At 35.5% G+C, this 72089-nt stretch overlaps 4 protein-coding genes and 1 long non-coding RNA gene across 9 annotated transcripts; 1 reads left to right on the top strand and 4 right to left on the bottom strand.

The window, feature by feature from the left end:
• Positions 1 to 16004: 16004 nt before the first annotated feature.
• On the top strand, positions 16005 to 26791 carry LOC105053210 (protein FLX-like 3). Of its 3 annotated transcripts, none has more exons than XM_010934296.4 (5): positions 16005 to 16161; positions 25507 to 26041; positions 26210 to 26346; positions 26419 to 26562; positions 26706 to 26791. In XM_010934296.4, the coding sequence occupies exons 2-4, from the start codon at positions 25515 to 25517 to the stop codon at positions 26559 to 26561; spliced, it is 807 nt and encodes a 268-aa protein (XP_010932598.1). In that variant the 5' UTR covers positions 16005 to 16161; positions 25507 to 25514; the 3' UTR covers position 26562; positions 26706 to 26791. The 3 variants fall into 3 exon arrangements, with proteins under 3 accessions (XP_010932598.1, XP_073100860.1, XP_029122883.1); XM_029267050.2 differs by adding an exon at positions 24521 to 24598 and having other exon boundaries at positions 16026 to 16161; positions 26419 to 26791; XM_073244759.1 differs by having other exon boundaries at positions 26419 to 26791.
• A 3999-nt stretch (positions 26792 to 30790) lies between these two features.
• LOC114914569 (uncharacterized) lies at positions 30791 to 36173 on the bottom strand. The gene is made up of 2 exons (XR_012134650.1): positions 31616 to 36173; positions 30791 to 31430 (listed from the first exon to the last, which is right to left on the bottom strand). It is a non-coding gene; the product is annotated as an uncharacterized lncRNA (long non-coding RNA).
• A 2964-nt stretch (positions 36174 to 39137) lies between these two features.
• Positions 39138 to 45396, bottom strand: LOC105053212 (14-3-3-like protein GF14-C). 3 transcript variants are annotated; one of them, XM_073244305.1, is made up of 6 exons: positions 45209 to 45396; positions 44089 to 44542; positions 43921 to 43999; positions 43477 to 43599; positions 39494 to 39610; positions 39138 to 39398 (listed from the first exon to the last, which is right to left on the bottom strand). In XM_073244305.1, exons 2-6 carry the CDS (start codon positions 44493 to 44495, stop codon positions 39339 to 39341), a joined length of 786 nt encoding a protein of 261 aa, XP_073100406.1. In that variant the 5' UTR covers positions 44496 to 44542; positions 45209 to 45396; the 3' UTR covers positions 39138 to 39338. The 3 variants fall into 3 exon arrangements, with proteins under 3 accessions (XP_073100406.1, XP_073100408.1, XP_073100407.1); XM_073244307.1 differs by lacking the exon at positions 45209 to 45396 and adding an exon at positions 45178 to 45198; XM_073244306.1 differs by lacking the exon at positions 45209 to 45396 and adding an exon at positions 45102 to 45126.
• A 2140-nt stretch (positions 45397 to 47536) lies between these two features.
• LOC105053214 (protein CURVATURE THYLAKOID 1A, chloroplastic) lies at positions 47537 to 50166 on the bottom strand. Its single transcript, XM_010934302.4, has 5 exons — positions 49906 to 50166; positions 48871 to 48968; positions 48681 to 48788; positions 48435 to 48506; positions 47537 to 47785 (listed from the first exon to the last, which is right to left on the bottom strand). Exons 1-5 carry the CDS (start codon positions 50072 to 50074, stop codon positions 47717 to 47719), a joined length of 516 nt encoding a protein of 171 aa, XP_010932604.1. The 5' UTR covers positions 50075 to 50166; the 3' UTR covers positions 47537 to 47716.
• A 3767-nt stretch (positions 50167 to 53933) lies between these two features.
• LOC105053215 (ultraviolet-B receptor UVR8) lies at positions 53934 to 70045 on the bottom strand. The gene is made up of 11 exons (XM_010934305.3): positions 69874 to 70045; positions 69640 to 69784; positions 69411 to 69527; positions 69266 to 69326; positions 69041 to 69159; positions 62432 to 62517; positions 62135 to 62336; positions 60649 to 60702; positions 56540 to 56650; positions 56299 to 56355; positions 53934 to 54413 (listed from the first exon to the last, which is right to left on the bottom strand). Exons 1-11 carry the CDS (start codon positions 69912 to 69914, stop codon positions 54207 to 54209), a joined length of 1200 nt encoding a protein of 399 aa, XP_010932607.1. The 5' UTR covers positions 69915 to 70045; the 3' UTR covers positions 53934 to 54206.
• Positions 70046 to 72089: the final 2044 nt, after the last annotated feature.

The following is a 72089-nucleotide window of genomic DNA, read 5'->3' as shown; positions in this document are numbered from 1 at the left end:
GGTCAGAAAAAGCTAACGTGTTCAGGATATGGAATCGCTATACATGGGTCACATGGGATCATCTTGAGTAAAATCCAAACGCAATATGTTTCTCCCGTACTCATCTAACCGTCAAATTTAAAAAACTAACATGAAATTCCTGATTGATTTTATTTAGTTAATTATATATTTATATCATTAAGGGGATATGTGTACTTATTTTTAATATTATATAGAATTGGTTGTTTAGTGTTGCCGCCAATCTCGGGACGTCGATATGGGCCACCTCCGTGATCCTACGAAGCAATAGGTAAAGGTCAAAAAGGCTCAACGGATTTGGTCCGGCTAGATCCTTCTTACATATTTTTTTGTCAATTATATTTGGTCATGGCTGACCCAATTTGACAAGAGAAACTCAATCGGTCATAAAATAAATGCCACGCCCCGGCCCACTCCAATCCCACTGAAAGTGATTATTTTTTTCGGGTATTGCAATAATAAATCGGGAATGGATCGAGCCGAGAGGGAAACTCAACTAATGCTCCAAAGCTAAATAGTTGGAAGGCATCGAACGCATGATTGATGACCCTCTCATTTCACTCAAATATTTTGAGTTAGAAGTTAGGTTCGACTTCCACTAAATCTTAACGCCATCGTCTCCTTTTTAGTTAAGCATAGGATTGTTTAGCGTAAGTTTAGGATCAAACCATCATCCAATTTAAAGTTTTTAGTTTAGGTCAGTTTAGGACAAACCAAGCATAGTTGGGCAAGATACGAGGAAATTGATCCAACATTCATCATTAGTAAGTTTGCTTACGTTTTCATCAGGAGACACCAAGTAATGAACAGTGTTGATTTGCTTTGAGATTTTACTTCCCTGCTAGGTCTACTAAAGCACTATTGTAGCCGTTCTTGGAGCCAAATTTCACCTCATTAGAAAAAGAAAAAACTCATTCGATGTAGAGAATCACTACTATTTTTGATCTTTGTTTCATTCCAAAAACGTGATTCATCGTTTTTCCATTTTACAAATATTTGAATTTGGAGAATTTTGATTGTTCAGGCTTGAATCCCACTGACACATGCCACAAAAAGAGTTAAATGATTAATACCTGATAGAAATCTAATGTTTCCTGAATTGCGGCGAACCAATATGAAAATGTGCTAGTTTTCACTACAATGTATCCACGTAACATATACAACCAATGCATCTCCTATTTCTTAGTCCTTGATTTGATATCAAATGATTTATCTGTTTGAGTTGGCCGTTCAACATTTTTTATCAGGCTTACAATCAGAGATCAGCATAGCCCAAATGGACAAGCAGACATTATTGACCCACATGTCATCCAACTTGTGAGCAAGTTTAAACTACTGCAACGTACCAAGTAACCAAGAAATAAGACCTCATCTCCAAAAATAAGCAACATTTCTTGAGAAAAACATCCCTCTGATTCTTAGGTGCGGATTGTAACTTTCACACGCATGAAAGAATGATTGATCCTTTTTCACGCGTGAATGATTCGATCGTATTTTGTACAACTTTCAAAGCATGATATCTATCATGTGATTTATGTTTGATTGATGAAAACTGTTGACCCCCGCCTCCCGGCCCGAAAACCTAGCTCTTAGGCATTGATAAAAGGTGGGTTCTACACTGCTGGAAACCTTAGTTCTTAAGCATCGATAAAATATGGGTCCTATACTGCCCGGTTTATCAACACTTCAATCCTAGAGACAAGAGACCCTTTTTTTTCTCTCCCTTGAGAACACAATCCTAGAGACCCCAGCCCTGAAACCCTAATTCGTAGGCATTGATAATAGGTGGGTCCTATACTGGCTGGTTTATCAAGATTTCAATCCTAGAGACAAGAGACCCTTTTCCTTGAGACAGAGACAACAGAAGAAAGAAAAATAAAATGTCTGAAAAACAGTTACCTAACGGGCTGAACTTTGGAGAACACAATCCAAAATATATTGGCAACAGAACAAGAACAGCCAAAGTTTTAGAAAACAGAAACCTAACCGGCTGAAATTTTGAGGACTAGTGGTTTCAACAACTGCTAAATTTCAGAAGAGGGGGAGACAAACAAGTCCTCGAGTCACGAGGAAATGGCCGCGTTTCACAGTGTCAGCCCTTAAAAGAACAAAACGCCAAACCAAGGCATGGAATTGTTGGACATTAGCATGAGGTCTTAGTATAAAATTAACTGATGGGACCCTTACTTTCTTCCCTCTTCATATGGAGAGGGGCCGGCTGGTTCTATTTGTCAAAGCAGGACGGTGCCCAAGTTTGGTCGCATGCAAGGTGAGAATAGAATCAATCGTTTTGCTTTCTCCTATGATGTTGTGGGGCCTACTACTTTGTTCTCTCCTCGTAGAATTGTATGAGAGAGTGTATGTTGATTCTTTGCAGCTAATCAAACGCCTATATATATATATATATATATATATATATATATATATATATGATATTGGCGTTGTCTACATTGGAAGGTGAGAATAGAATCAATCCTTTTGCTTTCTCCTACGATGTTGTGGGGCCTACTACTTTGTTCTCTCCTCGTAGAATTCTATGAGAGAGCGTGAGTATGTGGATTCTTTGAAGCTAATCAAATGCCTGTATGCTTGGATATCATATATACATATATTGGCATTGTCTACCTTGGAAGGGAGATAAATATAAAAAGATATTGACAATTGCGATCACGGGAAGGAACAAATTCTTGGTTAATCTTTTCCAGGCTACAGCCTACAAGGCTTGTCCCTTATAATTTGCCGCTTCCTAACGCCTTTGACTGGCCTCAATCGACTGAGAGGTTTATTGAAATACTGCAGCATTGCTCCGCGAATCACGGGAATTGTGGGGCAGGATATTTTGTGATGTTTCCAAACGGTCACAAGTTCAACTTGTCACGAGCCAGGGATGTTCTAGAGGCTATATGCTTAGTTGTCTGGATTCATTATCCATGCTGCAGTCTTAGGCTTTTCAGGTGTCTCTCCTTCTTCAGCTTGTCAGAAGACGACGATCCTCATCAAGATAAAGTTTAAATTTATTCACAAGCATCTTGATTGGTTCGTAATCAGTGCCAATGAGTTGGTGCTGCAGTGTTTCCTAATTCACATGGTCTTTGGATTAGATTTACTCTAATGCTATTTGTAATATTTTAAGATCTCATTCTAAAAAATTAATCAAAAGATATTATTTTAATTTTTCAATCCTATATAAATATCAATATCTGTTTAATGTATAGTCAATATAAGACTAAACATGCGTCCGCACATGTTCTCACATATAGTCCAATATAATGGAATGCGGGAGTGTTAATTTATAGCCATTGGCACATTAATTCGTATCTCCCACAGATCCCTAGGTTGAATTTGCAGCCAATATTATTTCAAACAATTGAATAATCGGGTGACTGTAAGACTTTTTTGCAATTTTCAAATATTAGATTCAGGTAACCAAACAAACCTGCTACTTAGACCTTAGGGCATTAATTTCCGGTCTCAATACTTTGGATGGAGAAACTGAAGTGCCGGTGGCAGGCTTACATGTTTCTGTGACATGGTTGTCATGGCATGGTATTAAAACATATGATTTGAGGGAAATATAAGATAAGCCAATCGGTCCTGAAGGAAAATATGGCAGGGGTCTGAAAATTTTTCAGTTGTTCGTTACAATGCAGAATTTCATTGAAAAAGACTAACCATTTTTTCAGCATATAATAGTCTATACTGCAATATTTCCTAATCCACGTGAGCTATAAATTGAACCTACTCTAATATCATTTACAACAATCTCAAATCTCATTAAGAAAAAAATTAATGATAAGATATTTTTCAAATTTTTTGATTCTGTATAAATATTCAAAATCTTTTCAACACATAATCAACATAGGATTTAATCTATATCCATCCATCTTAAGTCCCATCTACTTAGATTCAAAAATAAAATGGAGTTACAATGGTAGGCAACTTGTGTTAATGCCCAACTTGCTTCCTTTATTTTCCAAACTCTGAAGTTTGAATGAATCAAACGAAGGCTGTGGCGGCAGAGAGAGAGAGAGAGAGAGAGGTGGGAGGGGGGGTTGGTACGGAACAAGTTAGCAGTAGTCCGCACGCAGCACTTCAAGGTTTAGGTTTTCTATTGAACAACTCTCGTGGCTCACGGCCAGGACGACTACTACTACAAACCGAAACTAGCTTTATTAGATGCAAACATAACCATGGGGCCACATCGGAAAAGGATCTAGTAGGGATGGTTATGTTCCCACTAAACTCTTGCTCGCACCTTTAAAATATGATTCAAGTAGCGTTCCACCCGAAGAATAACATATTCACGTATAAATAACAGTTTATGTCATTTTCCTAATAACATGAATTTTCAATGGAAATGAAGCCATTTTTATGGTCTTTTGTTTGCATGTTCCACCAACCTCGTGTAGTATTCTCATTGTGTGGGAACACTTTGGGCTTGTGAGGGGTCAAATGATAGAAGAAAGTAACCAAGTGTTGACTAGAAACAATTAGGGGAGAAATTTTCATCACTTATTCAAATCTCCTATCTTAGGCCTCCTCATTTGTTTATTTATATATAGGTGATGCTCAAATGGCTGATGGTTATGCATAATACTAATAGTGATACCTAACCACTACAAAGGACAGGCAGCAAAACAAGTTAGTTAGCAACTGGATTCATCTCTGTTCTCTATTCTTTAAAGAATTAAGTTCTAATTTTTCTTTATCCTTTTTTTTTTTTGGTGTCCCATGCCATACCTATAAGAATATTTAGAATCTTGTACAGTTGAAAATGATGTTATTAGGTACGTGTGCATAATATTAGAATATTTAAAATCTTGTACAGTTGAAAATGGTACCATTGGGTGCTAGTGCATAATAACTCATGTACGATGTCTAGTACAGTTGAAAATGATATTATTAGATGCTTCTGCATATAACTCATATGCGGAGTAACTTCTTTAAATTAGAATGTTTGGAAGAACATATAATTTTCTAGCCAAAAATATTGAATTTTTCAGTCAAATGAAGGTTGGCGATCCACATGAGAGCACCTAAATCCGTGCTTTATTTGTCTTTCGGATTATTGAAAATGGCCATTATTCAAAATCTATTTACTGGGTATGTAGGTATGATTGATTTCCCTTTTCCAACATTTAGGTATTGATTTGAAGAATACTACTTATGGATAAATGTGATGGCCCGACTCGAGTAACGAATCCCAGCCCACAAAGCCCAAATGAAAAAAAAAAAAAAAAAAAAAGAGAAGAAAACAGGGGAGAAGACTCCCGAAGAGAGTTTCTTCCTCCTCTCGCGGCTCCCAATTGGAGTCGGAAAGACCCCCCTCTAGCTCTATTTAAGGAGAGAATCCTCCTCTCTCCCTCTCACCAAAGACCCGAGATCCAGTCGGCGGCAATCGCCGGAAAACCACCGCGGAGACCCGTCCCTGTGCCCATCCAATTGCTCGCCGGAAAAGCCTCGCCGGGTCGGAGGTAAGCCTCCTCCCCTTCCTCTCTTCTCCCCTTTCCTTCCATGTCTGTGTGCACGCTCGCCGGCGACCAGAGTCGCCGGATTTTGTTGCGAAAGAAACTTTATTTTTGCCGTTTTTCTTCGATTTTCCGACACCAGTGGTCACCACCGACAACCGGTTTGGTTCCTCCGGGCTATGGGATCGTCGCCCTTGTCGCCGGCCACCGCCATGCCGGCTGCGGCCTTGGTCGGCCGAGCAAAGGAGGGACTATCTCGTCCCCTGTTTCGGCCCAAGTTAAAACCGAAAGAAGAAAAGAAGAAGAAGGAGGAAAAGAAAAGAAAAAGAAAAAGAAAAAAAAAAAAAAAAAGAAAAGAAGAAGAAGAAAGAAAAGAAAAAAAAAAAAAAAAAAAAAAAGAAAAAAGAAAAAAAAAAAAAAAAAATAAAATAATAATAATATAATAATAATAAATAGGATTTTCTCTCCTCTCTCTTCCGTGAAGAAAAAGAAAAAAAAAAGAAGAAAGAAAGAAAAGAAGAAAGAAAAAATAAAATAAATTAATTTATAAATAAATAATAAAATATGAGAAAGAGAGTTTCTCTCTCTTCCTCTCTTCTTCAATTTGAACTAGTATTTTCTCTCTCTAGAATTGATCTTTCTCTCTCTACTTTCTCTCTCTAGGTTATTTTCTCTTCTAAGATTTTCTAGAATCTTGAGAAGAATGATGATGAATTTAAATGATTCTAGTGATGGTTTTTTAATCTGTAATCACCGAACGGTACACCGACATCCACTTTGATCAAATTAGATATTTTTAGATTTTAATTTTATAATTTTATTAAATTATCCACATGATAATTTCAGCATGATTTGATCTGATCGATCAGATTTGTTGAATCATATTGTCTGAAGAATTCAAGATGAGTTTTCTCTCTCTAAAATTTTCTCTCTCTAAAATATTCTCTCTCTTGATTGATTCTCTCTCTAAAAAGGTTAGTGAATGAAGAAATTTTTTTAATAGTCCTAATCTGATTCTAATGAAGAATCCTGATCAATGGTTGTCAGACAGCGTACTGGCACCCACCTTAATTAGACCATGAATCTTTAGATTTGATCATCCATGATTTCGATCTAGCCATGACTTGATTTAATCATGTTGATTTCATCAATCGAAATATTGGACCAATCGTAATGTTGAATTATGTCACCTGATCAATTCGAATTGTACCTCATGAATTCTCTCTCTAATTGTCTCTCTCTATTGATTTTATGAAATCGATGAAGAAACCTCGATCCTATCACTTCGCATCCGATTTGATCTGATAGTCAAATTTAGATCATTTAGGTCCTAATTAGATTTTGATTAGATAAAATTAGATGATCGAACCCAATCTAAACCGTTGAAATATGGTATTCGTATTCTTTCTAATTATTGAAATTGATTCTGTATAGATTGTGGATGTTTGATCATGAGATATCGCGAATATGATCTACGAACAAATTTTTGAAAGAAAATTTATAGAATTATGTGGATTTATTGGAATGCTTCGAGGTAAGTAATGTTTCACTTTTTCTAATTTATCGATAAATTATAATATATTTTTCTGACATGATTTGTAAAACGATGTATGAATTGGATGAATGGTATTTTGTTATGAAAATATCTTATTTGAAATGTTATGATGAAGTATGATTGAACATATTGATTCCATGATGCATTATATTGATTAATTTTGATACTACATGATTATATTTTTATTATCAAATTAGAATATGAAACATGATTTATGAAGAATTCTGATATAAGAACAATATGAATTGACAACCTGACTATGTAAAAGACCCCACCAATCGGGGCATATACGTTGGTAATTGATTTGTCCTGAGAGTTATATCGTCAGAGAGACTAGCGACAAACCACCAGAGAGACCAGCGGTTCGAAGGACTTTGCTGCCAGATGATTCGCAGCTCACCGCAAGAAGATACGTGGTGTTATGATCCTGCCACAGAAAAAATATGTCATAGCTCATAGTTGACGAAAAGAATTGAAGAACGAAAGAAATTGAAATCTCGAAAGAAACTTGAATTTTCGAAAAAAAATAATTTGGTATGAATTATAATTGCATAATTGGAAATTGATTTCGAATTAATGAACTCTATATGCTTATTTTTATAAATAATTATTTACTTAAATATCTGATAAAATCTGGGATATGAATCATTGTTGAATTTATTGAGACATTAAAGAAAAAAAAAATTAGGTCGTTATATTTTGGATTTAAATTATTGACTAATTATTCCGCTGTTGTTTTAAGATAGTATGATAAGATGCCTTGCATGCTTATGGAAAGAGTTTTCTATGAGTATGCGGCGGTTGTCATGACCCTCGATTCACAATCTCAGATCGGAGGCGTGACAATTAATATGGTATCAGAGCATAAATGGATGAATTATGAAACATAAAATCAGATATAGAATGGGTGTAAGTAGATAGACACCAGGGACATTATAGTGTAGATCTTTGATGATTGTAGTGAGAGAAATATTTATAAATTTTGATTAAATATTGAGATTATGTATAAAAGGATCACAAGAGATTATGACATATGGAGTTTGAAATATGATGGATAATCTATAGATCATGATATGATTAGTTAGATCTTGATCGAAAGTAATCACAAAAGGATTGACATAAAATTTTATTGTGCATTATGGTTATTAATTTGATCATTGGTTATTCAAGTGAATCGTAAGTTCAAATTCGATGTGAGAATAATACTATGATATTACTTCTAGTTGAGAAGTTGACTATTATTGGCAAGATAAAGATTTGACGATAAAATATTGTTCCAGGATGGACTAAAAAAATCTTTTATGATGCTTGATTAAATATTTATCGAAATTGAATTTGGTATGTGGATTATATATAAAGTGGCATATTAGGATGAATGCATATTTGAGGATATTGCAAAGAAACCTATTTCTTATTGATGAAATCGATTATGAGGTTGTAGAATATTCATCGTACTGGAATCTTTAATCATCATCTTAGATCTAGATAATAGATCTTATTATGTCTCTTGGAGACTACATGATGTGTATGAAATTTTAATTTAAAGATTTCGTATCTAAGTTGATCAAGAGATTTTTGATATTATTTTGAGGTTGTTAATGAAAAATTGATATCTTTAGATTAAGATAAAAGATCTGATTTATATTTATTTCAGATTAAGGGATCCATGTGAATTTACAATTTAAAAATTTTGGATTTAGGAATTATATGGAGTTCTTTGCTTTTGTTAACGAGGTCCCTAATTGAATTACTATTAAATGAAGATTTGATTTTTGAAGCTTGTATGATTGTTATGAAAGGATATTTGATAGATATTGAAGATCCTGATGATAGAAATTTTAGAAAAAAAAATAATGATTTGAAATTCTTATATATTCTGATTATGTCTAAATTTGGTGGAGCATCGAAGGATTTTTTTTCATTGATTTGACTTATAAGATTTTTGATTTGAAAATTATCGAATTGAATTGATATGAGAATTAAGATTTGATTTATATTGATTATAGTAAATCTATATGATGGTTTAAATATGATATTGGACTCAAGGTTAATCAAGATTATTGTACACCAGTAAAAGTATGAATGAGAATCGAAAGTTAATCTTTGACTTCAATTAAATTTAAAATTTTAATTTTTTTATTGATAAGATAAAAAATAATTTGATCAAATTTTTTTGATGAACCTAAAAAATTTTGATTGTTAGATCAGAGTGCGCAGTGGAAGCATGGTAATCTGGATTACTTTGAGTAAGTCAGGAATGTTGACCCTTTGAGTTAAAAAATTATGATAGATGATATGGTTTGATACAAAAAATTTATTGATATTAGAAAGAATAATATTTTAAAATTTTGAATTATTTTAGATATCCTAATGTGATTTTTAAAAGAAGTGCTTCCACCTACTATGCTATAAAAATATTTAGCATCCTGATTTGAGGATGAGTGGACCCTTGATTTTTTATTTGAGATTTAGAATATTTTGAGATAATTTTTTTTTTATCCTAGAATTAAATTTTATAATTCTCTATTTATTAGAAAGAATTTGAGATGGTTTTTGAATAATAATTTTGATCTTAGATTATTATACTCAAATATTTAGCTTCAGGATATAATAAAATTTGAAGTTTGAACTCTTTTGATTATTATTATTTCTTTACTAAATGAAAAAGATTGAGGTTATCTATTGATATTGATGATTGTTCTACAAAAGATGGATTGGAGTTATTTATAATTTAATTTGATAATAAATGATTAATTAAGAATAGTTAATATTTAGATAAAGCAAATTGATATACTTACTTAGAATAGAGACATTGATTTTGATTATAAGAAAAATATAGTTTTGATTTAGATCAATTTTTGAGTTATTATTTTTATTATGGAATGACTTAATGATAAAATTTGCTTCAAGAATTAGAATATTTAAGAGTTTGAGGGTTTGAATAAAAAATTTCGATGACTAGAAATAGTATATTGATTCAATCAACAATGATGATATTGATCTTTATGAAATGACTTAATGATGAAGTTGTATCGAGAATTAAAATATCAAAAGTTTGAGAATGAGATTGAAATGATAAATCTTCAACTTTTGAAAGTATGAATAAGAGAAAATATTTTTGAATTTTGATTGATTGGGACGTCATCAAATGATTCACATAAGTATATTTTTTCTATCTTATGATGGGTTGAAATTAAGAATGGATAATATTTAAAAAATAAATAAATAAATAAATGATGATGAATGAAGTTTTATGCAAGAATAGAGACATTGACCTTCTTCTATTCACAAGAGATAGATTTGATTTTAATTTGAGTCATGAGATATTGAACATTAATTTTTACAGGAAATGAGATCATAATTTGAAATCTTGAAACATTGAAAATCTTTGAGATGTTGATCTTGATAAATAAGAAAATGAATGGTTTTGTTTCAGATCAATATTTGATGTATTGACTTTTTCTTTATAAAATAATTTAAGAATGAATTTTATATCAAGAATTAGAATATTGAAATACTTGTGGATGAGATTCAAGTAAGAAACTACGAAGACTCAAGCAAAAAAAATTTCGAGGATGAAATTTCTTTTAGAGGGGAAGAATGTGATGGCCCGGCCCGAGTAACGAATCCCACCCACAAAGCCCAAACGAAAAAAAAAAAAGAGAAGAAAACTGGGGAGAAGACTCCCGAAGGGAGTCTTCTTCCTCTCTCGTCGGCTCCCAATCGGAGTCGGAAAGAGCCCCCCTCTAGCTCTATTTAAGGAGGAGAACCCTCCTCTCTCTCTCTCACCAAAGACCCGAGATCCAGTCGGCGGCAATGCCGGAAAACCATCGTGGAGACCCGTCCCTGTGCCCGTCAATTACTTACCGGAAAAGCCTCCCCGGCATCGAAGGTAAGCCTCCTCTCCTTCCTCTCTTCTCTCCTTTCCTTTCCATGCCTGTGTGTACGCTCGCGGCGACCGGAGTCGTCGGATTTTGTTGCGGAAAAAACTTTATTTTTGCCATTTTTCTTCGATTTTCGACGCCGGTGGTCACCACCGACAACCGGTTTGGTCCCTCCGGGCCATGGGATCGTCGGCCCTTGTCGCCGGCCACCGCCATGCCGGCTGCGGCCTTGGTCGGCCGAGCAAAGGAGGGACCACCTCGTCCCCTGTTTCGGCCCAAGTTAAAATCGAGAAGAAGAAAAGAAGAAGAAGAAGAAGGAAAAGAAAAGAAAAAGAAAAAAAGAAAAGAAAAAAAAAGAAGAAAGAAAGAAAAGAAAAAAAAAAGAAAAGAAGAAAAAAAAGAAAAAAAAAAAAAAGAAGAAAAAAAATAAAATAATAATAATATAATAATAATAAATAGGATTTTTCTCCTCTCTCTTCCGTGAAGAAAAAGAAAAAAAAAAGAAGAAAAAAGAAAAGAAGAAAGAAAAAATAAAATAAATTAATTTATAAATAATGATATAAATAATAAAATATGAAAAGAGAGTTTCTCTCTCTTCCCTCTCTTCCTTCAATTTGAACTAGTATTTTCTCTCTATAGAATTGGACTTTCTCTCTCTTTAAGTTATTTCTCTCTTCTAATATTTTTAGAATCTTGAGAAGAATGATGATGAATTTAAATGATTCTAGTGATGGATTTTTGATCTGTAATCATCGAACGATACATCGACATCCACTTTGATCAAATTAGTATTTTTAGATTTTAATTTTTATAATTTTATTAAATTATCTATATAATAATTTCAGCATGATTTGATCTGATCGATCGGATTTGTTGAATCATATTGTCTGAAAATTCAAGATGAGTTTTCTCTCTCTAGAATTTTCTCTCTCTAAAATATTCTCTCTTATTTCTCTCTAAAAAGGTTAGTGATGAAGAATTTTTTTTAATAGTCCTAATCTGATTCTAATGAAGAATCCTGATCTATGGTTGTCAGACAGCGTACTGGCATCCACCTTAATCAGACCATGAATCTTTAGATTTGATCATCCATGATTTGATCTAGCCATGACTTGATTTGATCATGTTGATTTCACCAATCGAGATATTGGACCAATCGTAATATTGGATTGTATCACCTGATCAATTCGAATTGTACCTCATGAATTCTCTCTCCTCTAATTATCTCTCTCTATTGATTTTATGAAATCGATGAAGAAACTCGATCCGATCACTTCGAATCCGATTTGATCTGATAGTCAAACTTTGGATCGTTTAGGTCTAATTAGATTTTGATTAGATGAAATTAGATGATCGGATCCAATCTAAACCGTTGAAATATGGTATTCGTATTCTTTCTAATTATTGAAATTGATTCTGTATAGGATTGTGGATGTTTGATCATGGGATATCGCGAATATGTTCTACGAACAGAATTTTTGAAAAAAATTTATAAATTATGTAGATTTATTGGAATGCGTTCGAGATAAGTAATGTTTCATTTTTCTAGATTTATCGATAAATTATAATGTATTTTTCTGACATGATTTTAAAACGATGTATGAATTGGATGAATGGTATTTTGTTATGAAAATATCTTATTTGAAATGTTATGATGAAGCATGATTGAACATATTGATTCCATGATGCATTATATTGATTGATTTCGATACTACATGATTATATGTTTTATTATCGAAATTAGAATATGAAACATGATTTATGAAGAATTCTGATATAAGAACAATATGAATTGACAACCTGACTATATAAAGGACCCCGCAATGGGGGCATATACGTTGGCAATTGATTTGTCCTGAGGGTTCATGTCGCCAGAGAGACCAGCGACAAACCGCCAGAGAGACCAGCGGTTCCGAAGGACTTTACTGTCAGATGATTCGCAGCTCACCGCAAGAAGATACCGGTGTTATGACCCTGCCACAGAAAAATGTGGTCATAGCTCATGGTTGACGAAAAGAATTGAAGAACGAAAGAAATTGAAATCTCGAAAGAAACTTGAATTTTCAAAAAAAATAAATTTGGCATGAATTATAATTGCATAATTGAAATTGATTTCGAATTAATAAACTCTATATACTTATTTTTATAAATGATTATTTACTTAAATGCCTGATGAAATCTGTTGAGAAGTGATCGTTGCTTACTGGGCTGTCTAGCTCATTACCTCCTATTTTACTATTTTTACAGATGTTGAGGAATTAAGATGATACAAGATATGAATGGAAGAGTGATCAGAAGCAGAATCTCTATACTTTTATTTTCGGTTGAAAGTCTTATTGAATTTGATGTAAGGACTATGAATCATTATTGAATTTATTGAGACGTTAAAGAAAAAAAAATTTAGGTCGTTATATTTTGGATTTAAATTTTTGACTAATTATTCGCTGTTGTTTTAGGATAGTATGATAAGATGCCTTGCATGCTTATGGAAAGATTTTCTATGAGTATGCGGTGGTTGCCATGACCCTCGATTCACAATCTCGGATCGGGGGCGTAACAGGATAGTTGTATAATATCGGGACATATTACAATAGAAGTGGTTATTAGTGGAATGTTTACACGACATTAGTTATATTATGCTGCCATAGAGTCATCAAAGCAATATAATAGGGGTTAGTCCTAGATTTAGAGACTGATGATGCAGCCGATGACCACAAATCTCGAGGATTCATCAAACCAAGTTTAGGATGTGCTGAAGAAGCAAAAGGATCTCTAATTGGGTTGCAAAAAACATTAGGTTATGGATGCCTGTGAGCAAAAGATAACTTAGAGGGCATTCCAATAGGATGGGCTCAAAAAACCTGAACATGGGCTTTCTTTATTCAGAAAGAAACTGGAGTTTTCTGAAAATGTAAGAGAAAAAAAAAATATTTTGGGATCTTATGATAATTATAGAAGAAAGAAAATGATAAGACAACTACAAAGCTAAATTTCGATAAGAATAACTAGTTGGAGTCCCATTAACTAAATCTTTTGGACCAACCAAGATTGCACCAATCATCATTCTGGCTTCCCATGTCTCTATTGATGTTGCATCAGCTCTTCACAGGAATCACTAGAATTGAATCAAAAAAAAAAGAAAAGAAAAAAAAATATTAGAGTTGCAAAATAGATGAGATGTTGTCCAGATATGCAACCTAAGAGAAGGAGGATGAATTGAGTTCTTAAAAAGTTAAAGCAAGTATGTATACTAATACAATTTAATTAAGATAAGTGAGTGAGTTTAGAGTAGATTTCAGTAAGTGAAAAATTATATGCTAAGAGATAAGATGCAAAAGTACATAAAGGACAATGCACAGCAAATAAAAAGATTTCATAATGATTCGGTGCTAAACTCAACATCGATGTACATCTACTTCCCAAGAATCCATGCTTGAAAATTTTACTATAATCACAAAGATGATAGTTTGTTTGTTTTGCATGAATTCATAATTAATTCGGTTGATTTTGGTAAGAAATCAACTAAAGCTCCCAACCAAGCTTTTCTTTAGCTTAGTTTTACAACACCATCCAATTTCATGTTTGGACCAACCTTTCCAACTAGTTTCACACCCTTGAAACTAGTAACAAACAAAATATTATAGGAGAATAAAGAACAATTAAACAATTACGAGCAAAAATTAAATGAACTCTTTGAAATCCAATGAAATCGAGGTGGATTGGTCATTTTGCATTCTATAGATAACTCAGCGCCTATAAACCTGTATCAATTCTCTCGTGCCACATTGAATGGCAAGTAAGCAAGTAAGACCGAGGTAAGACCAAGGAAGTTGCACAACATTACTCTCAAACAAAACATTTACAACTCTTTGCAACCATCTTAGTTATTAGAAAATAAGAGGGGTAACTTTATTTGGATATATTAAAATTGTTAACACGTTAAATTATAAAAAATTATTATTAGAATATTTCTACCACATATATTTTGGATCAACCATTAAAAAACCATCATACCACCCAAGAAGCCATAAGTCCTTGATTGCATAATAAGAGTCTCAGGCTCTCCAAGAAATCTTAAACAGTTTCATAGGATATATCAACACCTACTACATACTAAGATCTTTTTAAAATTATTATTCACCATGTGACATATTTAATAGGCTCCACATATAATTGCAAGTGCATTATGGGGCTGTTTAGATGCTTGTGGATTTTCTTAAAAAGTAATAACTTGTTTTTTCATAAAAGTCACTTCTACATCAAGTTTGGTGAAAAAACTTATGAAAACAATCAAAGAACCCATTCAATTCAATTTTTCTGTAAACTTGTTTTACCAAAGCTTATTAACCAAACAGGCCTAAGTTCTCAAACAATTTATCATTTATCTATTTCCACATGAGGATTCCAATTCCAAAGAAAAATCATAGTTTTCTTTGTTCTCTTTCCCTCTTTATATATTAAAATTATTATATATCCAAGTTCTCTTTCCCTCTTTATATATTAGAATTATTATATATCCAATACTCTTATCCAATACTCTATCAATGGATGATAAAAAAATAGTATTATGAGTAGACTCCCATATGCATTCTAAACAATTAAAGAAAATGACAACCAAAGGGTTATCTACTAACATAATTGAAGAAGGGGATCCAAAATGAGGGTGCCAATCAAGTTGGGCGAACAAGATATAAGTTTGATCGAATATATGATAAATCAAAAATTTATCAATTTAATTCGATCTATTTATTAAATAAATTAAAAATTTATAATTAAATTTGATCATTTTATTAAACAGATGATCTAGTTGAAAAAAATCCAACGGGCTAAACGGTCTAGCACTGCCATCTTAGTACTACTAGAACTGATCATGGGTCGAGTCTCGGGTCCAAATTTATTTATTTTTAATCGAACTTCGGGTTAGATATATAAAAATTTGATATTTTTTAGGCCCAAATCCGGCCCGTCTAAGTACTACTCGTGATGCAACAACTGTTATTTTGAAGGCCCTGGTCGAAGTTGTGGTTCGGGCAAGAGTTGGGTCAAGTACCCGTTAACCCGGGAAGCGACCCAGTTTCTCAGATATCTCCTTCCCGTTCCCAAATCCCTCTCATTCGTGCCCTAAGCGAGAGAACGGGAGAAGGGTAGAACTACGGGGAGTGGTGATCGGTAGTTCCGGCGGTCGGAGAGCGGCAATTAGTGGCAGCCGCTGCGTTCGTCGACGGGGTCAGCTCTCGTAAGTTTTTTTTTTTTTTACTCTCTTTTTCTTCTCTTGTCTCCTGCTCTTTCTTCCTTTTTCTGTTACATTTTTTATTATTTTTAGTATTTGGCCGCCGCTCGATTTCTAGTGGCGGGGATACCGGCGGTGGGTAAAGCTTCCTCCCACTTGTTGGCTGATTCTATTAGTGCCCAGCTGCGTGCTGATACGAAAAAATCAGAAAATAGAAAGATAAAACTAAAATTTAAACTGTGTTCGTTTTGTTTCTTTCGTACTAGATTTGAATCGTATTATTTATATATTTTTTTCATGGAATTTCGTGCATGGCTACTGGAAATGTTTCGTACTAATTGGCTTTAAGAATCTTGAATTGCTTTTGAACATGAAACATGAACCTAGAATCTCTTTAGGGTATGGAATGTTATGGGACAGTTGGATGAAGTTAAATCCATTCAATCAACAAGTTATAGAACGGACCTTACAAGATTTGGTTGTGCCAAATTCAATATTTTTGATAAGAAAGACCACATGAGTGGTGCTTTTGAAACAAAAATGCGATATGTATGAGTGTGGACCCACAAATGAATTAATAGGTATTTTTAAGGCAGTATTCAAATTTATCTGAAAATTCTATAATGAGGAGATTTCCCTTTGGCATTCGCCACATTAGGATGTCTTTCTTTACATTTTTAGCGGGAAAGCTCATCGGGAAATGCAAAAGTAATACTGCATTTAGAAATTAGGAGCTCTAATATCGTGATCATTAAAAAATAGTACTTGATATTCTGTAAGAATAATAAACAAATTATCCTTGTGAAGTCTGATGAGTGGTTTTGAGAAATGTCAACCACAAGAAATGCAAAACTAATGTCTAAACTTGGTCTCCAGAGTTATATGGCACTAATAAAGATGCATACTGAAAAGAAAGGTAAAAGCATTTGGGAGTGGGTGTTAGTTCTAGTGGTACCTGGACTCTCTCATCTAGCTCAAAGAATCTTTGTTGGACATGTGTTAGCAAGTTGGACATGGATGGGATATTCTTGATGTTCATCAAATTCCTTGATTGCCAATTCTATGAATAGGAGTAGAGTTTGGCTCTCCGATGAATGAGTTTGACCCATCATAATGACATTAGAAGTGGCTCTATTTTTCTAGCTTGGTTAAGATGGGAGGTAATTGAAACAAGCATTGTGAAACATCATATATGTTTTATCCTTGAGATAGTTTTGGATTTTACACAATGAACATGAATTTCCGTAGTGCCACTATTAGTAAGACAAATGATACTAAGATTTTAACTAGTCCTAGAACTTCTAGAGATGATATGCTAGTCCCATTTGTCACTTGATTGTTTTATGTTTTCTAGATGCAGTCACTGAGCAGCATTATATATCATCATTTATCCTTGTAGCCGCTTCTGAGAATCTGTAAAAGCATCACTGATTTACTATTACTGTGATAAACCTATTTCTTTATGCGCAAAGAAAATCACGGTCATAATCATTGAAATCGATAGTGATCAATAGTGACATAATGAATTAACTGGTCACTGTTATGTTAGAACTACGAAGTATAACTTTTTCAATTTTATATTGAAGATGTGACTTCTTGCCAGAAAATATTGAATATGTCGCAGACTAATAAATATTGTCCTCTAATATTTTATTTGTTATGTGTATAAAATTGAAATAAAATTTGATTTAGTTGTAATTATTGTAATTATTTTTCACAAGGTGTTCCTATATCTCATTTTTTACCTCTTGCCTGATCCCTTAGAAGTGTTTCCAAATCTAATGTGAGTCCAATGGGTGAAAGGACTAGATTTTTATATCTATCTCATATTAAAAAATCTGAAGTTGAAGATTAATGATTATACAAAAAGTTATAGTGTCTTATATTAAAAATTATGACTACAATGCACTTGCATGTGATGGTAAAATTAATGTATGTTGAGGGAGAATCTTGTTAATTTGGTTAATTGAAACCAAAAAAGGTAATTTTTGTGGAAATGTGATGTAAAAATTATACCATCTGTACTGAAGCTATACTTATGATTTTAAAGTAGTTATGTTGAAGTGAAGAATAAAATCATCTCATTATTAACTTGACCTAAGTTACATATATATATATATAGACATCATATAGGGCCTAAAAGCCCACTCAACATAACTACTAATAAGTAGACTACCTACAGGCCCACATGACCTAAAGTCCAATATATATGTTTTTTCTTAACACTCCCTCTCAAGCTGGAGCATAGATATTAATCATGCCCATCTTGTTACAAATGTAATCAATCCTAACCCGGGTAAGACTTTTTGTAAATAGATCGGCCAGTTGATCTTCTAAGCATATGTAATTGGTGGAAATAAGCTTTTGCTAAATCTTCTCCCTCACAAAGTGACAATCAACTTCAATATGCTTCGTCTGCTCATGAAACACTGGATTTGATGTGATATGCATAGCTGCCTGATTATCACACCACAGCTTCATAGGAGAAGAATGTGTAAAATCAATTTCTTTTAGAAAATGTCGAATCTACATCAATTCACATGTCGTTTGTGTCATGACCCGATATTCAGATTCTGCACTTGACTGAGACTCTATATTTTGCTTCTTATTCATCCAAGATACTAGATTTTCTCCCATAAATATACAGTATCCTGTTGTAGACTTCTTATTATTAGATGAACTTGCCCAATTAGCATCAGTGAACCCCTCAATTTGTATACCATCATGATCTCCATACATAATATCTTTTCCTGAGGCTCCTTTTAAGTACCTCACTATACGGATTAAGGCATCCCAATGTACAGTAGTTGGTGCTGACATGAACTGACTCAATGCACTCACAGGAAATACAATGTCTGGACGAGTGATTGTGAGGTAGTTGAGTTTTCCAACAAGTCTTCTGTATTTTTTTAGTTTAGTAAACATCTTCCTCTCTTCTGCTACAAGTTTGACATTTGGATCCATACAAGTTTCGCAAAGCTTTGCTCCAAGTAGATCAGTATCTGTCAAGAGATCTAGAACATACTTTCTTTGAGAAAGAAATATACCTTTATTCGAGTGAGCCAGTTCAATCCCAAAGTATTTCAGTTGTCCCAAATCTTTTGTCTGAAATCTTGTCCGAAAAAACTCCTTCAGTGAAAAAAATACTCTGTGCGTCGTCCTGTAATCACAATATCATCAACATACACAATCAACAAAATACAACCATTGTCAGTATGTTTGAAAAATACAATATGATCACATGCACTCCTCTTCATGTCAAACTCTATCACCACATCACTGAACCTGCCAAATCAAGCTCTGGGAGACTGCTTCAATCCGTATAATGATTTTTTTTAATTTGCACACCCTACCATACTCCCCTTGAGTAATAAACCCAGAGAGTTGCTCCATATATACTTTTCTTGCGAGTCACCATGAAGAAATGCATTCTTGACATCTAACTGATACAAGGGCCAACAACAAGTAGCAGCTAAGAAAATAAATATGCGAATAGATGTCATCTTAGTCACAGAAGAGAAAGTATCAGTATAATCCACACCATAAGTTTGGGCATATCCCTTAGCTGTCAAATGAGCTTTCAATCTATCAACAGAACCATCAGCCTTCATCTTCACCACATATACCCACTTACATCAAATAGTACGCTTATCTGATGGGAGAAAAATCAAGTTTCAAGTGCATTAGCCTCAAGAGCCGACATTTCTTTCTCCATAGCTGTCCTCTAGCCATTGTGTGACAACGCCTCATCTAGTGTCTTAAGAATAGTCATAGAATCAAGAGGTAACAAAGGAGCGGGTTGACTATGATAAATGGTTATGGGAAACAAAAGATAAAATAGGATGGGTACAATTGTGTTTATCTTTTCTGAGAGCAATAGGCAGATCAAGATCAGAATCAGACGATGCGGAAGTCGGTAGGGATGAGGTAGCCGTTGGTGGATCTGCTGGTTGAGGATCTGCAACATTTGACTAGGGAGGTTTATCTTGACAAGTGTAGACATAAGTAATGGGAGGACGAGGTGGATTAGATGAAGCAATAGAGGTGGGATAACTGACTTTATAAATCACGAAGTCCTTCGTAGACTCCATCTCAGAAGTAGAAGGAGAGGGACTAGCAAAGAAAGAACTCGATTCAAAGAAGGTGACATCTCGAAACACAAGATATTGATTTAACATAGGAGAATAACATCGGTATCCCTTTTGTGTACGGAAGTGCCCAAAAAGATACATTTTAGTGACTGAGGGTCCAACTTACGGACCTCGGATCTCATATCCTGTACAAAACAAGTGCAGCCAAATGTCTTAGGAGGAATGGAAAACAATGACCGAATAGGGAACAAAATTGTATAAGGTGCAAAGCCATTAAGAATAGAGGACGGTATGCGATTTATAAGAAATGCAACAGTATGAACTGCATCCATCCAAAATAGTTTAGGTATTCTCATTTGAAACATTAAAGTTCTAGCAACTTCCATAAAATGACGGTTCTTCTTCTCAGCTATCCCATTTTGTTGAGAGATAACAACACACGATGATTCATGGATAATGTCATTCTGTGTCATATAGATGTTATAATTTTTTGGCATTATCACTATAAAGAATACAAATATTGTAATTATACTGAGTACGAACCTCAGAACAAAAAGCAGAGAAAGTATAAAACAACTCAGATCGAGATTTCATTAGATGTAATCAAGTACTTCTTGAATAATCATCAACAAAAGTTACAAAATATTGAATGCCAGACTTGAAAGTAGCAGGATATAGACCCTAGACATCTGAGTGTACTAGATCAAAAAGAGGCAAGACTCGTTTATTCACTCTTGGAGGGTATCACATCCGATGATGTTTGGCAAACTCACACGACTCACAAGACTAACTAGTTACTGAACTTAACTCAAGACACATTTTCTTCAAGGCTTCGAGGGATGGATGACCAAGACGACAATAAAGCTGGAATGGAGAGATGTTACAACTGACGGTCGATGCAACAACAGATGAGATAGTAGTAGCAACGTCATCCAGCAGATACAACCCATTTGACTCACTTCCCCTACCAAGGATCTTTGAGTCGATAGATCCGGAAACAAACAGTAGTTAGGAAAAAATGTAACACAGCAATGTAAGACTAATGATTTGGTTAACAGATATTAAGTTAAAATGAAATTTAAGAAGATATAAAACAAAAGACAAGGGTAGCAAAGAGGTAATGGATGTATCTCCACTACCTAAGATTTTGGTAGTAGATCCATCTGCTAGTGTTACATTAGAAAACTCATCAGACGGTTTATAATGGGATAAGATACCTTGATCACTTGTCATGTGGTCGGTGGCACCTGAGTCAATGATCCAGTGTCGGGATGAGGATGAAAGGTAGGTGATAGGGTTACCTGTCTTAACTAGAGTAGCTTTCGAGGAGGATGTCGACCGTTGAGATTGTTGAAATTGGGTGTACTTGATAAACTCCTCATCAGACATGACTACGGTGCAGCCCTCAGGGTGATGAGTAATTGAATCAACTGAATATAATACAGCATGAGCAAACCTGGCTCTGATACTAGTTATTGGATCTTAGCCCCTAACCTACTTCTCAAAAGATAATTGTCTAAGAGAAGACGGGGTTTATTTGTCTTTATTAACCACACAGAATCCTGCAATCCTGAGTTGATCCGCATCAAGTCAAATCACCCTCATGCGATAAGCTGGATGGTCAGTCCCATTTAATCTCTACCAACTCACAGGATTTGTTGTCACATCATCAGCCATCCTCCGGCTGGCAACCCCTCCCTGAGTTTCACTAGGTGTGCGCTGGCACATGGCTAACAATCTCCCCCCCCCCGATATTCGGAGGGCCTATCGGGTTTCGAACCTACAACCTTGCTCTGATACCATGTTGAAGTGAAGAATAAAATCATCTCATATTAACTTGGCCTGAGTTACATATATATATATAGACATCATATAGGGCCTAAAGGCCCACTGAACATAACTACTAGAGAAATTCTTTGTGCACTATGGGCGATGTAGAACCGTGCGCACCGCCTGCGGTGATTGACTCACACACGGGCCGGAAGAATTTTTTTTTTTGCGCACCGCGTCCTAGCCCCACACGAGTCAATCACTGCGGGCAGTGCGCACATTCTGCACTGCCTGCGGTGCACAAAGAATTTCTCTAACTACTAATAAGTAGACTACCTACAGGCCCACATGACCTAAAGCCCAATACATATGTTTTATTCATAACAAGTTACAATAAAGAGTGCAAAATTAACCAGCACTTCTATGCATTACGTGGATAACAAAAAATATGCACCACCTTTAATAAGATATCTAGTATGAATCTTAGTAGATCATAGAATACAATCAAATTTCTCTCATGAATGTTCCTTTAGGATTAATGCTAGTGCCTCATGACCCACAAGATGAATCCTATTCCTGTTCACAAGTTTCTTATGAATTGATAGGTAAAGTTTAGGTGTTATTTGACTGGAGCATCATTGTCCAACTATGCAAAATGTACATGCTTGCTTCCACTTGTTAAATTACACATTTGCAATTTTTTTTTTGGGGGGCAACTGAAAGTAAAATTTTATTCTTTCAAAATCTAATTATCTACCTAAAATACTTCTTCAAACTGGATTCAAAACTATTTTGATGTCTTGTCATCCTATAAAGGTACACGTAGGCCTTATGACCCTTGTAAATGGCATATTTCAATGTCTGAAAGATACAAAACCTGTATACCAAAATCAAAATAGCTGTACATCAGTCCAATGGTCACAACATAGTTGTTTCATGCTAACCATCATTATTGGATATGCCAGTCAACTTAGCGAATAATCCTATGACCTTAATTATACAAATGATTGTTAATTCAGTAATTCCACAGCAATAAAATTGAAAGACCATGGTCTCAAGTGGATAGTACTCATGTATAGTTGACCTACAAATTTGCTCCCTTAGGCCAATGTAAAGTAGTATCAATTTTTGTTGCTTATAATCACATGTAGAGGCACAAAAACGTGGGATTGACATCTTTCTCTCTCGAGAGCCACAATCAATAGCAACATTCTTGAGAAATTCGGAACTCTAGTTGGATGACAGTTGTAGTTCCAGCAGTTTGAGTAGTTTTCGTTCTAGAGGTATTGACTTCTTATATGGTTGCATACACAGTTAGCAGTCAAGAAATGAATACATTATCATAGTTGAACTGTCATGTACTAGGCTTGTTGATGCATGTTCAGAAGAATGGTGTGATGCTATGCAATAAGGCTATAATATCTCGGTCTTAAAGAGCATATTCTTTTTGCGATTCTGAACTGAATCATTTTTTGGATCTAAATGATTTGCTTTTGGTTGGAAAATCTTCAACTCTGCTAATACCTAATTATAGCACAAAAATACATGATCATATATTTATTTACATATGCATGTCTCTCTCTGTAATATGTATGTATATAGGTCAGCTTGGTACCAAATCTGATTAATTATTTTAACAATCCTTTGCTATATTTTTATTTGCAAAAGATATGTTTTCACACGTTCCAAGTGCATAATATTTTAAAATTGTGAGACAAAGCATCAAAAAAGTCAGTAGTTTTCATTCAAAGTTGGTAAACCAAGTTAGTCTATATTAGAAGATAAGCTACACATAGAGTAAATAGTTTTTGACTGCCCCGGTCGCCCTTGTTTCAATCTAGCAGAGGCCAAGGAGCAAAATCCGGCCATTCGGGGGCTCCGTGGCCCTCCAGAAACCAGTGCTGGCCCTCGTGCCCTCCCCCGCACCCCCTCCCCCTCTCCTCTCTCTTTTCCTCTCTCCGATTCTCCCTCTCCCCTGCTCTCTCTATTATGTCGAATATGGGCAAAGTCATGTAGATTCACACGTATGTGTATACATGAATATATTATTTATGCATACTTTATAATATCATAATCTTAGCATATTGTTGTATTTTGTTCCAGGACTCTGAGTTAATTAGACATCTTTATTTTCGATATCTTTGATTTACCCAAGAAGGGGATTCGTATTTTATAATATCAAATTTCTTTGAACAAGATTTGTCTGTGATGATGATCTTTTCAGTTGTCATATTCATTTTAACAACATTGAGTAACCTCAAGGTTCTAGCTATGTTGACCAACATGAGCGTACTTTTGTCAGATCTTTTGGCTATGTTCAAAATCTTAGTAGTGGGAAATTTCTACTTATCATACTTGTGTCAGAATCTCGTCCTTGCAGCTGCTTTTTCCTAATCATTTCCTATTCCAAACTTTTTTAAGAGATCCATTTTCCTGTATCCATACTCCAAATCTACTACTAGATCTGCTCCCACTTGTGGCAACTGAGTTCAAAATATTGACAGATCTGGCGTGCAGATTTTGAGTCTTTAATTGTTGTGACTGGATCTTCTGGAAGATCTTCCATCTACTCTTCATTCCAGGTATCATCAGAAGCTTGCCCATCTTTGCCATATGTTATGCAGCCTAGTAATCCAAAAAATTGCTAGCACAATCTTGAGATTTGGACAGAGTTATACTTTAATTCAAGCATTCATTCAACACTTGGTAGGCCACCAAATAAACTTTTATTGGAAGTGTGCAGCCATATAGTTACCACAACATCTGCTGGTTATGCTCTTAAGATGAAAGCTGAAATACTTTCTAAACATATAAATGTTTCTTCTATTGCTTTTGATAGCATTATAGGCAGTTCACAATCGATTAATAGTCAAATTGGTTGAACTGCCAAAGAATCAATCTTGTTTAGTTGGAATTACTGCTGATTGAGTTCAGAGTATGATATCCTTAATTACCTGTTGTATGTAAAAGAGATACATTTTTTTAATAGGAAATCTAACCTGCAAGTGCAATCCACTCATATAGGATAATCTTTTGGATTAAAGTGTGATATCTGAGAATTTTCTACAATCAACTCTTCATACAATATCAAGACTGTGAATTTGAACCAAGTTCATGGCCGCTGCAATTCTATGTGAAACAATGTGTTGGTAAGAATGATTCCTTTGAAATGGACATTATTACTCTTGGATACTCTAATTTGTGGTTTCTTGAGATTTGATATTTCTTTTAATCATTTTTTACATCAAAAAATATATTTCTTTTGATAATTTGTTAGATATTTCATCCTTATAATGCTATGACCATGAAAAAGAGATGGATGTAAACTAATTGTGCTGCAACTGATTTAGTATTTCACCTATATCATTTTTGACATAGTGCACTGCGGTCTGATTTGTTCAACTTCTGCTTCTCTGTACTCTTCGCCGTGGATCATGTGTACTCATCTGGTTAACCATCATGTATTGCATTGTGTATTATCCCTTGTCAGGATTATTTATGGCTGGAAGGAATCGTATGCCCCGATACCCTGTAAATAATGAGCCACATGGCTTCCGTGAAGGACCTCCACCCCCTTTGCCCCGAGTACATGGACCCATGCCTCTACACCCTATTGAGGAGGAACTCGCAATGCAACATGATGAAATTAGGAGGCTTCTTGCGGATAATCGGCTTCTTTTTGAGGAAAATGTGGCTATTAAGAGAGAAATTGCTGCTGCTAAAGAAGAGCTCCATATGTTGAGTCAGGCCATCCCTAAGGTCCGTGCAGACAAAGAACTTAAGGCTAGGGAGTTGATCCAGAATGGTCTGAAGCTAGAGGCTGAGCTTCGTGCTCTTGAACCTCTGAAGGCCGAGGTACTGCAGCTACAATCCGAAGCACAGAAGCTGGAAGCTGTGAAACAAGAGATGACTGCAAAAGTTCAGAGTTTGTCCCAGGATCTGAAACATTTGCAGACTGAGAACCAGCAAGTGCCCACCTTGCAAGCTGAAATCGATGGCCTACGTCAGGAGCTTATCAGAGCCAGGTTTGCAGTTTTATGATCCTTTCATTGCTTATGTCTTGTATTTCTTTTCTCTCTTACAGACAAATGAAAACAAGAAGAAATACTTCGATATGTGAAGCCAAATAATGTGTAAATTATTTGATTAGCTTGTTCCACCTTAACAATATTATATATGGATCACATTGACAGGACGGCATGTGAGTATGAGAAGCAGGCAAATGCTGAGCAGATGGAACAGAGGCAAGCAATGGAGAAAAACCTTGTTTCCATGGCTCGAGAGCTTGAGAAGCTGAGGACAGAGCTGGAGAGGAGATCCAGGGGACCTGGTAATTTTTTCCCCTATTTACTTAGGTATTGAGCCAGTTCTGGATAACTAGGCCTCCAAACTTGTTTTATAGGTGCTGGGGCTTATGGAATTTTGAACGGCAGCCCTGACATGGGCTACCCAGGTGTGTTTGGTGATGGCTATGGTGGTGAGAAAGGCCGTTATGGCACTGGTCCTTGGGCATCTTATGAACAGCATGGTCTTCCTCGCTATTGAGGTGTTCCATCCTTCTTCCAAGTTATTAAGACCTTGCTTTTGTTTTTTGGAGCTATGATTTCTCAATGAGTCTGCTCTGTGCATATTGTCTGAGTTTAGGATTTATGGTTTATTTTAGAGATAAACTGTTCAGATTCTCAACAGGGTAGAAGAAACTGTTTTGGCTGGCTTCAGTGGAAATGCACTCATATCCTTTGTTATGATTTTATATTTTCTTTCCCTTTTCCTAACCATTAAGTCGGATAAAACCATGGATGTTGATAGACCTTGGACCACAGCCGGCACTCATTGTGGTAAAGCTTTTTGGTTAATAGTACCTATCATATTTTTGTAACCATGTTAAATCTTATTATTATCAGTTCTCAATTAACCAGTGCATCGGTTAGTTGATTGGCAGTGATTTTCAAACCTTATAGACCGGGATTTTTCCTGGTGAGTGAGTTTCACCTAACTGTAAAATGCCCAGGTCAACTTATAAACATTATTTAATCACCTTTTTGAGATAACAAAATGAACTTAACTCTCTGATTTTGATGCCTGTTAAGGTGTACAGGTGGAAAGTTGTTAAGGGTTGGTCATGCGATTCTTTTTTTCTATTTTATCTTTTTACATAAAAAATAGGGTGCATGAGGATTTAGATAACCATGAATTTGAACTGCATCATTATTTCTCTCTAGATAAATAACATTTTGAGTTAGAAATTTTCTGCCTTCAATTAAAAACTTAGATTTTATTTAATGAAATGCTGAGACCAAGTTGTTTGCAACATTTGTTACTGGCCAACAAAAACCAGAGTTTGCTGAGCATGTCAGCGGATTTAAACAATTGGCTTGGAAGTCTAGGATGTTTCGTGTTATGGACTGATTGAAGAAATTTTTTTTTTTCGATCTTTTCTATCTTTTCATTTGTTCTGTTTTATTTCAATATCCTTTTGTTCTATGCCCGGTGATCAACATGGTAGAGCATTCTGCTCTAAATGTATCCATGTCAAAAGCAAGGCCAGCAAGATAGATTGCAGACATTACAGCAAATGACCTAGCTAATCGATTTTATTTTTTTTGAGGGGTCTTGTGGTACTTGCATGTTACCCTTCAGACACGACAGAGCAATGAAAATGTTTAGATATGTTTGGGTGTCTGATTTCTACCCCGGGAAAGCTTCAGTTTCTCAGGACAAACAGAAAAACCAGCAATTGACATAGATTACGTTCTTACAAATTGACATTAATTAACCCATATCTCCTAGGCTACTACAAAAGATAGAATTTAGGTGGAAGAACTAGGCTGGAATTAAAACCCTTTTGGACATGGGAAGAAAAGTTGCAAGCTAGAAGATGTGGAAAGGCTAAACAATACCAACGGATCAAGTCCGTCTTGGTTGCCGACACTGCTAATATGCCAACCAGATTGTAGGTTAATGGGCACATCAAGGTTGATGGAAATACATCATCTTCTGATGGTCCAGTATGTGCTTGATGATGATGCTCCATGCCTAGGATTGTAGGCAACAAATCATCCTCCTGTGGAGGCCTTTTAGTGGGACCAATGTAGTTGAGAATTAGCAAGAATATATCGTGTACAGGCCGCGATGCAAATCTTTGCACTAGATGTGCAATTGATGTATATTAGTCTCTTTATGTTGATATATTTTCTTGGATGCTCAAATGTGATGACTTGCATGTATCATTCAGTCTTGGAATGGTGTGGGCTTCTTGGATGGTAACTGAGCTAGAGCTGTTGTCACCATTCAAATCTTTACACAAAAGAGCGTATCCTACTCAAAGGTTTTTATTGGTTAAATCTGTTAGTGGTAGCAGTATTAGTATTATGTTTTCACAAGCATGCAAAAATAAACTCAGCTGCACAACTAATGCACCACGTCAACTACAGTGCATAGTTATAGGGCATCCGTACGCTACATGATTATATTAATAATTACATGATGAGCGTGTGCGTGTGCGTGTGCGTGTGCGACCAAAAAAAAAAAAATGTTATAATGTTACGACGGCTTCTTAACAGTTTTAGGGCCCCCATTTTATGTTGTGCGCACGCGCGTGTGCACATGCTTTTTGTGCTCTGGAACTTGATTTTAAATAATAGCTATTAGATGGCAATTATCCTACCACAACAAAGCCTTACATGGTGAGAAATGACCGAAAAAATTTATCAATTTCACTATCTAATTGATTAAGTATTATATCTTAGACTAACAGGTATGCAACTCTGCTGTCGATCGATCCGAACCTTTTGTTTGTTTGCTTCTTGTCCTGCGCATATGAGACCGGGAGAGAGAATGAGTAGATCATCGTCACTGGGTCGGCAAATAACCCCTTTTCTTAGATCTATTAATTAAATGTTCATTGCTCACCAAAAGCCACAACCATTCTCCCGCACCAGGATGAAAGTAGACCAGACAAGGTTCATATCAAATGAAAAGGTTTTACTTCAAAGTCCGGAGGGCGGGAGGGACAGTTTTGGAAGGTTTTACTTTATAACGTCACTTTGTTTGCAGCTCTGGAAAACATGAAAATTTTTGTGGCTGGCAGCAAAGAACTTGATGAGGGTGGGCTCCGCCGCTTGTCCCCGGCCAGCACACGGCAACCCTCTCTCACCACAGGTGCAGCTCGAGCAATCCACCAACAGCCGACAGGTTTAGACCGGGATTCATGCCCAAGCCAATCCATTTCTTGAAAAAAAAAAGAAAAGGAGAAAAGTAGGAGGAGATAAAGGAAAGGTTTCAAGGTTGATGGTGATTCTGTTTTCTGTAATGCTGAGATTGAATCCATCGATCATCTTTGAAGTTTTCCGGACCCTCAACATCAATAGTCGTCCTCCCTCACTGTTCTCCTTGTGGGCGGACAATCTCTTTACCATATTAATACAATTTAAATTTTTTTATCAATTTAATATAAATTTTATTTTTTATAAAAATAATATAAAATTTATAAAATATTATTTCAAATGATATTTTTTGAAAAAAAATATCATTTGAAATAGCGTTTCTTTGATTCGAATCAGCATCCACGTAAAATCCTATCACAAAAAAATAAAAAATATCGTTTTGAATGACGTTTATTAAGAAACGTCATTCAAAATGGCGCTTTTAGAAATGTCATTCAAAATGATGTTTTCATATTTTTATATATTAAAAAAAATTAAAAAACGTCATTCAAAATGACGCTTTTAGAAATATCATTTAAAATTATGTTTTCATATTTTTATATATTAAAAAAAATGATGGCCCTTTTAAAAATGCCATGCGACATGGCGTTCCTAAAGACATCATTGAACATAATATTTTTCTCTTTTTTTTTCGTTACATCAATTTTTTTGAATGCGATATATTTTCTCATTATTATTTTTTTTTTTATGCATGATATTATATTTTAAACTAATTTAAATAGTTCTTTTAACATGATATTTTCTTTTCTAATTTTTTTCGAGACATATTTGAAGATCATGACAAACCATATAGCATGCTGACACTTGAAATTAAACAAGCAAAATATCTAAAATTCTGATAGAAATAATAATTAATAATATAAGATATAACAAAAATATATAGTTTACAAAAAAAATTCTACAGTACTACAAATCAAAAAAATACTAAGTCCCACAAGGATGTCATGGTGCCCATGGCCGCTTAGATCTTCTCACGAAGGTTCTCAACGGTCGCTCCTGCTCCTATGTCACCTGTGATGGCCCTTTTTCTATATTAGTGGACGTCTCTGAGCATGCATATCAGGAATAATAAGTGCTATTGAAGCATCTACGAGCTGAGTGACCTCCTCAACCCCCTCATTTGGATCCAATGAGGATCTATAACGAAAAAATCAGACCACTCAGATGAAGAGTCATGATGCCAACTCGGATTCGGTGCTGTCATCTGGGGCATGTAGGAAGATAAAGACCCTGACATCTGTAGATCAAAAAATGATGGCATATGTCCAAATGATGTTTTTAAGATAATTTTTTTCCTCACCTTAACCTTCAGTCCATGATATATTTTATTTATATTTTTAAGTCAATTTTTTTGGATGCATGATATATTTTCTCATTATTATTTATACTTTTTTGGTATATGATATTATTTTTTTAAACTAATTTAGATAGCTCTTTTAACATGACATTTCTTCCTTAACTTTTTTCGAGACACATCTGAAAATCATGACAAACCATATAGCATCCTAATACTTGAATTAAACAAGCAAAATATCTAAAACTCCGATAGAAATAATAATGAATAATATAAAATAAAACAAAAATATATAATTTATAAAAAATTTCATAGTACTACAAATTAAAAAATATAAGTCCCCAAGGACGTCATGATGCCTGTGGCTGCTTGGACATTCTCACGAAGGTTTTTAACAGTCGCTCCTGCTCCTGTGTCACCTGTAATGGTCCCTCTTCTATAACAGTGGATGTCTCCTGAACATGTATATCAGGAATAACAGGTACTGCTGGAACATCTACGAGCTGAGTGACCCCCTCAACTCCTCATATAGATCCAATGATGAGCCTGTAACAAAAAGATCAGACCACTCAGATGAAGTGTCATGATGCCAACTCGGATCTGGTACTGTCATCTGGGCATGTAGGAAGATGAAGGCTCTGGCATCTGTGGATCAAAAAATGGTGACATATGTGCAGCATGTGGCGATGACATCTGCGAAATACATGGTGCTGGCATATCTGAAGTATATGGTAACAGTGTATATCTCATATCTGGTGCATAGGATGCTCCAATCGCCGTCAATATCCCTAAACATGATCTTTCTATCTCCCGCAGTATCCGGATCTGCTCGTCTTCATCAATCGTAGATAGAGCACGACGAGTATCCAATATAAGATCCGACAAATGATCAGTCTATATAACAAAAAATTAGCAATACATTATAGATCATAAAATAAAGATATAACGTGGTTATATAAAATATTTTGCATTAACGATGAGAAGTAAAATGAAGACTTAATAAATTGAAATTGAATATAAGATTGACATAAGATATAATTTTCGAGGTCTTATCAACATACGCACAGTAGAACTCTCACCTTCATATTATGAAATTGCATACCGAGGCTGCCTGATGATCGATACTATAATGCTAAGAAACCAAGTCATGAAGTCCTTGGTATATGGATGACCTCCCAATATATGATCACCATGAACTATATGATCTCATCGTGCATTTTAAATGGTGATATACTTTGCATGTCGGATATGCCAATCAATATGAGCTCTCCTTCGTTGATCAATACAATGAAGTCATTGGCTAGTATCAAACTGCTCTGGGATGTCCTGAATCCGATCAAACTGTTGTACACATGATCTGAAAGGTGTCATTCTACCATATCAAAATAAATAAGCGATACCCTAGCAGTCCATATATCATGTCCATTCGTGTAACTCTGTGATAATATGGACAATATCTGATCTGTGTATGGCTCCCACAAAAATTGATAGAGTTCAAAATAAAATCCGATTAGTAAGCTCATTTTTCAATAGACTATGAATACTATAAAATGATATTTGTACATAAATTAAAATTACCTGTCTACGTGTATCAGTCAATGTATCCAGCTGATCTCTATAAACTCATACCACCTTTGTCGACACATGGTAAACGTTGAATGCAACATTCCATTTGCTCGACAGTATATTCACATTAATTGAATTTCATCGGATTACAGTAGTAAGTTGCAAGTAATAAAATTAATAGTTGTATACCTATATTCCCAAGGTGCATCTAATCTGAATGGAACATCGGAGTCGTGCTACTTTGGTGGCATCTCAAGTAATTGTCTCCACAATGAACTGATAGTCAGCATCCTCTCCCATGCCCAAATCTGTCAATTCAAAAAAATCATATATGATATGCCCAATCAAAGCTATAATAGAATGTAGAAAATTAAAATTTATATATCTCATACCAAAATAATATAAGATAACCTCCAATCTCTGACTGATCAGCCGTAGAATCCCGACACATAGCCCTATACAAGCAAGCTAGTACTGCACTACCCCAACTAAACCTATGAGTGAAATTTAAATCCTCTAATAATGATAAAAATATCAACTTCATCTTGTTAGATGAAGTATCAGGCAAAAGAGCATCTCTTAGTAATCATAGTACGTAGCCCCTGACATACTGTCACACCATCTCCTCTGGTGTATCATCTCCAATGTGAAAATATCGATAATGATTATCCAAACACTCTATCCTCAATCGTGAATGATCAAAAAACTGCACATCGGACTGAAATCCTAATAATTGATAGCACATATCCTGCCACTCTGGAATGCTAAGAGTGGGATCAGTCCTATAACTGCCTCACCATCAACTGATAGTCTGATGAAGACACTAACATCCTATAACGTAATGGTCGTCTCACCGAATAAAGATGAAATGTATGTGTCTCTAGACGCCATCTCTCAAATAAGGTAGTAATAAGACTAACATCCATCTGTATCCGTCCAATCTGATAAACTCCATAAAACCTCAGATATCGTAAATATTCTATAACTCTATCTGGGATGTCCTCTATCCTCCATATGTCAGCATCGGCTCGTCGTAATCAGAGGTGTCTGGGCTTCTGCAATAAGATAGAATAATTAGATAACGTGTATCTCTTAAACAAATTTTCTTTACAAAAATATAAAAAGTAAGATTATGAATAGAATACTTATATTGCCATCTATGATGGCCTGTGAGTGATGGGTCTCCTGCAATATTAGAATACTGCAGTCTCGAGAGTCTGGATGCCATCCTTCGTAAGCCATAACACACTAATGACTTTAAAACAATAACATACATCCAAATGTATTAGAGCATGAGAAATATGATACTAATTCATTTCATGATAAATATAACTCTACAATCATACATAGAATAATGGATAGAATAATACACAATTTTGAACATAAATTACATAATAGTTCAACTATCAAAAATATATAAAATAATACATAACTCTAAAAATATATAAAATAATATATAACTCTTTAATATCTTTCACTATTTGAAGTTAATGTATGTGAAAGTAACCTAGGATAGTGACGACGATCATGACCCTGTTCCCTACAAATGCCACAATGATTCTTGCTTCTTATTTGTCTATCATCCATCTCATTTCGCAGCCTTGTTGATTTTGGCCTGTCTTTCTACTTAGATCTCAAATGATGATGATTATGAATACATGTAAACAACTGGATCTTTCTCAACCAAATATCGGACTAGTGTGCCAATCATCCTTCCACTGACATATTTGTGATCTCGACTCAATCTCGTAAACAAACAAGTGTGACAACCCTCATATCTTGTGATCTAAAAATATCCATATTTTTTCAAATTGCAGCACGAAACCTCCATTTACATTCTTGTTCAGTATGTGATGATGCACATCGTATGGACCACAACTTTGAATGTGATTGAACTACATTGTATGTCCATGCTTCCGAATGTGATAAAGATTAAGAACTCTCTTTAGCACATTTTTACTCCGAAACATCAGACCTATAAAAAATTCAGTCATCGAGGAGTTTCAAAATTGAGAGTCAGAGTTCAATCTTCGACCAGCACTAACACCATCATCTTGATCTAAATTTAAGTTGCTAAAAAATTATGGAGGTTCATGCGAAGGAGATTCAGATTCTCCTACATTATTATCTTCATACAAAAGAGGTTCAAGTTCTCCTACAATATCGGATTGATTATCTTCATCACCATCTTCATCTTCATCATTGTTACTATCCTCATCAAGCTATTCTTCATCAGCCTCATTCTCATATGATTCAAAATCTCGATTATCAAAATTTATTTCAATGCTGACCCAATCATCGTCCCCCATTAGGTGTTATATCCTACCCTTATGCTACTTCCAGCATAGAAGAAGTCACCATAAATGAAACACCATAAGCGAAGTCACTATAGAACTTTGAATAATTGGACAACTAGGACCAACATTATTAAAATGTTGTTCTGCAAATATGGCCTCTGAAGGAACCAGATCTAGGGTTTCAGGATTAGATCTTGAAACTTTTTCAAATCAGCAGCGGAAGACTAAAATAAATCGAAATTTATCTTATAAAATCAGAGAATCCCTAGATCTAAGATCCTATTACATGATTATTAATGGTATTAAATCAAAAATTAAAATATAAAGAGCAAGAACTACATGCTGATCATATCAACATGTTTCTATACTACATCTAATGTATGTAAAATATAATAAATCAGATCTATTACCTTACAAGTTAGACATTCTAACTTTGCTGATCCGGGCTTGAGGATGATGTTGCGAGCCGCACATGCGTCCGACCTCTAGGAGTCATTCACACGAGCCCACGAATCACGATCAGAAGTCCTGATCCAGAAAATTAGCTCAGTATGCTAGTACTGTGCTGATCCTTCTTTGATGGTCAATCAGATGCCTCCTTCTTGATTAGGACTCTTCCAAAGATGAGAAGTAGGAGGAGTTTTAGATCTGAAATACTCTCAGAAAACTCAAGATAGAGGAAGGAAAGAGGTGAACAGCAACCCTAGAAGAAGACCCTCTTCTTCTTCTCTTTGCTCTCACCTAACACCTAGTCTTGTGTCTATTGTATCTCCACGCCCCAACTTCTTTCTCCCTAATTTTTGCGTGCCCCAAAGGTCTCTCTTTTCTCTGTTTTTCATAAAAATTTCATGAAGAAATTCATTTTGAATAGAGAGATATGATAGAGTCCTTGTCTAGGTCAAATACCTAGTCAAGGATTATCCAAACATGGCAAGACAAAGGGTGCCCAACTCTTGGGCCCCCTCTTTTTTTTTGTGCGTGAACCACCAGCAAAGGGCGCATATTATGTGCTATAAAAGTCACAAAAATTTTAAAAAAAATCTGGATAAAATTAGTGCCATAAGGAAAGAGTTTTAGTTTCCTAAAACTCTATCTCATAGAATTTGAAATCCAAACTAATTCCTACTTTGACTTGATCCACAACCACTTTTCATGTAAGAGAGAAAGAGAGAAAAATTTTGGATATGTGTGAAGATCTGAGAGAGAAGTTTTATCGCACAAAATGAGAGAGAGTGGGCGTGGGATAAGAGAGAGTGGGCGTGGGGGCTAAATTGACGCAAGTGGAATCCTAATCTTACTAGGATTCAATCTATGTCTTGTTCCAATCTGATTTCTCAAACCAAATCAAACCAAAACCAAATCAACCCAATTAAAATAGGTCTTAACCTAATTAAAAACATAATTTAATCAGATTAAATTAAATTTAAATCTGATTTAATTTTTTAATCAAATTAAAAATTAGGTTGATCTAAGTCCTATTTGAACTAGGACTAGTTTTTCCTTGCGCTTGGCTTATCCAATAAACCAATTGGAATTGATCCAATCAAGCCCAAACCAAATTAATTAAATCATATTTAATTAGACTTAATCTCAGTCCATTGGCTTAATCAAATTAAGTCAATTAGCAATCGAATTACGAATCGATCCTCCTGCAACACTTGCACTAAGTTAATTGTCAATGTATTGATCGTTTAACTCTAGAATGATTCTTAATCGTTGATCAACCATCTGATCGAATTGTGAACTCTAATGTGTGTGACCTCATAGGTCCGAACCTAAGCTGATAGCATAGAAATAAATTTCTGTACCAATCGAAGTGACCATCTAGCAATGGTACCGACGGTCGGATAGATCGAATGTGTAGAACAGCATCCTTAGAACCATGCGGATATGGTTTCCATATAATTCATCTCCTTGACCAAAATGCTCATAGGACACCTCAGAGTTTAACTGTCAACTCTGATCAGATTGTCCACATTGTATTCCAAAATATCAAATCATCTGATGGATTACCCTGGCCAAGTTTTGCTAAATTGAAATACAGCGACTCATTCTTCTCCAACTCTTGGAGTGGTCAATCCCATCTTGATCACACTCTGACTTCGCAAGAACTTAACTGTGCCCAGAAGCCTTCCGTCACTGAATTAGAAATTCAGTTAGTCTAGTACCAAAGTACAGTGAGTTGCTTGCAAGTCATTGAGGCGATCTCAGGTCTAAGAGACACTTATACCTATATCCCATCAAAGACATTCTTGACAGCAGAATGCTCTGGAGTTGGTCATATTCAATGACGATGTACCCTTATATCTCACTGTATGCCATATTAGTATCTCCACACTCCTTGGTTAAAAGGACAACCAACCCATATAGCCTGCAGCACTTATGCTCGATAGAAGCTGTCGTCCTTATTAACAGCCTATCATTTGATCGTGAATAGTTTTAAGAACTAATCGATAAATCTTCTCTTTATCGAACCTAAATAGTCCTAAGGACTTCATCACAACAACGAAGTTCATTAAAAGGTGAAAACTTATGATGAAAATACCAAAAATATATTTTATTTATTAACAAATCAATTACAATACAAGGTTGCTCAATCGTCAACAGGTTGACGATTGACTTTTGGGACATATTTTCCAACAGCCTCAACACTAATGGTTCGCACCATTGGACTTACGAAAGGTGAAGAAGGTCCAAGATTTGCCCTCTTGGGTTAAAAGCCTACTAAAATATCCAAACCTGGAACCATCATTTGAGTAGTATTTTCAGTAGAGGATACATCTTTCTTTTTAATATATAATTCAATATATCGATAATCTGAAAATTTAAAAAAAATATCAGCATTTCTTGACATCTTCATCATCATCAATTGAAACTAACATATACTTGCTCTGTATTAACTGTCCCAATAAATTAGGAGATCTCCATTTTAATTTGATTTCATAATTTTTCTATCCACAGAAATACCACTATATAAATGATCCAATCATTCTTGACATGATAATGATGAAGACAGTCTAACCATCCGACTTGTAGGCTGATTGTACTGTATGACATCTTCACTATTTTCTATTATGCCATTATAATACAATAGTAGACGAACCCGAGCATTGGCATTTTCTCAAAAAATTCTGGCAACATTAAAATCAAAATATTTAAAATTAATAATTATTTTAATAAAATAATTTACATAATAAATCATCCTATCGTCAATTAATAGATAAAGATAAGTCCTATCCTATTCAAAAATTATATTAATTCTATAAGTAATTACAATAATAAACGATATGTAATAGGATTCAAAAGAAATTTCGACAGTATTTTTTCTTAGTTCTCCCTACACGACTGGAGATGTGTAAGCAAAATTAAAGAAAAGTACTATCCAAAATTTTCTCGAATCTTCTGCATATCATTTGATTACGGTAATTATCTATAGAATTAATTGCAGTTCCCAAACTATCCAAATGGACAGTCAATTGACCCATGTACATAATTCTTCCATCCATACAAAAATATATAAATGTACAGATGCTATAGAATATATATATTAATCAAGAGATGGATCTACGGTTCTATGCAATGTATATTTAAATTTTTTAATCAAATTTTAAAAAAAATCATATTCCAATCGATTTTAATAATATAACAAATAACATAAATATATTAACAGATACATTAAATTAATGAATACATTAGCAAAAAAAAATAATTGAAAAAATTCGAAGGAAGAGAGAAGGAAGAGAAGGGGTACGGTGTGGGTGGCGGACGTTAGATGAGAGGAGGAGAACGTCGAACAGATGGCCATCGGACAGAGAAGAGAGGGCCAGCGGGGGCAACCACGCAAGGGAGGGAAGGGCGTAGGATGGGTGGTTGATCGGCAGAGAGAGAGAAAAGAGGGCCAGTAGGAGGGCAGGCCACCGCCAGGGGTGGGGGGCATCGAACGGTGGCTGGTCGAACAAAAAGAGAGAGAAGAAAGGGTCACCCAGGGGTGTTGGCAACCACCGTGGGGGGGTGTCAAATGGGGGGAGAGGTGTCAAATGAGGGAGAAGAGGAGGATGTCGGTTGGGGGAGGAGGATGCAGCCGATAGGGAGAGAGAAGGGCAGCCGACGAGAGGCGGGGGGTGTCAAATGGAGGAGGATGGGCAGCGATGGTGGGGGGAGGTGTGGAGGGGGGCAACCCGGGGGGGGGACACGTAGGGGATGTCAAATGAGAAGAGGGGTCGGAGGGAGAGAGAAGGAAAAGAGCAAAAGAGAAAAGAGGCAGAGGAGGGGAAAAAGTAGCTTACCGACACAAATCAAGGGTTGACCATTAAAGAAGAAGGATCGAAGAGAGTCGTCGAAGAAAAAACCTCAATGAATCAGTATTTTTTTTTAATATATAAAAAAATATATAAATATTATTTTAAATGATTTTCTTAAAACTCATTTTGAATGATATTTTTAAAAAAAATTATTTTAAATAATATTTTTTATTTTTTTATAACTGGATTCTACGAGAATACTAACTTATATCAAAAAAAACCATTTCAAATAGTATTTTCTCAAAAAAATATTATTTTAAATAATATTTTATAAATTTTATATTATTTTTTAAAAAAATTAAAATTTATATTAAATTGATAAAAAAAATTAAATTATATTAATACGGTAAAAGACTCGGCAACCAGGACAAAAAGAAGGAATGATAAGAACTTCAAACCAGCCTGGGATTAGCTAGTTTTCATCATCTGCTGGGTGATAGGGAAAAAGAGAAATAATGAGTCTTCTTCAGATAAACCAGCAATCCAAGTATAAAAAAGTTTATGCTGATCCGTCAGAAGGAAAGAAGGCACAGCCATACACAACAGGCAGTTCCGGATAATATCCTACATCCATATCTGAATTACCAACTACAGACTCCAGAATCCAGGGCAGCATCCTGAGAGAACGGATGGGTTCATCACTGCCCCTCTCCTGGTTCTTTCTTTGGGGCTGCTTTGATCTCATCCCCAGCATCTTCCTGCAAACCATAACACGTAAAAAATCGTGAGGATGGATGATACAGATATCAAATAACTCGCAAATAGTAGAAATTTTTGAAGGTAAGAAAAAGACCGTGATATCAGAGGTCCAGAGGGTCAAGTTGTCTCGGAGAAGCTGCATGATCAGTGTACTGTCCTTGTAGGATTCCTCGCCCAAACTGTCTAACTCGGAGATGGCCTCATCAAAAGCCTGAAAAAGACCACATACCATTCAATGATAAATGAAAATAATCAATAAAACCACCTTCTTGAAGGAAAATTTTCAACCAGGTCGGAATCGACAAGGTTTATTCAAAAATAAATAATAATAATAATAATAAACAACATTCCCATCAAAAGAGTTCAAAAGAAATACAGACAAAGGAGCCATCAATGTCTCCCAACAGTCATGGCGCTGCTTTGTAATTTTGCATTTAGAATGGAATATTAAGGTGCTTGATTTTTTTTTTTTTTTTTTTCTTGTCGTTGGTGGGTGGTGGGGGGGGGGGGGGGGGGGGGGGTTGTAACATCTACCAGAAGCTGACTTTCAAAAAGTGGTATTGTATGGGAACATATGAATTACAACAAGATAGCTGCCATTCAATATCAACTACCATAACAATAAAACAATAAACTTTAATGCAGGATACATCAAAGGAGGTCAAATTTTCAGATTGTTGGATTTAAGATTAAGGATATATGTCAATGTTGCTTTATATGAAGTTGCAATATTGAACTAAGCTAGGCTTCAAGGCCTTTGATTATTAGATGGTTTAATTGGCACCAATAAGGATGTGTATGCATTGATATTTAAGGCGCAAAATTTACCGTTATTGTGTAGGGGAAATGTAGATAGAAGGTTCCCGCTGGACTTCAAACTCACATATTGATCGAATGTTCCACCAGATCAGATATTCAGGAAAAGCTAGACTAATAGGTTAGAGTCAAAAGACTTTCAATACTACACTAAAATTAGGAAAGCGACTGAAGAGTTATAGTTCAACATGGTATACGGAAGATCTAAATGATGGACTTTCAGACAACATAATAAAAAAAAAGTGCTAACTCAAAAAATGACTGGTAAACATAGAGATCAGAATTAATCAGTTAAATAAACCATCAGTAAAATTTCTACAATAAATTCTGGATTAAATCCATCACTCATTCCACGACCATACGAAGATCAAAACCAAGAAAAAAAAAAAGCCTGAATTCCTTACTAAAACTAGGATTCCTTTAACATATCCCATTAATTATGAAACCTGATTCCACAAGCAAAACAGAGGCATAACCCATAATAACGCTGAATCTGAATTGACAACTTAGAAGTCTCATCACCAGCAAAGAAATCACAAGATCACCTACCACCTCAAGTACTCTTAAAATTTAATTCAAAATTAACGATAACAAATTATTTAAAAAACATATCCTCATAACTCAATTATCTGGTCTCCTTGCCAGATACAAGCAGCACATGCTTCCTTACATTTGAATATGGAGCTCTATTTTATTTAAATGCCACTAGAGCCTCCATATATTTTCCCATTTCAGATATACATGCATATTTGTATATATGTGTTTTTGTGTAGCTGAATTTGATGCGAATTGAATTTCCAACCTCCAGAAAAGGTTTTACACTCATTTAATGATTCTAAGAGAGAGAGAGACTCAACCATTCACAGAGCTGCCATACCATTCACAGAGCTGCCATAATGTACACGTCATAGCAAAATCATGCAATCAGTACAAGTAGTCTCATCCAAGTCTGATTCTCATGGTCAATTGTAAATGGATACGAAACCGACCATGCAACATGATTAGTCTCCTATGCTCTCTCCAATATATAAGCTGATATCTTCCATATTATTGTGGCATACACACTTGACAGACATAGATGACGTGATCAATGAATTTCAGCAAGTTCATTAGAGTTGATATTAAAATACTGAAAATCTGGAAAAAGAAAAATTTACCTAAGCAACTGACAAAGCATGTTTACTCGGAAAGAGGAAATTACAGAATACAAAGATGATAGTGAGATAATTCAGCCTAAAATTAGGTCGGATACTTTAGATGATTGCAATTTGGACAGAACATATAAACTAGTTTTCCTGCCACCAAGAAATGATTGCAGTAAACATGACTTTCTAGCAGTTCAATTAATCGACTTGATACCAACAGACCATTGACGCATAATTATAAAAGTACAAGCTATGAACTAATTTCATAATTGAGAAGTAAATATTAATGAAAAATGAAGGGGAAAAAATATAATAATACATACTTTTAAAAAATAATCTTAAAATTACAAATATTCCAGGAATATTCCATCTATCAACTTTTATTCCCAACATACACTAGTTCATGTTGCAAATGGCAAATCTATATTTTTTTAAAGCTTCTATGTAATCATTCTACCTCCCCAATCACATGCGTCTACCTCCCCAATCACATGCGTCCCCCCCCCCCCCCCCCCCCGCCAAAAAAAAAAAAAAAGAAAAAAGAAAAAGCAAAGCACACAGTACATCACCCCACCTCATCTCTCGCATAAATTCGATCAAATCTGGTCAGCAAAAGCCTGCTAGAAATATGTTAATTTCCAAAGAAACTGGATTGTTTGGGTTCAAAATCCAACTCTGATGCACATCTCACTCATACATCCAAAAATAATTTATTTCCTTCCTAAAAAGGGATTGTAATAGGTTTGCAAATAGGTGGGTTTGAGCTGAATATCACATAATGTTACATGCTTGCTTGATTGTGTTGTTCATTTTGTACGGGTTTGAATTCATAATTCAAAATTCGATACCTAGCAATGAACCCTATTCGGTGATGAGCATATTAGAAAATAAGGTATTAATTATTAGAATATATATTTAAGATTCACTAGTGTAGGTGGATATTGTTGTCCTACTCCGAGAGAAAATTTAAACGAGAAAAAAATAGAACTCTTTGATTGAAAGATGATTAATGCATATGTGGAGAATGGACATTTTTACAACATTCAGTTTGATATGGATATGTTTGTATCACTACTTTCTCCAATAATACCCCATTATCCATCTTCAATCCAACCTGAAAATGTTTGATATATCTAACCCTTAGTCATTGCCCCCACTCTCTATCTCTCACAACACACATATTCCCATTAGAAATTAATGAGATTGGTGTGATTATCTAACAACTTTTTCCTATAACTCTACTCTACCATGTCTATCAACAAACCAACTTGAAAGCATCAGCTAATTTAACACTTAATCAAAACCCTTTCTTTATCACACAAAAAAAAAAAAAAAAAATCAATGAGACCTCAATTTTCCACTTCTTAAACCTTTTATTTAGTTTTAGTCCATTTGAATTTGAATTTCACTGAAATAGCAAAAGGCTCCAGAACTGTTTGGCCTCAAAACAGGTATAAACAATTTTAACCTTGCTCTTATATGAATGATATCATGGTACTTAATCATCACTTAACTGTTATAGCAAAACAAATCATCCACCCAGAACAGCCACATATCCAGCCGCTTAGACATACAGATTCATGTAAACACAAATACATGCACATCAAGGCTGACACCAGTACATTTACTCAATCATCACACCCAACCATGCAAATATCGACACAAAAGTCTCAGTATGTGGTTCAGGCATAGTCTATTGTAAGGCTACTGATCCTAACATCCTAAGTTCCAATTCACAAATAGTTTACTGCAACAGGTAGTCAGCATCAAGTAATACCACAGACATTATTTGTGGACATAAACTGCAAAAGAGCATGCAGTCAACAAGGGTAATGATGCAAACAAGGATGGTAGAAACTTTTGTGACATTTCCTTTTTTTATGTGCAAACTTTTAAGATATGTTTAGAAAATGTTTTTAGACAAACATGTTCTGACAGTTCTATTGACGGTTTGTATGTAAGAGTGCTTGGTGGTGCTTAAGATACAAGAACAAGAATAAATAATTATACCTACCGAACAAGTCTGAATATAATAATTTTAGATTGTTCAAGATCAAGCCAATACTTAACTACTTTATACAAAAACCAAAAAGAAGTATGATTAGTAGAAACAAACCTGTTTTGCAAGACTGCAAGCACGGTCTGGGGAGTTCAGGATCTCATAGTAGAACACAGAGAAATTAAGTGCCAGTCCAAGCCTTATTGGGTGAGTTGGGGCCAGTTCAGCCAGAGCAATATCCTAAAAAATGTACAAAAATTGTTCTTGAACTAATATAATCTGAATAATTTGGCAAAATTCATTAAAAGAAATACTTGAAGAGAACAAATTATGTAAATATGATTGATATGACAATAAAGTTTTTCCTGAATCATCATGATAAACCAAAGGTTCTTGATTCAATGTAAATGAATAGGCAAATGACAGGGAAATAAGCTCTAACTAAAAAATTTCAATGGTATATCAGGTAGTTATATTTGGTTTTTTTCGCCCCTCCAAGAGACGCTAGTAAAAAGGCAATACCAAGACATCGGCAGTGCTGAATCAAAGAAAAGGGCCAACCTGAGCAGCTTTGTAAGCCACCAGCGTACTCTCAGCAGCCTCCTTCCTCTCTGCCCCCGCCTTAAACTCCGCGAGGTACCTGTTCAACATGATCAGTCAATAATATTCAGAACAATTTTTCTTTCATCCACCTCTAACTCTAAATTCACTCTCTATGATTCCATCAACCTGTGGTAATCTCCCTTCATCTTGAGATAGAACACCTTGGACTCAGCAACAGTGGACGAGGGAATGAGGTGGGAATCAAGCAGCTTCAGGATGCCATCACAGATGTTGCTGAGCTCGGCTTCAATCTTGCCACGATACTCCTTGATCAGGGAAACACGGTCCTCGTTCCCACGGCTCTCCTCCTTCTGCTCGATCGAGGAGATGATGCGCCACGAGGCCCGGCGGGCCCCGATCACATTCTTGTAGGCCACGGACAGAAGGTTGCGCTCCTCCACACTGAGCTCCTCCACATCCACAGTCTTTGCCACCTTCTCCATGAATTCTACCATCTCCTCGTACCTCTCTGCCTGCTCGGCCAGTTTGGCCATGTACACATTCTCCTCACGAGTTGATTCGGCCGAAGACATCTTTCCTCCTCCTCTTCTATGTCTCACTTGCTACCTTCTCCTATATTCTGCAGTAATTTGATAACCGATCCGGATCAAAATCATTTGTTTTAATTCCCAAAATGGGTAAACGAATCAAGAAACTACGGAGAGCAAAATTAAAAATACGAATTGGCTCAATTTCTTCCTTTCTTCTTTTTTTCCCCTTTCCTTCCATCTTTCTATGCCTGCTAAAAGATCATCAATTGAATTCTTCTTCTTATTTCTTAAGGGGGAAAAAAAAAAAAAAGGAGGGAAAGAGAGCAAAATTAGCAGCAATCCTTAGCTTTCAACAAAAACGTTCTTTTCCAGGCAGGATTAAAAAAATAATTTCAGAAGTACGAGAACGAAGAAACGGAAAGTGACAGAGAAGAGAAAAATCGATCCTTCAAATGAGACGCTAATTTTTCACTTGGAAATTGGAAGGAAACGTCTAACAAAATCATGAAATCTAACCTAATAATTTGGGGGCAAAAAAGAAACAGAAATTCCTTGGACCGCAGAAAAACGGAAGCGACTAAAATTATCCGAATAAATAGAACGGATGCAAGGAATCGTATGAACCAAACTAATAACAAACAGACAGACTTTCTAGGGCATTATCGGATCGATCTAATCGTAGAGAAATAGAGTCATGTCGAGATGAGAGAAGAAGAAATCTCACAGAAAAGAAAAGGGGGAAAAAGGAAGGATACCGAGGGTGGGAAACTCTGTCCTTTATTTTTCGCCGCGCGCACTCTTGCTAACCCTCGCACCAGCTTTGGGTCTCCGAGGGTGGGAATGGGAGGTCGCGGGGGCGAGGTATCGGACTCTGGACAACCTCGCCCAAGGCCCAGACCAGGCAATCGGCCAACGACACGTGGTCGGAAGATACGTTACGCGCATGGCACCGCTGTAAGCCACCTGAGCGATGCATGAACCGGATTTAGACACGTGCTATGTACAGGAAAAAAAAAAAGACCGACAAAATCACATGTTTTTGTATCTTTATTGTTGCTACTAACTTTTCAATTAATCGGGATATTTGAATTCAGAACATGAGGGGCACGTGATTGCTTTAGGGACAATTTGGTTTGAAACATGCGGGGCACGTGGTTGCTTTAAGATTAATTTGGTTGAGATTAATATGGCATAAAAAAATAAATCTCATATTATATTATCATATTTGATATAAAAAATAATAAAATAATTAATGGATCCATATTTATTTTTTTTAAAAAATAAAATAAATATCATAAAAAATTATTATTTGATAAATTTCTAAGCGATAATAATTCATATTTGACAAAAATATCTCTAATACATGTAATAAAAAGATATGCTGAATGAGACATTAATAATAATAAAAATATCGAGAAGGATAAATCTCAAAAAATAAAGTAGATCTGTAATTGTTGAATTTATTTTGATATCTTTTTAAATTTATTTAATAAATTTTTTTTGTAAAAAAATAAACATACAGATAGTGCTACGTAAAACGTTATATAAAAATTAATTGAAGATGACAATATCATCCCAATATTATCAAATTAATAAAAATTTATAAATTTGATCAAATTTCTATATAAGATTATCTCCAACCAAACACAATAAATTATTTTTTTTAGTGTCATTTTTCGAAATAATTTTTTCACCGATCAAACATAGTAAAAATTATTTTTTTTTTACAATTATTTTTCAAATAAATAATTTTTAGGAATCATGAAATCACATAGTCTGATAGATAAATGATTCCGAGATAAAATGGAATAATGTGGCACATTAGTTGGAGGTTCCAAAATGAGCTGCTAAAGGAGCTTCTAAAATGTTTGGACCATAATAGTCTACTTATGGACATTGGTTGGAGCTTCATTTATTCGAAATAATTTGAAAAGGTGATATTCTTGACTTATTTTTTATGTAGGTTCTTAATGATTGTGTTTTATAATGTTTTCCTCTTAATTTTCTTCATTTATCTGATGAATATTTATTTTCAGTATCATAGAAAGTAGATGGTTCTCCCCGATGCTCATGCTTGCTTTATGATCATGTAACAAATTGTCAATGCTTTTTTCAGTTGAAAGAACTGTAACAAAGCACACTTATCATTATATCTCTACTTTATTGCTACAAGTAAGTTGAGGCTTGTAAGGAATAGACATAATCAATTCAATGATTATACAAGCACATGAATTAAAGATATTTATTTGATATTTTTCACAACAATCAACTACATGACACCCATTACTCAAGTTGCATATACTTATGCAACATGTTATGAATGATGAAGACTTGTAGGTTGGCACATGGCAATATGTTGGGAGAGGGGCATGTGTGTTTAGGTAGCACCAAATTTCTTATAATCCTCTCTCATCTTGGATGGGATATGGTGCTTCTCTCCCAGAGCCATATTTTGATGCAGGTTACACAGATTATTTAATGGCTTAAGAGGATAAAACAATGGACCTTTTGCATCTATCCCTCCGCATGGTTTTCTCCCCTCTTCTTTTTTATTTTTTAATAAAAGAAAGGTTCGGGGTGGTTGGTATGGGGGGTTGGGAACGGAGAAATGGGGGGTGGTTATAGATATAGACACAAAAAGATTGACGCATGGCGTGTATCGAGTGAATCGATATAAAATTTGCTTGCCCACAAAAAATGATTTACTAGAATAATAACAAATGATCTGTGAGCAGTATTGACATAAGCGATGGTCGCCTGTTTACACCCAAATACCAGGTTTTCTTATCCTCAAAGATATTATTTGGTTTATTTTTATTTTAGAAAAAAAAAAACCTCCAAGTTTGGGTTACCCTATCCTTCAGTTGATCAAACAGCAGATATTATACTTGTATTACGTCATACGATATTCTATTGATACCATATCAAATATGTATCTAATCTATAAATTATATCACTCTACATGATTCTAAATGAAGAATCCGAACAGCCCCTTAATAAGTTCAGAGTTCTAAACCTAACAAAAAGAGAAGCATGTAGGTGAAGTTCTCTGAAAGGAAGAGAAAAAAGAAGAAGACAAACTATTATATAAGAAACCAATATATTTCAATGAAAAATTGCTAACCAGAAATAGTTGATGTCATTACAGGATGAAAAACAGTTTAATACAAGAAATAGCATACGACAGTTATAAATATATTATCGAAAGTGTCTCTTATACAGATGGTCCAGAGGTACTTCAGAAATCCCAAGCCTAACTGCAGTTATTCACCTGTTCCTGCAATCTTTTTCTTTAAAGTTTCAATATCGTTGGCTAACTCTTTTCTGCTTTGCTGTGGAGGAAAAAACATATATTTTTGTCAGCAAGAACAGAAAAATGACAAGGATGAGAAGAGAACAGAATTTAGCATAGGTCCAGTTAGCTACCTGGAGTGAAGTCAAGCATAAGATGATTAAATAGATAGAAGCATTTCGTGAACCAGATTAAGATCATAGAAGAAAATATTTCTATGTGAAATGCTATGCATTATGTCATTCTCCTTCGATTACATAAGGGTTATGATCAACAAAATTACCTTCCAGCAATTATGGAAAATATACAATTAATTATCATCAGTTTAATTGTTTTTGAATGTGGAACAACATGGCATCCACAAGAATTTAATGCTTATGTATGGATGTTTTCCACATAAGCTGTTATGGATGCAGAATCATCTAATGGCACATATTCCACATCCTGTCCTTTGCATTCGAATCTTCCTTATTAAGTGCTTTATAACAAATATCTGTCATATTGTCCAAAATGTTAGATCATGTGTACAATAACAATTAGTTGGACAATGCACAACTGCCACTAAAGATTGCTCAAATCGCATATAACATAATAAAGATGCAAGAGATCATGAAAGAAGATCTTTTCTAATTTACTTTTTCAGAACAAAATCGTTCATGATAGCAATTGACACTATTCTCTAGAATTACCTTGAAAAGCAGGTAGCGATATACAAACCATCCAGTATATCCAAGGCCCACTAGTTCCATTAGCTTTGGAAGCTGTTGGTCATGAGAAAATTACAAAATTACTAATCAGAAGCACATAGTTCAAGAGAAAAAACCAAACTAGCAACAAAGTGGACAAAGTGGAACTTATAAAAGCTAAAATAAAGCATCAATCTAGCTAGAGAACAGATACACTTGAAGGATGCAGCAAGTAAGTCTAGTGAATACCAGAGGGACAGAATTGATGGCACCAACAACAACGGAAGACAGCCAAACTGCAACAATTGCACCTCCTCCATAAAGGAAAATAGTGGATTTGTTCTCAATAGCATCCCACTGTGACCATAATGGTATTAATAAAACTGCTAAGATGCAGCAATCAAATATGGTTTTTGGTGAGTGAGTGAGTGGATAATACCTTTTGCTTTAATTCATCCAGGAGCTCATCAGGAGAGCTAGATGTCTCCTCCGAGGAAGAAGTGGCTTTAACCTGGAGTGAAGAAAACCTGTGTGCATCTGTCAACAAGAATTTAAATCAAATGCCTTCTAGTGTCTCTTCTCAAGAAAAAGACTAAAAATCAAGCCTCCCACATATAGAAAACGCATAAGAGAAATCCATTTAGTGCTCTAAAACTGTCCAAAAGGATGGAGATTAGTCTAAGCAAAATCTAGGGCATCATGCAAATCAAGGAATAGGACAACTCTTCTACTCTCTCAATCAATCCAAAGGGGATTTGTTACTAATTCGATTACGAAATTTAGGAGATATGTTATCTTCTACGTCTTACATTCTATAAATGAAAGAGTAATCATTGTCCACCACCAAAGAGAGAACAATAATTGGAGAGTACTGGAATTAGAATCAATAACATTGTCTAAAACTTGAAAGTGAGAGCTGAAACTTACTAATTATAGATTGGAGGAAAGTTTTCTACCACATGTGGAAAAGAAAAGATGAAGAAGATTCAAACAAGCTGAGAGCAAGAAAGATTTGCTGTCTTAAAAATCCCAATTTCTCTAACAAATTCAAAGGGGCATTTCAAAGAATCCATCAAAGTAGTCAACTGAAATTTCTTGCATTACAACTTCAAGATTTCAAATTTGTCACTGAATCAGGGACCATCAACACCATAAGCAAAGTAATCAGCATATGTAAATTTGCTCAAAAATCGAGCGTCCGTGGTCAAATTCTCAAACTTACAAAACCAAACATTTTTCCGACCAAGCAAACAACTTTCCAATCAAGAAAATAAAAGAACAAGCTAAGATTATCGTGCTGGACTCCTCTGTAAGCCCGGATCAAATGTCTATACTAGTGGATAGAAATTAATCTCATTTCAAACATAATTCGAAAATTAAACCCTGAAAATTCAAACTGCTGATATCTCCCGACCTACAAAATGAAATCTAAACCAAAACTCTGCAGTTAGAATGGGCGAAGCATTGGAGCTACCTGGGAAGCGAGAGGATGAGGCGAGAGGGAGGAAGGGTGAAGAGAAGCAGCGAGGGGGAGGCGGGAGGAGAAGAGAGGGGTTCCGAGGGGCGGCGGAGGCCGTCGTGGGGACGCGAGCTCCGCCCAGCGCGGCCGCTGTCGCCGCGTACGCCGCCGTCGCTGCCGCCATAGAGCTCCGCCTTCACTTTCTTATCTTCCGCTGGCTCGCGGCGGTTGGTGACTTGCCACACTTTCGTGTCTCGCTTTGCCTAATCCTCACGTTCTTTTTTCCTCGAATCCTCTTCGGCATCGCCTTCTCTGCGTGGCCACTCCCTGGGAGGCTGCCGGACGCGTGGCAGCATCCCATTGGTTGAATGCCTATCTTAAAATCCCAGGCCTGCTCCAAGCCTTTGTTGCCCGGATACCCCCGGGGCCAGCAATTATGACTGTGGTTTTAACATTTGTTCAGGGACTAAGCTCGAAGGTGCCCATTTTTTTGAAGTGATCTTCTAATTACAGCTGGTTTTAAATTTATTTTTTTTATTTTTATATGAGGATGTAAATGGATCAAAACGGATCAGATCATAATTGATCCCAATATAATCCGAGTTCTTGATCGGATTCTTAGATTAAATCACGAATCAATCTGATCCATTGACAGCATTACTTTTATGTGACTATATTTTGGCTTATGTCACTTTTGCCTTTGTACAAATGGGCTTTGGCACAATAACAAGACTGTAATATACATTTCTATCTTGTTAAATATGCATGTACTTATGAAATTCTTTCATTATTACTATAATGGTCTTTGTAAATCTATCAAGTATGTTTTTTTCACAAATTATACCATCAAATTCTTAAGGCTTAAACCATTAATTGATTAGAAAAAGTTACTATTAGAAAGTCTGGAAAAGCACCAATAAAGATTACTGTTTATTCTTACCAGTTAAATAAGCTGTATGTTTGCATTTTAATGTGTACACATTTTTTTTGGTTTACAATAAATGTTTTTCTTATCATAGAAAGAGGAACTTCTAGGTATCTCCCTCTCAGCAAGACAATGGTCGCTCGTAAAGTTTAATTTCTGACAGTCCAATGTATCCACTTCATGTTTACATCAGCATTCCATTTTGATATTTTGACTTACTATTTGTGCAGCAAAGTTGAAAGCAGCTCAAGGCTTGTGGTTTTTCTGTCTAGACGACTTCTTCAAAGTACAGGAGAATTTTAGAGGGTGGTGGCTTTTTAGTTGCAGGAGCCTTAACTGTGACTTATATGGTCTGTCTCCCTATATTCCCAGGCCATTCTTGGTTTATCATATATGATGGTTCACCTAAATTGAGAAAGACATGAGCCACAATTCAATTGTTTTTTGATACCTCAAGTCATGAGCTATATTACCAGTTTGTAACCCCTCTGACCAGGAAAAAAAAAACATTCTGCCTTGTTATTCTAACCACAAATGAACTGGTTAAATGCCATCATTAATAGGGTAAATTGTCATTCTAGTGATCTGCTTTGTATTTGAAAACCACAACGCATGCTTTCATCCAAGCTCTAAGCGTTCATGAATGCCTTCATAGATGCTGTTTGTTGAAACTTAATCATAATCTAGTGGTGGAAATTTGTTTGCTTGCTGCCGTCACTCAGCCTTTAGTTTTGCTCTAAGACTCCAACCCCCTGGCTTGGTACCATCTTCTCCACCCCATTCTATACAAATTCCTAAATGGTAAACTAGCATAAGTTCAAGCCTTGGCTACCATAAATTCAAACCTTATCTTATGTTTATTAGTTGGATTCTCATTGTCACTTGAGTCTACATGGGCCGTTGGTATTCCGGCATTAATGTATATGACTGTCAAAAAGATAGGATTTAGCTTTTTCACATCTTATCGCTTGCATATCAACCAGTTGGTTCCTTTTGCATGAGACCAGTCCAACAGCCAGCTTAAAATCATCAAATATTATAGAGAAAATCTTTATTTTTCATCATCAGCCAGTGTCTTTTTTTCTTAGCACATGCTTAAATTTTCATTCTAGCTTCAGCTTCATTTCATCTATATGTACCATGTATACCGTATTAGTTGCAGTCCTGTGATATCACTTTTTTTTTTTTTGAAAAATCTGGTATCATATATTCTAATGACTCATGTTATTGCAGATCTCTTGTAGAATTACTTGGAGTGAGTCCTTCTTCCAAAATTTTATGGGGATGCTGGTTGGTCTCTGAACATTGATGGTTGCATTGGCAAGAAGTCTTCCTGCTTTTTCATTTTTGTCTCTGTTTTTGAAAGTTTTTAAAAAATGTACTTCCAAAAATTCTAAAAAACTTATGAACAATAATCAAGAAAAGGGCATGACCAGACATATTTTCAATTGTTCTCCTATTGTTGAATTTTCTTATTTGGTTTTTAGAAACAAAGACTTTGATATAAGAACACATGTAACAAATCCATAATCATCTGACTTTTTTCCATGTGTTGCAGAACAAAGTAACTTATCTCGTTTATGCTCGGAATCATCAATTTTTTCTGCCAAAAATATATAATGCCTAGTGCTTTCCCTACATGTAAGCTCGAGAGCTCGAATGAACTTCATTTACTTATAAAAAGTTGATCATAGTTAAACAAGTCATGTTTGAGGTGAGGTTAACCGTTTTAAGTATGATTTGAAGCTCATTGGTGAGGCTGATGTGAAAATACAAGGTGCATAGGAGTTACACACCTTATGTTTTTCAAATTACTCTTTGTATAGGAGGCATCTAGTTTAGGCATTTATCATCTTGACAGCCAGCTAGGAAGAAATGCAACTTGTTATAACTTTGCATGTGATTCGACTTGGAATCAATTTCAACCCTAGGTATGATAATGTTATTGTATACTTACCCTAAGTTTGTGCACCTTCACTGAATGGAGTAGCTGAATTTAACCAAGTTGCAGTTACATCCAAGCATGTTTCTACTTTCCACAGCCCTTGCCTTCTTATATTTTCACTATTTTTTTATTTTGGCATTTCTATATTTTCTAGGAACATTGGCAGGTGCATGCCTTGATTTATTGGAAGTCTAAATCCTTTGCACCTTTGCTTTCTCAAACGCTACCGACTCCATGCCGTATCACATTGCTGAGCCCATTGAAATGTGAAATATTTCTTTTTTTTTTTTTTTTGGTAAATGAAATGTGAAATATTTCTTGAAACTTAGGTTGATGACACATGGCCATTGGAGCATGGATTTTTTTTTTTTTTTTTTTTTGGAGACAAAGATGCATGGAGTGTTAGGACAAAAGGTGACTGCTGCTTCATTTCCCCATCATTTCTAGCAGCCATCATGCTGTCATTTGCAATGGTGCCATCAACTCAAGCAATGCTTTTAGTTCTAAGCAAGCAGAGCCCTTATTACAAGATACGGATACCGTCTCTTATCACTAGAGCTAAGCAGTAGGTTGCGTGATGTGCCGCAAGCTAAAATCCACACGGGTAAAGTGGTGCTAGATTCTTCTCCAAATTTAATCCTTCTGCCTTTCCCTCGAGAGAAGATTCACTTTTGCCAGTTTCTTGTGCCCTGTCCAAAGCTCTGGCTCCAAATTAGGAATGAAGAAAGGTATCTTTAGATCACAATAAAAGCCATTTATTAGCAGAGAGATGAGTTTTCAAATCCATGCACATTTCCCCACATAAAAATTAAGTCCGTTTGTCATATCACAAATACAAAAATACGTACATATTTGGATCACATTGGGAGCCATTTATTAGCAGCAAGATGAGTTTTCAAATCAGCCATTTATTAGCAGAGAGATGAGTTTTCAGATCCATGCAACAATTCATTCGTTCATTCCATGCAACAACATTTCACACATACACACATACATACATACATAGAGAGAGAGAGAGAGAGAGAGCAAACAAGTCCACTTTTCATAGAATTTAAGCAAAGTCAGGTTTTTATGCTAGACCTCTGTTCTATGTTGAGGTAAAATATGTAATAGTTTTCTGCTTTTCAGGTGGGGCTAGCTGGGGTAGTCATTGAAAGGGCACACATCAACACATGCGCAGAGATATCCTGAATTCTTCCACCAAATGTCAGAAGCACCACACATGAGCCACAGAAGTTATAAACAACAGGCTTGATCCGTTACCTGACACACACCCCTCTCCGAAGTAAAATGTGGTATTGAAACAGATAACTCTCATCCTTACTCATTTATATAAAACACTTATTTTTCTCCATAAGAGAACTAACAATTTAGGTTCTCAAATTACGAGTATTCTGATACAGAATATTTCAGGGCGTGGACCGAACATCAGTTAACCAGTAGTCTTTAGCTCGATAGTGACTGTTCAGGCTCATCAATCCATGTAGCAATTGCTAAAGTATGACGTCCGCCACAGGCAACATACTTAGCACACCATCGCCCACTAGTGCTGAGACAATTCTTTGGTGGTGGCAAGTCTATAGGCACTTCCATTGGGTGACCAGTTGTCACTTTCCTTCCATAGCCAAGACGCCCATGGTCTCCTCTTCCATACTGTCAACATATGATTAGGAACCAAATACTAAGCTCCATCTAATAAAATAAATTATTTAACCATAAACAAATGAATGAATAAGTTGATAAATGATGTCCACTAATTAATCTAAGCTTAGTCAAGTAAAAGCAATCATGCAATGGAGTCCTCATCTTTCAGATGCATACGGATGCACATAACTTGCACCATCAAGCAGGAGAGGAAAGTTTGAGTCACCTAATTCTACCAAGGACAATAAAGCTAGTCCATTCGAGTCATTGACAAGAATTATGTGAATGGTACTTGACAGAAAGATTTGATTTTGTCACCCAAGTATCATCCAAAAATGCCTGCAGCTATATGTTTTGAGACTCAACAAAAGCAGCTAGTCTTATATTATTGTCTGGGATGCAAGGAATCATAGGCGTCCAATCAAAAGGGATAAAAGGGACGCATTGCAAACTCTTCAGCCTCCCATGAGCGTGTGTCCTTCTACTAGATATTTCTAGAGCTGCTAATTAGTGGAACCACATTGCCCAAGTCAATCCTTTGCTCGCCTTGTAGGACGCAAAATCCGTTGCAACCCCGAACCACTTAGATTGATTAAAGCAAACTAATTTTTTCATTATTTGTGGCCAACGGACGAAGAACTTGGTTTCAACTCACAGCGCTAGTCAAAGCTTTGTAAAACAAAATGGGCAAGTTGTACCTTGTGAGTCACCAATTGATTAAGGATATAAACAATAGGCCGATAGCTAAGAGTAGTATTTGACATGACCATTGACCCTCCTGTAAATCACTTTGCTGAGATGGGCAGCTGCAATCAATCAATGAGATCAGGACATGTCTAATGAATGTTTTTTTTGCCTTTATTGTTAATATTATAACTGTTTTCGTCTTATGGAAAGTGAAAAAGTCTTAATATCATGTTGGATCTCATTGACTAACACAACTGAGGCGGGTCATTAAGAGATTTTAGGGACAGGAAGTGAAGCAGTTTGAGTATAAGCTATAATAATGAAGAAGGAAACTAGACGAAACATTAGATCGAGCTTGACTTGTTCACGTAAATGTAAAGCTCCCCTTTCTTCTGAAACACGTGAAAGAAAAACCTGAGAACTGCTTCAGCTTGTTAGTCTAAGTTGTAGATAATGATATCTTAATATCGTTACTACTGCTGCATTTTGACTCAGCTTATAATCAGCACATTATACTGACAAATCACCATCCTAGTCAGCAGTATATAAAAGTCATCAACTTCCACTTCAAAATTAAATCATCAAGTTTAGTTATATACTTTCTCAATTAATAATGGAAAAAATTGAGATCTGTGACAATGGCCAATTGGCAGATGAACTTTCTCCGACATCTTATAGGATAGTCACATTTCAGCTATTCAATCAAGCACCAGGAACCAATTGCACTAATTGATCTAATTTGGATGAAGGTAATATCCAAGTTTACCATTTATTTCTAGGGGATTTTGCGGAAAAAAAAATCCCATTCATTTACATATTTGAAAAAGGGGCCACACTGTTTTTTCTTTTGTAGAAATGGTCCACTTTGTGTTTTACTCGCCATTCTGTCCCCTACCATCAGATGAATGCATGCTATCTTTGTCAATGCACACAAATTGATAATGGACGCAAATGCAATACAAGTCATGTACACTCAAAATGTCTTCATAAGCAGTTAAAATGCAAAGGGTCTAAATGTCTGATGGTGCTCAAAAATTCAAAACAGACTGTTTCTGAAAAAAGGAATATGGCCCTTTTCTGCAAATCTAATAGTTGAGTAGATTATTTCTGCCAAAAAACCCTTAGTTTTATGAAATCTATGTGAACTCATATTGCTTTTAAGAGAAATTAATTCAAAAAAATACAATTAGAACACAGAATTGCTTACCGAAAACATTCGTCCATCACGAGTGCATGCGACTGAATGAGTGCCTCCACAGGATACCTGAATATTATAAGAAGAAATCAAGCCGTCAGAGATGGCTTCAGATTGGAAACATCAAAATTAATTCTTATAGTCTTGAGACAAACAAAAGTTTAAGCATGGCAAACCAAGATTAGCCAAGCTTAGACAGGGTAAATAGCAAATCTGACTTGTAAAGATGCAACTGTATTATTTACTAGTTTACCTGAACAATATCTTCCCCAACTAGGAGCTGAACCTTCTGGGGCACCATTTTGCTGCTTTTGTCATCTCCAAATCCGAGCCTCCCATGCTCCCCTCTTCCCCAAGCATATACCTGCATGGGCACAAAAAGGCATAACTAATAATGTTGATTCAAAAGCAAACGTTGGAACAGTAACTCTTGAAATGTTATTTTGTTATTGTTACTTGTAGTAGTCCTTTGGCAGAGTCAGATGCCATATAAGCAGTTGTCTATGAAAGTTAGGGTTAATTCTCATGCCATATCTCACCAGTCAACTCATTGCCCCCTCACCCAAAAAAAAAAAAAAGTTCAATTTATATGCAAAACCCCTTGAAGCTAAAATGTGAATATCCAATATAAATACCATGTGTTATTTCTGTCCTTACAATGCATATCTACCACAACTTCAAATACTCATCTCACTGTCCTTTAATTCTCTCCCTTTGCAAACTAATCTGTGTAATTATATAAGTATTTGATAATGCTTGTGGGCAAGTCTGGGCATAGAAGCATGCACAAGCATGGGCATGGGCATGGGTGTGTGGTATGTGGTGTGTGGCACATGTGTGCTTGCTTGAAGGGGTGTGTTTATATATTAGACAAAATGGGTAAAACTTCTTAACTAAAATGTGACCTTCTTATGCTAAAGTCCACTAACTTATTGCATGAACTGGAATAGAAATTAACAAAAAATGTATCGGTTATGGGAACAGGGAGCAGCAGTTTGAAACAAAAGTCTTCATTTGCAATACCTAAAAGAAATCTTCACTTCTATCAAGGAAATGGAAAGTAAGAATGCTCAACTCAACTAGGCCTTAATCCCAAAGAAGTTGGGGTCGGCTACATAAATCATTTTTCCTCATTCAGCTCAATTTAGGGCTGTACTTTCTGCCAGTTAAATGGAACATACAATCCACACAATTAATCATGGTCTCAACTAGCTAAAATCGCCTTAAAAAATAAAAAAAATTTCGAGATTTCTGGTCTATGTCTTGAGTAGTCATGTATGGACAGCTTTTGGTAAAATAATACATGTTTCTACTAAATTTAGAATTTGGAAGTACCCGATTTTGTTGACTTATCGTCCTTACAGGTTTTGTGTAGATCATGATCAATAGTGCAGTTTCTGTCATGCATCACATGTTATGTTACAAAAACTGCTCATCTTAAAACCATTTAAATTATTGATAAAAAACCTTGAAATTTCGTTTTGGTTTTTTATCCTAGTGATGCAGCATATAAGTAACCCATTTAAATTAATAATCCCTGGTCAATTTGGATCTACAATGCATAAAATGCTTAAGAATTAAAAAGAATGCTTAGAGGCTTGTTAATTCCATATCAAATGTACAAATAGATGTCATTTTTTTTATATGGTTTAATTTTAGTTTAAGGTTGGGAAAGAGGTAAAAAAATGCTTAACTAAACCCAAAAGAAATCTAACAGACCTGATTAAAAGTGTCAATACATGATAATCTTTAGTGTACAAAGTCCTTGTCTAACACTTAGACTAGATCCAAATCCAAGATAAAAGAAACTTAATACATCAAGTGATTGGATCACATTTAGGTTTAAATAATTGACCCAAAGCCTGATTGGGTCATGCTGGACTGGGTCCCAGCCCTAACCAATTGAGTGCCTCGTACCCCAAACCAGCTAAATCTATCCATACATATTCTCTGTTGCAACATCTCTAATGCACCTATTGGGGTGCTTCATTTTGTATGAACCTCTCTAATTTCTCATAAAGGCAGAAATTACTATTATCATATATGCAATGAAGTTTATGTCAAGGATTCTGTTCCAACAGGACGTCCTGCGGGAAACCAAGATGGAGTACTATCCCATGTGTTGGGATAGGACTATCCCACAAGCATCCCAATGTCTCTTCTGTCCCAAGTGTCGGGACGGGCAAGAAGGCGCACATCCTGTTCCATAGAAAACGGGACAGCCCATCCCACGGAATTTAAAACCTTAGTTTATGTTTCCTTAGATCATGCATACTCATAACAAGTTAACCACAGAATGCAGATATTGTTGATGTCTACTCAACTTATGACGTCACCTCCTCTTTTATATGACACATCCTCCAAATATCAAATTCCTACAGACACCGAAAGAATATTATTGAAACCTGAAACCTTTTTGTTCTCACTACAATTTTCTTTCTTATTTCATTTTAAAAGGGCTTATTTGGCCATGGTGCATCTTACCAAAATATTCTACCAATCTATGTAAGAGATGGCATTGATAGATAAAAGTGCATGTGGATAGTGGTCTATCTTGTTGAATTCTATGAACTCACAGGAAAAATATTTATCAAGTTGCAAGCATGGTATACAATGATCCTCAAACATGTCCATCTCATCTCTGACAAAGGTTATGAATGTGAAACACCCTTCATCCCTTGTTCTGCTTCCTTGCCACAATTTTGGTAGTTCAAGTAAAAATTACCAATTCAAGTTGCTTAGGCAGAAACTATTAATACCAAGTGAAAGAATGAGAGGCGAGGTTCTACTTTTAGCGTTTTTGGCAATTAAAGTCATTTTTTAAGTTATTTATTAATTTTTTTTGTATTACAAAAGTAGAGTTTACTCATGGGTGATTAATCCAGCCTCCAAGAAGTATCTTCTTATGAGTAAGCTCATTTTTTTAATGTCAACAAAATTAGAAGCTTTGGACGTTCAGTTCTAAGAGACTGAAAAGGTAACTTTTTTGTGAAAGACAGGATTTTAGTGGTTTTGAAAGATTCTTGGGATATTGTGAAAGGGGCCTGTAGAGTAATCAAACTGCTGACAGCAAATTTGCAAGTTTGAGCTGGATTTGCAAGATTTGATATCAAATCTCATTAAACATTTGGATTGTTATGCCTTAGAATGTTAAAAACAGTAATGATAACATGTTTCAAAATAAACTCAGGTTCTTAAACAGTAAAAATATTCTACAACAAGGTTTTATCTGCTTCATTTGAGCATTAATTTTAGGATAAAATTAGAGCCCAATGCAATCAATCAAAATTCAAAACTACCAAAAAAGAGAGGGAAAAAAAAAGATCAGCTCCAATCACCTATTGAAACTAATACCTGAACTGAACTTTTAAACTTTAGTTCTGGTGACCTCCATTACCGATGAAAGTTTTATGACGAATACAAGTTACTCGTTTCTCTTTAAATATCATTTTTGTTTATTTCTTAAAGATTCCACATGGATTTTAGAGCTAGCCTCTTGGTACTAAAATAATAAAGTATAATTGTAGATCCATCTCCTTTCTTCTCGAAAATTTGCAATTGTTTGTTAAAAAACAATTAAGTGTTACCAAGTTAATGGATTGCATTTATGTAATTGTATTTTCACATGGGTTCCATAAAGAAGATCAAACTAGGGAGGCAATTTCTGACCTGGATCTACCAACCTGACCGAACCCACACAAAGAAACAAATTCATGTGAGGGTTTTACAAAATTGGACTGGGTTTGGGGAAGCCAATCCGACTATAAATGGGTCAGGTATGGGTTGGGGCCTCTATCCCAAAGGGTCACCATGGGTTGATTAAATCCATAAAAATCCATCCCTACACCTTTAGGATAGATGTAATTGTGCAATAGACATGGCTAAATCTATGATTGAGTTAGTTGTTTAGAAAGACTATGCAAGCACTGGTTAAAATAATGAATTAAATAGGATTTATCAGATTTCGCTCTCCATCTAAATTTACTCTCCTTTTTCACTTTTTTGAATGTGGAACCGTAGATCATTTGTTTTTGACCTTGTTTTATTTTCACTTACAAAATGGGTTGGGTATGGACTATGGACTTATTACTGTCCACCCAATTATAAATGACTTTGGGTATAGGTAGGGCCACTGAGGAGTTTTTGATGCAAACCTGACCCAACCCAACCTAAAACCAACCCGATCCAATCAATTGCCACCCCTAGATAAAACACGGTACATATCATTTAATTTCCAGATTGCTAGATAACATTTCCAACACTGGTCATGCCAATGATAATATGCCTAAAACACTATAATAGCAGGTTAATATCCGCAACTTTTGACTTCACTATAAAATCATATGGAAAATGTTGACATACCTCTCCATTATCTGTCAATGCAGTTGAATGCCAACCTCCTGCAGCAATATCGACCTGGGAAAGATAGAAAGGAAAAATATTAAAGCCTTAAAATGAAAGTTACCTATGAAATCACCAATGCATGACAAGGCCTTGTCAAAAAGGAGAATTTAGATATGGTGAATTGCAAGAGGATAGCTTTACAAAGTGACATAATGAAGCAAAGAATTGACAAAATAGATGATTTTTTCTAACCTTAGATTAGTTCATTAAGTAGATAATATAGAACTTTTAAAAAATTTAGTAATACAGACAAGAATATGAGTTTGACCTAAAATCCCTCAAAACACAATAAATCTTAAAAAAATCCATCAATATTTATCCATTTGACTAAAAATCAATGGCTATGTAATCAATTAGGGGCCAATCTACAATCCTACCACGAGTTCTAAATTTCAGCGAAAATTATCTTTTAGTCAGTGTGTAGCAAATTAGCAAAATCTTAAAATTGAAATCGTCAAAACAATATGAGAAGTATTAGATATTGGGCACTGTTAAGCTTTCTTTTTATATGTAGAATGGGTTTAACCCAGTATCTTCTCCCAAAATGGCTGCCAATTTGATATTATTAAGCCAATCAAAACAGATGTGTTCGATTTGATCTCTGGATAAGTTAGGAGCCAAACAACAAGTTTCAAACGACATTTATTTCCTCCCTAAAATTTATTTTCTATAAAAATTTAATAAAAGACACAAATATATGGGGCAATTTTGATAGTAAAACCATTTCTGAACATATCTATATAACATGTTCACAACTCACAAGTGTTTTTTATACTAGTGTTTATTGTATTTTATCAATCTATATTATTTTAAGAAGCAAAAAGTTTATTAAAAAGGAGAAAACAAGATGGGTTTTTGCAGGCAATCACATTTCACTTTCTCTTCACAAAATAAACAAAAGTAATTATAAAAATAACAAACTTGAGTACGGCTCATTGTGATTAGTATTTAAAATTATGATGAGAATATGACTGACTGCTTTATCCAACCACATTTACTGTCATTGTCCTTTTACTAAGCACCCTTTTTCTTGTACTTTACGTAGCTTCCAACCGGTTAGTCAATTTTCAGGAATGTAGTCGTGGCACCATAAACACAAGATTTTAGCTGGCTGACAGGTGGGATGGTAGCAGTATCCACAATGTTGAATTCACAAGAAAGAGTAGAAGAAGTTGGAATAAACTGGGCAGTGTAAAATTCAAAAATCCTGTTGCAATAAAACCACCATAGAATTATCCACTTATTAGCTATCATCCTATGATAAGTAGCTCTGGTTACAAATTTCTTCCAAATTGGAATAGATGTATAAACAAATGATGCTTGCAAAAAATCATGGAAGTCTATTCTAAATATAATCTTGCAAGTTTTCTGAAAAAGCTGCAAAATAGTAGCCTTTGCATTATCATAAACAATATAGGAGTAATAGACTGTTTGAAGCACACACCAGAGTGAGACCAGATAGTCCTTGAACAGGAATAGGTTGTGATCTTGGTTGTGTATCCCCAGTTCCTAGCTGGCCATATTCATTATTACCCCATGCCCATAACATTCCATCGTCTAGAAGTGCCAAGTTATGAAATGCACCAACAGCAATCAGCCGCACCCTTTCCAGGCCTTGTACTCGTACAGGAGTCCATATTTGTTTACTGGAAAAGGCAATGTCACTGATAATCAAAGGACAAGAAGGCAACAAAATAAAATATCAGCTGTGATAAACTTTCCAAAAGAAAAGAAAATATACATATCTCCAGGAGGCCATGGTTGGCCCCAAGTCCACACATGACCGTCTTGTGTCAGCACCACAGAATGTGTCCCTCCAGCAGCTACCTGAAATATAAGAGAAAATGCCTAGCAAAATTGGTATCCAGAAGATGTATAATTATCATCCCGGTGTACATAACTTAAAGAAGTTCTACACTGAGTGACATGTTCGTCATACAAAAGTGAGTGATTTGATATGTGAACTACTGAGAGCCTGAGACCATCGAGGATGCATTTGTTCCAAAATATAGGCTCCAGAAACAAATAGTCATGAACAACACCAAAAGCAATCAATCAGAGTTAGGCCAAAAGCACTGGCAACATAACTAGATTTGAAGTGACAATGAAAAGAGCTTTTAGGCTTTGACATAGATTTTCATGGCATAAGGTTAAGCCAACAGAAAGCAAGTATAAGTCTGAATTTGAATAACGAACCCAAGCAATAAAATATTTAGAGACAGCATCTAGAAACCATAATTTCAATGTCTGAAACTAGATTTAAAATAGAAAATTTTAAGTAATTTTTAGCAAGGAACATAAAAATATCTTACGTACATACTTTCTCTTCTCTATAAAATTCAACAGATTTCATTTTTATAAAATAGGACTCAGCCAATGGAAAACAAGAATGATTTAATATTTTCAAGAAGGAAGACAACAAAATATATGAAGACAAAGCAACTAAAAGCCATTTGATATCTGAAACTAGATTTAAATGGAAAATTTTAAGTACATTTTCAATAAGGAATTTAACCGCAAAAACTGGGAACATGTTAAGCATAGTTTTGCTTATTTACTTAGATCCATAAAACTGAAAGATAAATTTAGCTCAATGAAATTGTTGCGGTTGATCTATCACCACCGAATATCTAGAGTTAAGCAATTCAAAATAAAATGATAGATGAAGAAGAAATTATTGGACCTAGACCTTACATATGAATGAAATCACTCAGAGATTCAATCAAGAACTGAAAAAAATATCCAAACATGGCCATTAAAGATATTGGTGGACAAGGGTGTGGACTTGTATTTAGGGCCAAGTTAGAGACTAGCAACTTTCACTGGCCTCAAAAAAAAAAAAGGGAGTATTACACAAAATGAGGATGTTGCCCAGCAGCATTGGAGGAGAGGGTGGCTAAGCAAGACAAGGTAACAAGAATAAGAAGATGATTCTCTTGATTATGATGGTGGTGTTCTGTCAGTCCATTTTCTCAATAACTCTTGCAATTTTTTAGCTTAACCAAACATGAAAAAATAGTTGATTTTCTTCTTTTTTTTCTTTTGTTTTCTCGTACTGATTTGTCTTTATTTCCTTGCACTTTCTTGGAGCCAAACATAGCACAAGTGTGAGAAGAAAAGAAATGTAACTAAAAAATGCTGAATGATTAGGTGATGGAATTTTAAAAGAAATTGCCAAATATTTTACAAATAAATTATATAAGAAAGGAAATTGGAATGTAAAATTGCAAATTAGATGGTTAATTGTATTAAAAGAGTAGCCGAAGAAATTCAGGGGAGGGGTGTCAAAGGTTAAAAAAGAAAGACAAAAAACTTAGTAGTGGGATTTTACAAATAAATTATATAAGAAAGGAAATTGGACTCTTAATTGCAGACCAGATGGTTGATTGTATTAAATAGTAGCTGAAAAAATTTGAGGGAGGGAGTGTTGAAGTTCAAAGGAAAGATATAAAAAAAACATGGTAGTGCACTGTAACGCAAATGACATCATTAAAGTAAAGAGATTTGTTGCAAATAGTTGGCGAAGAACAAATAAAGTCAAGTATTTTGAAAGATATAAGAAGGCCAAAAAAAGAAGCAAAATGGCCAATAAGTGAAGGCTAATTATGTACTGTTAGTCTGCTACCACATATGACAATTTATATGATAGATTAGGTTCAACAGAAGGTCAAAATGGATATTATAAAATAGTTAAGCAAAGGGAAAGGAAATTGAGATATTCATTAAGTTAAATCCATGAAGAGTCAGGATAATAGGATGTTGAGAAAAGGTGTGAAAATTGAAGGATAAGAAGGTTATCTTTCTAGAAGTTGTTGAATGACAATTATGCTAGAGAACATTGAAGGATAAGAAGGTTATCCTTTTAAAGTTGTTGAATGACAATTATACCAAAGAAATATACATATACATACATACATACACACACACACACACACACACATATATATATATATAGCAATACAATTTGTAAAACTAAAATGAGGAAAGCTTCAAAAAGGATGCAAAAGAGTAAGGCAATAGGGCCAAAATCCTGATTGTAGTGAGGAAACCATGCGATATGGGAGATGTGGAATACTAGTTTGATGAGGTTTTGAAACCCAAGAAAATCCACATGCTAAACAGAGTACCGGGTACTGCCAATAAAAAATAGAAGATACATAACATTGCTCAGTTAGGGAAGTAAATTGATGAGACATTTGATAAAGTTAAGGGAAAGGGTAATAGACATTCAATATAGAAAAAGAGACAACAAAAAAAAGTCTCCATTTGGTCCTTAGTTACCAGAAGCAGGTCAGGTGCAAGTAGTTTGGAAGCATATCTTTAAATAAAAATTTAAATTTAAATTTTAAAAAACAAATTAGGAAGCAGTACCGGAATGAGTTCCCAAAGAGATTCAAAGGGAGGTGTGCTACACTAAATTTATTCTACTACTAAGATTTGATCTTTGTTGAGTTAGAAAATGCTTGTAATAGGATGCTAATAAAGACTATTTAGTGGCATTTACAAAGAAAAGTTGCCAATAAATGACATACTGAATTTTTTTGTGGACACAAGGCTTAAAGCAATTACAAGTGTCGAGATTAAGCATGCTATAAATGTTTCCAATCACAATGAGCTGACACCAACTATCAGCACCAAGCCTATATCCTTCTACTATAATTTTAGATAAGCTTAGTACTGATACTCAAGAAGATCTACCATGGTGAATTTTATTTGCAGATGATATAGTGCTAATTAATGATATAGAAAGATTAAATGCTGATTTACGAAAGAATGTTAGAGATTTTCTTTTCTTGTAAAGAAACCATTCAAGGATAAGAGTTCGAAAGTTAGCCAACAAAAGGCATTAATATATGGATTGCGATTTTATTGAACTGAAAAATGGAGGGGGGAAAAAAGTAAGGCTCCAATCAAGATGGATAGACAAGATCACCAAATAGTGATAGTTACCCTATCTTAAAGTCTATTTGCAAAAGAACAGAACATGGATAAAGATATATAATAGAATTAGGCTGGTTGGACAAGCTGGGGGGTGCTTCCAAGTAACACCTGATTGATGCATACTTTGGTGACTCAAAGTAAAAAATTTATAGGGGACAATAAGGCATGAAATGTTCTCAAACTCAAAGTGTTAAGTAATAAAAATGTGAATGTAACAGAAATAAGAATATTTTGATGGATGTGGTATAAAATAAGAAGATTTGAGAAATGAATATATAGAGAGATATAAGAGTCGCTCCAATTAAAGATAAAGTGATAGAGAATCAATTGAGAAGGTATGGACATGGATCACAAAGATTTAAGGGCTCGAGTAAGGAGGAATAGTTCAATCTTTTCTAAAGGACGAAAGAAGAATGGAAATGACCTAAGAAAATATTGTTGAAAGTTGTGATGAAGGATATGGTAACATATATAACATCAAGAAAGTCCCACATAGGAATGCTTGGCAAATGAATTTTCATAAAGTTGATCCCAAATAGTTGAGGCAAGGCTAAAGATGTCAATGGACCCCATCTAGGCACACCATATGCAAAATTCAGAATAGGCTTGACCAAGTGGCCATAGCCCAAAACGAGACACAAGGAGGCCCACGGATTCTCACATTGACATCCTTAGTTAAGCTTGGATGCTTATGATTCTAGCTACAGTATATGATATATGTTACTTCTTACAAGTAAACTTTTTATGTAACCCTTGCTTATTCCAATGAATGTCATTTTAAGGCTCCAACCTCATTCTCTATTTTGAAGAAAGAACCTAATACTCTTTTGTTAAGTTAAAACTTTCAAGAAGAGGCATAAGATACATTTCAATCTTCAAATTATGTGTCTTCACTTATGATTGATTCCTCCACAATAAATTAGATTCATAATACTATCGTTGCAAATGAGCCATACTTTTTCTATCACAAACCTTGATTAATTAGTATTCTTGAAGAAATAGCCAACAATAACAATATCGAAATATTTTTAAGAAGTGATATGAATTGGGAGTATTATTGTACATTAGGTTTTTAAATTATCTTTTGTCTAATTACCTCTGTATCATGATTATTTATTTGAAGAAATGTTCTTCTGTCTGAAAATTCAAAACAATAAATAATAAGACTGGTGTTCGTATTCGTTTCGTTACTCCAAATGTTATTTTTCAAATAAATTTTGGATTTGATTGAATTGCAACGTCTTCAATTTTATAGTTCACTAACTTAACAAACTTTTCATCCCACAGAGGTAGATGTTGGAACTGGGAGGAAAAGGGAAAAGTTACAACATCAAGGTATGCAGAGATATGGCAAAAAAGGTTATCAGCAACATTTTAGGTATTAGGTGGGTAAAACTAGTAAATCTAAAAGAAATGACCACCTAGTTTTTATTAAATTTCATTCAAATAGTGAAATTTATATTGTATAGGACTGCCCTATTGTTGAACAAATGGAAAAGATGGCAAAGGAGAGTTTGGTCTCTAAGACAAACCTTCATAAACGGACTATTTAAAAATGGAAGGGGATTTGGCCATTGTTTCCCAAGGTTCTATTGCATTCCCTTTGATATAAGAGTTAAGGTGGTGACTATTGGAAGAGAAAATTTTAGGGTGTCAAAGAAAACTAAGAAGTTAAGCTCGCTTATCTCTATTTTGAACCAAGATATTATTTCTTGTAGGACTCATTTGGTTGATGGGAAAAGGAGGGGGGAAGTATGGTCAACGGGAAAATGACAAAGTGGCTTATGTTTAGTTAGAGATTTCGAATAAGAGATATGGGAAAGTAGCCTTCCCATGGGAATAAGTTTGTCACCTCCCGTGGGAAACAAAAACCCATGTGAGACATGGGAAACCCAGTTCCCCATGTGCTGGGAACCTAGGTAAAATCTTTTTTTGCAAAAAAAACCCTTAATCCTAGTGGCTCATATCCTCTCTCCTTGTAATAAATTTATTAAGGACATAAAAGGTATTTTACATGACTTTTTTAGGAAAGAAGATGCTCAACCAAATTAAGTCACTCTGGAAAGTGAGCTTCCTATGCCACTTTCCCATAGTCAACAAATGTCAAAACCACTTTTCCAAGTATAATATACCCGAACATTAGCTTCTCAAAAAACACATTCAGGCGAAATTCTTCCGGCAAATCAAACAAGTCCGTAGCGTTTGTGAAGACCAAAAGGATGAAAGGAGGTTTAGACTCAATTAGCATTTTTTCCTCTTTTTGTTACCAACAAATGATAATAATATCTTTTAGGAAAAATGAAAAGTCAAATTAAGCAAAAGAAAAAGGCACCTACAAGCCATTAGTGAACCATCCTTAGCTTAATTAGAAGCATATGGTTAATTAAAACTATGAGAAGGTTTCCAAAAAAAGATCACACACTTTTCATTGACCTCCTTCACCACCTCTCCCTATTTTTCTTTATATTAAGTAATTTGCAACCATGATACGTAGATACAATTGAGATCTCATCTTTTGAATGGGAAAGAAATTGGTTGTGGAAATTTTACACCCATAAGAACAAATTTGAGATGCTATTGGAAGCATTTCACATCATACCTCCACCTAGTCACACATGCTCCCTAGTAAATTAAGATGCTAAGATATCATGGTTACTAACCCAATTTCTATGCATTTCATAAATCATCATTTACTTAAATTCCTTTCTATGACACATTTACACTATCAATGATTCCACTATTTGTAAATGTCAAATAATGTAACTTTTTTATATATTTAATAGGTTTATTTCATATTGTAGGGCTTGATCTCCAAAGGTAAATATGTTTAGAATTTTTTGGTGTGTCACATGGAAAACAATGTTTTGATTATATGTAATTTCAGGGTGGAGGTTAATAGATTGAAATCAATCACCAAGAGGATGAATTTGCACACCTATTATGCCTTTTCGGTGGGAAGATGAGACAGTTTTCTACACACATCATTTACCAACTCAGACAAGTATAGACTTGATCAAATTTTTTTGTGCGCAGTGGCTTTAGTTTCAGTTTGTATCTTGTTTTCTTTTGTCTTCTTTATCTTCCTCTTCTTTCTTGAGAGTCTTCCTGCTCGATATTTTCTCACATGGGATGCTAACTCATCTTTCCACACGTGTGTATTTCTCTTTTTTCCCTTCTGCATTCTGATGCTCAAGATATTGAAAGGATGTATTTTGGTCATTCACAACAACGACAACAAGAACAAATACATGAGAAGAATCAATTAAAGATAACACAACTTGGCGGGATAAAGCTAATACAGCTTGATGGGATAAAGCTAACACAGCATAAACTAGAAACAAGCAAAACAAAGTATTCCCACAACATTCTCAAAAATGGAATATAGATGAGTGTAATATGTCACAATCACCTGCCGAACAGAAAGCTTTGGAGCACAGCGTTGTGGGGTCGTGATGTCCCTCCTCAGAGCCCTTGTTCCATCTTCTTTCCTCTCCGGCTCCTCCCCGCACTGCCCATATTCATTCCCACCTGCCCACCCACATAATACGTATTAGCATACACATCAAGTGGAGCAGACTAGAGGCAGAACTGGAACGACATCAAGGTGTTTGCAATAATTCCAATCATAACATACCCCATGCATAAGCTCGGCTCTGGTCATCTACAGCCAGGCAATGCCACCCACCGATAGCCGCCTATAACCAGAGACACAAAAACGCAAACGCAACGCATCAAAACCGTTCCGACTTCAAATCGTTTCTTTCTTTATTCAGCATTACCTGAATGATCTTGACATTGGCCTTGGCGAGGGACTCAACGAGGCTGGGAACGCTCTCGGTTTTGGTTTCCGGCGCATGGCCCAGGGTTCCCCTCTGGTTCCATCCCCAGGTAAACAGCTATTGAAATAATTTGCCAACAAAAGAGTAGCTATCAATATCAGTTAAATGAAGATAACAAAACAATGGATACGCAAAGATTGAGAGATCGAGGGGGGGGAGAGAGAGAGACATGTCCGCTGTCGCAGATGGCGAGGGAGTTCCGGCTGCCGGCGACGACGGCGGTTACGTTCTCGGACTCGAGGGATTTGACGGAGCAGACCCAGTCCTTCTCTTCCCAGTCGCCCATTCCAAGTTGCCCGTCTTCCCCTGAGCCCCTTCACACAAAATCCCCACCATCACACCATGTGGTCATTCCTATGGGAGTCTGGGATCGGGGGGAGGAGAGAAAGGGGGGAGAGAGTACCATGCAAGGACGACGGAGTGGGAGGATGGGGTGGCGGCCATGGCGAAGCTCGATGAGTTTTTCGGTAGAAGGTTTTGGGTGGGGAGGTGTTTGAGAAGAGAAGGAAAGAGAAGCGGCGAAGCTGAAGTGGGGGTGGTCCGAATCGAAATGTATAAAGATGACGACGCGTTTATCGTCGTCAACTCTCAAATGCCCTCTTTGGTTTTCCGCGGGGTACAAATGTTGTCCGGCCCGAAGCTGATGCGTCCACGCGTGACGTACTAGCAGGACCAGCACGTGGGAACGGAAATGCTGGACGGTGTTAGGGCAATAGTTGTCATGTTGTATCGTGCGGTCAAAATCGGCTGATCCGATCCCACCCACAAGGTCTAATATTTGATGGGCCAAATCGAGCCAGATCCAACCAAAAAATGAGATACAATATAGCTGACCCAGCCCATTAAGAGCCGTGGATCGGATCGGACTAACCCATAGATTTGAACTTCAAATAACTGAAGAGTGAAGAGTAAAAAAAAAAAACAGAGAGCTCGAGAGAGGAGAGTCTCAAACATCAAGTCTAGAGAGTGGAGAGAGATCGAGAGAGCCTAAAGGAAGAAGGGCTCGGAAGAGAAAGAAGGAGATCGTCTGGAGGTTGGATGAAAGGTATCCGTCGTCGGAAGGAGGAGGGGGCTGGCGTATCTTAATTTGTGATCGAATTCGAAGGTCAGAGATGGTGGCACCGACGATGAGGAGGAGGGAGATATATAGAGCTGGAAGGTGAAAGAGATAGGAACCGATGGAGGCGGTCATCCTACTGGTCTGCAGCAGCGGTCGGTGATGTGAGGCAGTGGGACTTAGGAATCGGAGATTAAAAAATGAATAGGATTTTTTTTTAATTTTTTTTTATTTTATGATCCACCTGGACTAGTCCGATCCAATTCATATTAGCCTTGAGCTGATGTGGGACGGCCAAACAGATCCGGTTGTTATTTGAGCTATTCATATGGTAGCCCAATTCACTCCATTTACAGAGTTGGATCGGACCGATTCTTTGGGCCAAGCTCATTTTGGTAGTGCTATGTTGTATAAATATATATTATATTTATATATATTTAGATAAATGGAGGAATAAAATTAGATTAAAAAAAAAAGGATAATACAAGGTTCGGATATTACAGATAGGTGATAAGTAGAACACCATGTAACCTCAAAACCAAAATTCACAAGACATACAGAAGAGAAGAGTAAAATTACAAGGATAACATAAGAGAGGTATAGACCGAGAAAGACTGGGCACACATTCCAGCTCATAAGTACAGTAGAAGCCCACAATTCGAAGTAGATACTATAGTGAAACATATGCATGAAAAGAAAAATCAGTATACGCCTGCAGCATAGTGTCTTTTTGCATACTATCAATGAGATCTGCATTTCTCTTCCATGATCCTAGCTGTATAAACAAATTGAAGATCATCCCTTTAGCAAGCTTCAAGCACAAATCAGTGTCCAAAACTCTTGTGAGTTTCTTGTATGTGGAATAAAGCATAGAAACTAGAGATGTAGGATGAATAGCGGCTTGAAAACCCCTGATGGATGAAGATATAGAAATGCTAAGAGAAACAGCGTAGCAGTTATATAAGATTGTATAAATACAATTGTTTGATGGCGGTTAGGTCGATACCGGCCACGGCCGGGTTGACATAAGGTGGATCAAAAACTCTATCAATCCAAAATCGATTTATTTATATTTTGTTTAAATTGATTTATAATAAGTTGAAATATGTTAATTGGGTCAAATGGTTAAACAGTTGACTGCTGCTGATGTTTGGATATAAAATAATTTTATAAAGACAAGGTTGGATGTCATATATTTTTTAAAGAATTACTTGAGATTTATTTGATGTATTATAATTTTGATTCAACGTGAGCTTGTGTTTCGCTCTTAACCAGCATATCACTATCAATATGGGTTTTAAAATACAGAGGTCTATTATCATGTATGAAACAATAAAAATCCCACATCAAGAAGAATTTTTCATTAGACTTGTTTTAGAGTCTGGCAATACTATATTTTCTATGGAACTTAGGTATGCATTTTCCTTTTCCTGGTGATCAAGTTTATCAAGATCTAAAACTTGACGGGAGAAATCTAATTAAGATTACTAGTAGCATTTTGTTCGAGCAATGCATATGCAAGATGGTATAGGTCTATTTTGGACCGGTGCTTTTGAAAATTT

This window comes from Elaeis guineensis, chromosome 10 (assembly GCF_000442705.2).
Source record: "Elaeis guineensis isolate ETL-2024a chromosome 10, EG11, whole genome shotgun sequence".
Taxonomy (NCBI): Eukaryota; Viridiplantae; Streptophyta; class Magnoliopsida; order Arecales; family Arecaceae; genus Elaeis; species Elaeis guineensis.
This window is presented reverse-complemented; position numbering and strand designations above follow the sequence as displayed.

Bases quoted from the DNA above. Each gene is read 5' to 3' on its own strand.
- LOC105053212 (XM_073244305.1), bottom strand. From the start codon at position 44,495: ATGTCTTCGGCCGAATCAACTCGTGAGGAGAATGTGTACATGGCCAAA. The intron at 44,000-44,088 runs GTTGATGGAATC...CATGTTGAACAG, and splicing joins ATGAAGGGAGATTACCACAG to GTACCTCGCGGAGTTTAAGG. The intron at 39,399-39,493 runs GTCTTTTTCTTA...TATGGTTTGCAG, and splicing joins TCTGGACCTCTGATATCACG to GAAGATGCTGGGGATGAGAT.
- LOC105053215 (XM_010934305.3), bottom strand. From the start codon at position 69,914: ATGGCCGCCACCCCATCCTCCCACTCCGTCGTCCTTGCATG. The intron at 69,160-69,265 runs GTATGTTATGAT...GTGGGTGGGCAG, and splicing joins GAGCCGAGCTTATGCATGGG to GTGGGAATGAATATGGGCAG. The intron at 56,651-60,648 runs GTATGTCAACAT...GTGCCCATGCAG, and splicing joins CATTGACAGATAATGGAGAG to GTATATGCTTGGGGAAGAGG.
- LOC105053210 (XM_010934296.4), top strand. From the start codon at position 25,515: ATGGCTGGAAGGAATCGTATGCCCCGATACCCTGTAAATAATGAGCCA. The intron at 26,042-26,209 runs GTTTGCAGTTTT...TCACATTGACAG, and splicing joins CAGGAGCTTATCAGAGCCAG to GACGGCATGTGAGTATGAGA. The intron at 26,347-26,418 runs GTAATTTTTTCC...CTTGTTTTATAG, and splicing joins GAGGAGATCCAGGGGACCTG to GTGCTGGGGCTTATGGAATT.
- LOC105053214 (XM_010934302.4), bottom strand. From the start codon at position 50,074: ATGGCGGCAGCGACGGCGGCGTACGCGGCGACAGCGGCCGCGCTGGGC. The intron at 48,969-49,905 runs GTAGCTCCAATG...TCTTGTTGACAG, and splicing joins CTCATCCTCTCGCTTCCCAG to ATGCACACAGGTTTTCTTCA. The intron at 47,786-48,434 runs GTAATTCTAGAG...TTTCCTCCACAG, and splicing joins ATCGCTACCTGCTTTTCAAG to CAAAGCAGAAAAGAGTTAGC.